Source organism: Actinia tenebrosa, unplaced genomic scaffold (genome assembly GCF_029948245.1).
Source record: "Actinia tenebrosa isolate PJP-AT-01 unplaced genomic scaffold, QUT_ActTen_1.0 PGA_scaffold10__47_contigs__length_13832649, whole genome shotgun sequence".
In the NCBI taxonomy this organism is placed as follows: domain Eukaryota; kingdom Metazoa; phylum Cnidaria; class Anthozoa; order Actiniaria; family Actiniidae; genus Actinia; species Actinia tenebrosa.
The window spans coordinates 895,508-966,937 of record NW_028292570.1 but is presented as its reverse complement, the minus strand read 5'-3'; the positions used below and the strand labels follow the sequence as shown (position 1 = coordinate 966,937).

At 38.3% G+C, this 71,430-nt stretch overlaps 4 protein-coding genes and 4 pseudogenes across 5 annotated transcripts; all 8 read left to right on the top strand.

Moving 5' to 3' along the window:
* The first annotated feature begins 2,823 nt into the window (after positions 1–2,823).
* Positions 2,824–3,902, top strand: LOC148912682 (uncharacterized). Of its 2 annotated transcripts, none has more exons than XM_089026444.1 (4): positions 2,824–2,906; positions 2,987–3,218; positions 3,357–3,653; positions 3,794–3,902. In XM_089026444.1, exons 1-3 carry the CDS (start codon positions 2,897–2,899, stop codon positions 3,628–3,630), a joined length of 516 nt encoding a protein of 171 aa, XP_088882570.1. In that variant the 5' UTR covers positions 2,824–2,896; the 3' UTR covers positions 3,631–3,653; positions 3,794–3,902. The 2 variants fall into 2 exon arrangements, with proteins under 2 accessions (XP_088882570.1, XP_088882569.1); XM_089026443.1 differs by having other exon boundaries at positions 3,302–3,653.
* Positions 3,903–4,150: 248 nt separating this feature from the next.
* Positions 4,151–5,027, top strand: LOC148912681 (uncharacterized). Its single transcript, XM_089026803.1, has 4 exons — positions 4,151–4,196; positions 4,287–4,538; positions 4,609–4,780; positions 4,922–5,027. The coding sequence occupies exons 1-4, from the start codon at positions 4,151–4,153 to the stop codon at positions 5,025–5,027; spliced, it is 576 nt and encodes a 191-aa protein (XP_088882929.1).
* Positions 5,028–7,747: 2,720 nt separating this feature from the next.
* On the top strand, positions 7,748–10,593 carry LOC148912680 (uncharacterized; annotated as a pseudogene).
* Positions 10,594–12,341: 1,748 nt separating this feature from the next.
* Positions 12,342–13,514, top strand: LOC148912679 (uncharacterized; annotated as a pseudogene).
* Positions 13,515–13,541: 27 nt separating this feature from the next.
* Positions 13,542–16,401, top strand: LOC148912678 (uncharacterized; annotated as a pseudogene).
* Positions 16,402–22,179: 5,778 nt separating this feature from the next.
* On the top strand, positions 22,180–23,944 carry LOC116289691 (uncharacterized; annotated as a pseudogene).
* Positions 23,945–41,289: 17,345 nt separating this feature from the next.
* On the top strand, positions 41,290–42,426 carry LOC148912677 (uncharacterized). Its single transcript, XM_089026442.1, has 3 exons — positions 41,290–41,604; positions 41,688–41,924; positions 42,013–42,426. The coding sequence occupies exons 1-3, from the start codon at positions 41,360–41,362 to the stop codon at positions 42,230–42,232; spliced, it is 702 nt and encodes a 233-aa protein (XP_088882568.1). The 5' UTR covers positions 41,290–41,359; the 3' UTR covers positions 42,233–42,426.
* Positions 42,427–59,614: 17,188 nt separating this feature from the next.
* On the top strand, positions 59,615–63,902 carry LOC148912676 (uncharacterized). The gene is made up of 3 exons (XM_089026437.1): positions 59,615–60,358; positions 60,872–61,897; positions 61,975–63,902. Exons 1-3 carry the CDS (start codon positions 60,278–60,280, stop codon positions 63,823–63,825), a joined length of 2,958 nt encoding a protein of 985 aa, XP_088882563.1. The 5' UTR covers positions 59,615–60,277; the 3' UTR covers positions 63,826–63,902.
* The last annotated feature ends 7,528 nt before the right edge of the window (positions 63,903–71,430 follow it).

The following is a 71,430-nucleotide window of genomic DNA, read 5'->3' as shown; positions in this document are numbered from 1 at the left end:
ACTATGGCAAGACCGTCTGCAGAGAAACGATTTTCTTGCTACCCAAACTACCCAACGTCATTCACAGGCTTACATTGAAATGGAAGTCTCTTTAAACGAATGTTTTTTTATTCAAATTAGATTTTTTCTCGCTTTCTTATTTTACTGTAGATAAACATAGCACAGCCCTGTACAGCTGAAACATGTTATGATATACATTAAAGTTTGATTTTAAATCATTGTTAGGCTCTATTACATTAATATCAAAGGTCTTTTTGCATTTCATTTAATCAACCTTGAGAATAAAAGAAAATATATGAAGTAGTAATAAAAAAAGCCGATTATTTTATCAGTAATTAATACCGCAAAACTCTTTTTTCATGATATGCCTTAAAAAAGGCACAAAAAACGACCAACATCAAACCCCCAAACTCAATTTTATGTAAAAACAAAATAGTTGTTTTAATTTTGACGTTACTATTTTAGTGTTAGAAGGAACATTTCCCGATTTCTGTATTCATTTTGCAATAAATTGGTGAGGTTACATAATTGGCTGTAACTTCCAAAAAACTCAACATGTGCCCGGCAAACTTCGGGATAAAACACTCAAATACCATAGCTTTCGCATGGATAACATCAGAAAACTGTACAATAAACTTTTTTTTCGTCAAAGAAAACCCCCTAATAGTCCTACTTAAGTGAGAATGGGTGTATTACTGATTAGTTTGCCAATATATTTTATCAAAAATTATAAGGTTGGGTACTGGGGGGTGGGGGGGAGGTCGGAAGTTTTGCAGCATTTTCTGCATTGTTGCTATGGAGTGGAAGCGAAAATCCCGTGATCAACTTTCATGTTCTCGATTATATTCTTCAGAAACCTTTTTTTTAACACGAAAAAGTTTATTCTTTATTCTTTGCTTTGCGTTATAGTCATTTTATGAATCGTCCTATAATGTTGATCGATTCCATCACGAGAATATGTAACAACACTATCTCTACAACTTTCATGAGGGCAAGGAAGATTTTTGCCAAAAATGCACTGTCAAAAGCCTTTCTTCTCGTAAACAAGTTTTCACGCTAAAACACTCCATCTTGAATTTGTTATCTGCCAGTCGTCACTTTTTCTCTGTCCTTCCAAAAAGCCACTGCACGCAAAAAAAAAGCGTGAAACAAATGACGACTGGGTATACAAGTCTGGACTTGACTATCATGTTGTCATGAACATGGTTAAGCCAATTCTCAACCGGCGTCACCACATATATTTTGATAACTTCTTCTCCAGCTTCTCTAGACTTTTGGAACATTTAGAAGTCCAACAAAATAAATAATGTGCAACGTTTGGACCTTGATGGTCACTATAATTTTGCCTCTGAGTACCGGGAATGTAGAATTTGTAAGAGAAAAGTCATCAGTTGGAGTACAGGCACCGTAAAAAAGCTTGATCATAGACATCAGCTTCAGTTTCAAGTACTGTTAACATACCACTATATTTGTGACGTTAGAGTAATAAGACCATTTAGACAGAGAGGCTTTGCAACAGCTCTATTCTGCTGCTTAACCAACTGAACGAAGTGAGAAGTGTCTACAGAGAACCTCCCAGTACTTGACTGTGTGCAATACTTTGCTGATGCATCAAAGCAAGGACTTCTTACACCACCAGTATTAGAAGAACCACCAAAGTTTATACCTGTACCAAAATATCAATGGCTGCTTACAGTGTATGCATAAGATGTCAACACACCAATAACATTTAAAGTCCCTATGACGCTTATTTTTTGTCAATTTTTTAACAGTTGTATTAAAAGTAGAAGGTCTTGGGAGACTATTCGTTTATAAAATTCTCGAGTATGAATTGTAAAAGTATCTTCTTAAGAGCTTTAAAAGTGGCAAAAAATTAAATTTTGGGCTTCCTGTGTTAAATTGACCAAGCAAAAGGAAGCCTATGGGAGCCTGTGCTGTGACGTCACCGGAGTAAGACACAATATGAATCCAGTAAAGTTGCCATAAAATTACATACGGTGTATAATTAATTGCTCGTAGTTGGTGAGTTCTGTTTTATTCTCGTTATAAATATGCCGTATCGGTGTGTAGTGGGAGGATGTTCGAACACTCCTGATCCAGAGAGGCAGATTTCACTGCATAAAATCCCCTTCGAGGACAATGAAGCTCCTGAAGCAAGGAAAAGACGGCGACAGTGGCTTCGGTTTGTCAGGACCAAACGTGCGAAGTGGAGTCCGACCACGAATTCTCGTGTATGTTCCGAGCATTTTCGTCCAGAAGACTTTGTCAGGAGACCACTGGATATACCTTCTACTATTTCGTTTGTTCCAAGGCTAATTTCAGACGAAGTAGGGGTAGTTCCAGTGCCATCAATTCATCAGCCGGCAAAAGATTCTTCAAGCGCGTCACGGCCGTCTTCAGATCTACGTGAAACACGCAAGGTATGTAACAATCATATTATTTTAGGTATGGTTCAACTTATTCGCGCTACCTTCTGGTAATTGATATTTTGTTGTCTCCAATAATGCTTCTTCTTTTTCCTACATCTTTAGATTGTTAGAGAAGTTATGAAAACTGCAAGCGAACCAAGTTGTTCATCGACCGGCGACGGTGACGACTCGATTTGCGGTAGTACGATTCCGGTTCAAGATGCTGAGAATGTGGTGCCTGATGAATCATTAGAACAAATCTGTGTTCAGGTAATTTATCCAAAATAATTACTGCATTTTAAAAGTTATGTGGAAATATTCCCTTACAAAATGTTTTGTCCTTTACCATCTAGATTCATCATGTGTCCACACAAACTCCAGACTCGTGCCTTGAATGTAAAAGACTTGCAAACGAGAACCGGAAATTAAGAAACAAGATTGTTGACCTGAAGACAAAGCAAGAAAGATATTTATCTTTGATTCGGAAAATGGAAGAGGGTAAGATAATTATTTTTGGCGTTACGATATAACACAACTTGCGGGAAAGTAAAAAACATTGCTTCCGTCGTTCTTTCTAGACATGGAGAGTATTTCCACAAAATTGAAAGAACATGAAAATTTCCAGAGCGAAGAGTTAGTACATGTACAGAGGAGTGATGATCAAGAGGAGATGTATATAGAAGATGAGGAACCAGAAGAACCAGATTTCGGAAGTGGCGACGACTCTTCAGCAACAGAATATGAACCTGAAACTGGAACGGACGAGACCGACTCAGAGGAAGAGGACAACTTCGAAGACGTGGACAAGAGGTATTCCATCTAAAATAATCTCTTTGATCAACCTTCTATGTTTCTGTTAGATCAATGAAGAGATGTCTTTCATTTTTTTGTAGAACTTGGTCGGATAATCTGAGAGAACGACCTAAATACATTGTGTTTCTTTCCAAGCTCCTGCTTTTGTTCAATATCTGCCATGTCTGCAAAACGGACCACCCTGTTGTGTCGACCAGAAAAACGGGAACGATGGTCGAAGTTCAAACCATTTGCAAAAACAAGGCATGTCCTAAACCAGTACAGATTTGGTCAAGTCAGCCTCAGATGCCAGGGACAAGAATGGCTGCAGGAAACTTTTTACTATGTTTTGGGATTTTGCTGTCAGGAAGTGCAGCTTCCAAGGTTATGCAGATGTTCAAACATATGGGGTTATCCTGCCTTTCACTGAGAACATACGTCAGACATCAAAGGGTAGGTATTACCTACCCTGTTGTATGTATTTTTGTTTGCCCCTCTCTCCCTTTTATTTTCTTTCTGTTCTTTGTAATTATTATTACTCACCTCTCCTGTCTGTGTTATGTATTTAAGACATTATTGTTTTTATTTCATAGAGTAAATTGTTTCCAGCCGTGTACCTGTTCTAGAAAAAGCATCAAGAAAGAATGTTCCAGAAATTGAAAGAAACAGGAGAAAATATCATTATTGCAGGAGATGGCAGGCATGATAGCATGGGACACAGTGCAAAATACTGTGCCTACTCTATTTTTGCCTGCACAATTTCCTCAATTATAACATTTTCTTTAATTCAAGTAAGCTTCCAATTACAACCTAATGAAATAATATGAATATGTCTTGTGGATCTTTTGTGGTACTGCTTAAGAGAAAGGAGAAATTGCCACAATTTAAATTCCACTTCATTTACCAATGAATTTGTTAAAACTTTGCCTTTTTATTTTTTTTACAGAGAAATGTGGCAGGAAGCAGTCCAGCAATGGAATACCTTGGCTTTCAAGAGTGCATGAATTACCTCTTAGGCTGTGGACTAGCAATTGCCAAACATATGAGGGAGCGTTAAGCAAATATAATGTATTCATTTTATTTTAGAAATTCGCAAAGTTCTCACAAAGATATCAAAGATCAGTGGTTGCTCTGCAATATTGGATTGGATCAAGCCCTGCGAGAACCATTTATTTTGGAGCGCCACAACAACCTTGACAGGAAATGGTGAAGTAATATGGGCAAAGTTTAAGTCATTTCTCTACCATGTAACTAACAGACACAAAGATTTACCTATCCCATTATTCAACAAGTGTGCTCATGATGACAACATTCAAGATAGAAAATGGCTTGAAGAAGGTTTGTTAACATTATCCAGAAAATCAAAACAAAATATCATACACTAAAAATTTACCACCATTTTTCATAGATACTGTGGCGTTCGAAAAACTAAAAGCAGGGCTAACAAAGAAATCTCTTGTAAATGGCATCAAGAAGATATCACCTTTAGAACAAACTAGTTCCTTGGAAGGTTTTCATTCTGTGCTCAACCACTACGCTCCCAAAATGATTGCCTACTCTTATTCAGGAATGTTTTGTAGGTAAGGTATTGGCCTCTTTAGTCTTTTTTTATTTACTTACTATTGGAGATGGTACATGTCCCCAATAAAAAATAATTTTTTCTTTGAAATAATATTTTATACAGAAATTCACATTTTGCATTTGTATCTTTACCCTTCAAGACATATTATAGCTACCACACACTTCAACTACGATCTTCACCGAGAAACATTAAAAAGAGAAGATGGCACCGACCAGGTCAAGATAGTCTATCCAAAATTTATGTGATGTCACGATGATATTGTTCAAGACTGTGAAAAAAAATTCTTAGGTAAATGTGTTTTTAAGTTTCTACGATCGATCAAATATGCCTAAATACGTTGTTTCAGAAAGGATCGTTTTTGCATAAATTAGCAAGTAAATGACTGCCAAAATTAAAAGAATATTTTTCAAATCCTTTATAAGCCGTTTGAGACATCAATACTTAGCAAATTTGAGGGATTTTTCTGAAGAAAAGGCAACATTTACTGCCTACCGCTTCACAAATCATGAATTCTAGGTATAGTGATGGTCATCTACACAAAACCGCGAAAGCGTTGCGTGACCACCGGCGGCGGGATAATAAATACTGTGTGTGCATGTGAGTTTTTTTTTTTTAATGTATCCAAATAAATACCGAAAATACTACTTTTATTTCCCGTTATTAACTACATTTGTGCGTCTTCCTCCTTATGTTTTAGTATCTAAAAGTATAACGTTCGTGTTAGCGGCAGCTCCTGGCCGTTCAAACCTATGCAAGGCTCTGATGACGTATTCCAGAGTTAGTAGAGGGGACTCCCCTCTATTAACTCTGCGTATTCCTATGAAAAATGGAGGGTCCTGAAGGGGGTTCCTAATCCCATTTACAAGCCCAACATTTACTCAAATCCCAGTTCAAATCCCTTTATTCTTAGCCCGAGCCCATTTTTGATGTTTTTTGTTTATGAATCCCAGTGCATGATATCCTATTTTCCCAGCACCAAAGAAGGATAATACCAGCACTCATTTTACCCCTTCAGGACCCTCTAAGTACTAGCTTGGTTCGATCACAAAATGGGTTGGGGAATGAAATCAAACGAAGGTCGAAAGCGTCTTAAAGAAATGCAGAAAGACTATCTAATGGCCCAGTTTAACATTGGTGAGCAGACCGGGCATAAAGTTGATCCTGCAACGACATCGGAAAAAAAAAAAAAAAAAACTGTTATCGCTTATCACCACCGCAAGTACAGGAGTGGCGCAGCTCAACGGGGTCGAACTGAAAGCATTTTTGGCCTTCCTCAAAGTCCTTGAGGAAGGCCAAGAATTCTGATGGTGTCCGTTTTTTTCAGTTCTGATGGGTTCCTCACGTCTAAACAAGTGGTTTTTTTCACGATTGCCAAAGAAAAATGTCGTCCCCGCCGAAATAGATGCACAAGTAGACGACAAGCTTCCAGGAAAGGCTCTGGACAAAATGAACAAGGAAGTACAGAATGCCATATTAATACAGCACCCCATATCCTTGGATGTTTATAAACTGTGTGAGCTTGCTGTGCAGAACACGATGAAAGCAACACGTGGACACCAGCAAAAAGGATAAGAAAAGAAAGGAATCCTACGTTGACGCCACTCGTCCGTACACATCTTTTCACAAGAAAAACAACCATTTCAACTAAAGCCGTTTTATAAGAAAAAAAATTTATACCGACATTACTAGTTTTTGTTTCCTAAATTAATACAATATATATGACGCGAGTATATATTGAGCGGGATTCATGTGATAACTTACCGATACCGAAATCACTCGCGTAACTCAAGGGCGGATTCAACGGAGGGGTCCAGGGCTGCGGACCCCCATTTACAACTCGTTATTTCCCCTTTTTTAACATACCATATATTGCAGATAATTTTCTATTGAAAGTCATAACTCTTATGTAGGTTTATAAATTGAAAGCCAAATCAAGTTGTTATGTTTGCGTTTTGAAAGGTTACAACGTACAAATATAGCGGTATGTATGACCTCAAAAATAACGTCACTGATTGAATGTACTTTTTGGAGCCCCTTCAAAAATATCCTGGATCTGCCTCTGAAACTAGACAAATGTTACCTCAAGGGTCACACACAATACGAGGGCGTATAACATGAGCCGATCTATTATTTTTGATGCGTTCGTGAGAAGAGTAAAGTTTACATTCCTATATTACATAAATTTGTTATGCATACAAGAGGGGGATATTGTTTTAAAAGAAAGCATAGTTTAAGGGGCTTCGATATTTAAGTTTTAGTCCTCAAGTGGCTGGGCCGGCAAAAAAATAAGGTTTTTGAGGAGAACTCTTTATCCCCAATGGTCATGGCCGCCAGTGGTCACGCAACGCTTTCGCGGTTTTGTGTAGATGACCGTCACTGTACCTAGAATTCATGATTTGTGAAGCGGTAGGGAGTAAATGCTGCTCTTTCTTCAGAAAAATCCCTCAAATTTGCTAAGTATTGATGTCTCAAGACGCCGGGTCATCTGGCTCGGATTTCCGGACATATACTTGAAGCAAAATATGATATCTTGACCGGGATAATTTTTCTAGAGACTGGGTACTACTTATTTTGATATAAAAACGGGTCGCTGAGCTTCTTGGGATAGCTTTGACAAAGCAAAGAGCGGGAAATTTACAAAGAACGCGAACTAAGCTTCATTTTGATACCAAACTTGAGCTGTAAAACTTAAGAATCGACGAATTGCAGATAGCAGACTTCGAGTCAAAATGGCTTCTTAAAGACAAGTTGTGAAATTGGCAGACTTCTCTTCCAAAAAACTTTTTTGCTTCCAATCCAAAAATCTTACAGAGGTAAATAATGGATTCCATGTTTATCAGGTAAGAATCGTATGTTTTTTATTTTTCATACAAACCTAATCAGAACGAGAAATAATTATATATCTGGACCACCTTTATAGCATAGTCACAACAGTTTGTACTCTTTCACAGCTGACTGTGGCACAATGCCTTATAAGAGAAATAATCGCTTCGATGTGGGCAGCTTTGTAAGGAGAAAGCGCGAAGTTCTTAAGGAATTGACGGAAGAAAAAATTAATTCCTTGTCTTCTATTAAAACCTTACAGCAGCAGGTCAGGAGATTGAAAAATAAGGTAAGGTTTTTAAACATTTTTGAATTTAAGTTAAGCTTAAATCTGAATTGAAAGTTAAGAACAGCAGTGTCGGACTTGAAAAACATTAACTTAATAAATGTAAGAAATTAAACTTATAAGCTTATTGGCCGATAAGTTTCTGAATTATTAAGAAAGGCTAGGAACAAGACTATCTTGAATAAAATGCTATAAGGAATAGAAAAAATATATTACACGAGTTGTGATCTACATTCAAATTCTCCTTACCTTTTTGATATAATTACTGTTAAAAGTTAATAGGAATTTGTCTTTTGATAAACTATCGAATTTCTGTCTTATTTATATTTTACTTTGCAGTTTTTATTAATCTTTTTTTTTTTTTTTTTTTTTTAATTTTTCTTACTCATTAAAATTTTACATTTTCTTCATCTTGCAAATGCAGGAAAACCAACTAAGAGAATCAACTAAGAAAGCATCTGCATGTACAACACCACCTCCTCTTAAGGTATTTTTTATTCAGATAATTTGCTTTGGTGCATTCTACCTTTATTTAATGAAAATATATATAATACATAGTTTCTGATATTTTAGGTTCCAAAAAGAGTCAGGTCTCCTACATTGCTAAACAGTCCTGCTTGTAACCAGAAAACTCTCCAAAGAAGAAATGAAGAAACATTCCACTTGGCCCAAAAAATATACGGAGCTACAAACAGCAACAAAAGGCCAGCACTAGATGGACTCTTTGACACCTTGCAAAAGAAGTGTAAGATTAATGAGCTAGGGGATTATGTATTGACTAACCAGAAAGTCACAGAATATGTAATAAACAAAGTCCAAAAAAAGGAAATAGATAATTTTACTAAATCACTCCAAAATGTATTGAGAAGTATAGCAGCATACTATTCTGCTGGTGTCATGGGTAAAAGAAAGTACCAGGCAGTGCGTCTTGCTACCTCTATGACATCCAGTAAACGCAAAAGGGGTGGTCGAACTGGTCTGAAATTTTTGGGGAATTGTACGATTCCTAAATTACTTACTTATAATCAGTTGATAAAGGAAATCAATGCTATAGATATTGGCAATGTATTTCCAGTTGAAGAGCTGTTATCAGGTGATGATGAAATTAGCATAAATGGTAGTTTTCGTGACCTGAGAGAATTTCTCCCAAGACTTGCTAACTTCTATTTAAGCAACTCAAAGAAAGATAGTCTTAGATGGTTTGGTGAAACTGAAGGTAACTTCAAGGTTGCTTTTGGGGGGGATGGTTGGCCTTTTGGAAAGCATGAAACAGCTTGCTCATTTCTAATTAGTTTCCTCAATACAGGAAAAAAGGTTGCATCTAGTAATGATAATTTTTTAGTCTGGTGCAAACTGTGAGGAAACCTCTTTGACAGTTACAAAATATGTTCAAGCTGTTTACAAACCGATTGTGGATATAGAAAGCAAAGTTTTTCAAGTACAGGGTTTACATGTGACATTCAAATTTTCTGAGCTCCCCAATGACATGAAAATGCTAGCCATGCTTTGAGGAGAATTGTCCAATTCTGCTAGATTTTTTTCTTCATTTGGAAATGTTACTTTTTCAGATAGTGGTGACCTACATGGGACTTTTGGCCAGGGTCAAAATCACATGTGGAAGCCATGGAGTTATAAACACAGGGTTGAAGTAGTCAAGCTTGTGGAAAATTTCAAGAAAAAGTTAGAAACTAAACAGGTTACAAAGCAAACTAAAAGAACTAGTATCACAGAATTTATTGCTAACCAGAAGAGCCGCCAGGAACTTCTTCCTCTTATAGGGAGACTAATTGATAGAGCTCATGTTGAACCATTGCATCTGAAAAACAATGCATGGCAGTATTTTTTAGAGCTTTATTTAAGGAAGCATTAGGAAAGTCCAAGCTCAAACCTTCACACAAACTTTTTCTGATATCCCTCAAGACATCTGTGTTGCTAGAGTTGTAACTGCTTTGCAGTTTGAAGTGAAGGCAACCCGACTGGCAAAGAAAGTTAGGATGTGGTATAATAAAACACAAGGGAAAAAGGGGGACATGCAATACAGGTTTACTGGGAAGGAGTCAAGGATGTTTTGCCATAATTTCATGAGACTTATAAGGCACCTGAGTCATGAGGATGATAGTAAGAAGCAAAGGCAAACAGTCCTGGCTTTAGTTTATATAGGCATCAGGTTGAGAGACTGCTGCTCAATCTTCAACAGATTTGAAGTCAAAGATGCTGATTTATGTAATCTTGAAACTAAAGCCAGAGAGTACTGTCATGCCAACAAGCTGTTTCTTCCTTACCCCATCAATCCAACCATCTGGACTATTGGCCATGTTTTACCTGTGCATGCAAAGCATGTGTATGATATCTACAAACAAGGGCTCCTTACAGTCACAATGGAGGGTAGAGAAGCTAAACATGTTGCTTTGCACAGGCTGAGCCAAAATTCCACATATCAGACAAGATGGAAAGACATATTTAGACATGAGTTTATCATGGCAATATGGTTGCCCGAGCACAACCATGTACCATGCCTATACTCACAAAGCAAAGAAGTTTACATACCTTCGAGAGTTTTTGAATATGATAGTTTCTGCTATTGTGGCCTAGAAAAGGCAGATCCTAGAGATAAAGAATGTTCTTTCTGTGGTGACAAGCTCATGGCTTTTATACATGACAGTGTCAAGGCCAAAAGCTATAAACCTGGCCTGGCCCTTTGAGTTGTTTAACCATGTGCATTCCTGAGATTGCTAGATTTGCATACAATGTTATGAAAAATGTGTTTCTTATCTAGTTTATTATTATTAACATTTCATTGGTATGAGATTATAATATATATCTTAGATTGATAGATTTTTATATATAATATTATAAAAATGTGTTTTATTATCTAAGGTTTTGATATCAAAATATTCATATATAGAGGATATAATACATAGAGGATATAATGGACAATTACTAGATGCTACTAAATGGCTAGAGAACTGATTTAACAAAGCAAAAATTGGTATTAATTAGTATTATTTGATTACAATTATTGCTCATGGTTTAGTGCAAGCACTCTAGTGTTTACACATGATCATATACTTACATAGATTGTACTTGGCTGGTCTAAGAAAATCAAATAAACTGATGACAATAATAATGTAATCTATGTTGCATAATGAAGTATTTTGAAGAAAAAAATAATAATAATAACAAATAAAATAAAATGTCTTATTATAAGTCTGGTGAATTAATCGTGAAAACCATATCCAAGTTCATTCCAGTATCCATAATGGCAATTGATAACTATTTTCGAGTTTCTTTCATCGTAAGTTAAAATGAAAGGCTTCTCACTGTTCACCAAAAGTTCTGCTTTGCATCCCTCTCGCCTGCCTTTGAATGTCTTTTGCAGCATATCTTTAACTTCAGTAGCGCTGATCCCAGATAACTTCGAAAAATCACGAATTAAGCGCTTCTTCTGATTGAATTTCAGTACAGAAGACTCTACTGTTATACCAAAATTCGTAGAAGATTTTGAGCAAGCCTCGATGATGATTGTAAATATTTGTTTTGGCAACCCACGTCTTAGTTCAATTGACCAGGAGTTTTTGGCTTTCGGTGATCCTGTCATTCGTCTCTTGATGGACTTAAGCCACAAACTGATCTCGGAAGCAACTGCAGGTCTTACACTGATAGTTTTATTCAAGAGTTTGTCCTGTTCGTCTAACAGTCCAACCTGATGGCGTCTGTAAACTTCCCTAAGTACTTCACTAGCTTCGTCTTGGAAAGCGTTGAACGAATCTACCGAAGATCTAAGAGGATAAAAATTCTTCACAGAGCTTCTTAATACCTCCTCGAGACTAGGTGATTCTTCTTCGCTGCCTTCTGAACCAGATTCTGCTAAAACTTCTTCTAAAACTTTTTCCACTGTAAAATTATTATTGCAAGCCGCCATTATACTTTTTAAGAATGCCGCTGACCGTTTGCAGCATGATCGCGGTACCTAAATGTCCGATTTTTCATGCCAGATCACCCGGCGTGCAAACGGCTTATAAAAGATTTGACAAATATTCTTTTAATTTTGGCAGTCATTTACTTGCTAATTTATGCAAAAACGATCCTTTCTGAAACAACGTATTTAGGCATATTTGATCGATCGTAGAAACTTAAAAACACATTTACCTAAGAATGTTTTTTCACAATCTTGAACAATATCATCTTGACATCACATACAGTGAAAATATCGCTTTTCTGTTGTATCGGCCATGGTAAAATTCTCACTTGTTTTGAGGGTACTTTTAAGCTCAAGAAAACTGTGTCTTGCAAATAAATCTACCTCGCATTTGCATACAATCGAAGGTCACGTGAGATAGCAAGCATTGAGTATCCGAGCTCAGTGCGAGTTTGACGTCCGAGCGAACAGTCGGTAAATGAGAACTCACGTTGAGTTTAATACCAATTATTGGAATTTTCCTCTACAAAGATGGACAATACGGCCAAATCAATACTTCCGAAACCTCCAGAAGATGTGAATCTAGAATCTGACGTGGAAGGGGACGACCTGAACGAGCCTAAGAATCCTGCGGCCCACACGAGTATACAAGAAAGGACCTCCTCGAAGTCCAGCCACCAAAATACCACAGAGGGCAGTAGTTCTGAGATAAAACTACTAACATCAGCCATTCTAAATTTAACTAAACATCTTACACAGAAAGAAGAGGCCCCTTCCGTGAAGGGAAAAGGGAAGGTCCGGCTAAACGACAATCTACAGATGCCGAGAATCTTCCCGCCAAAAAATCTCACCATGACGGCCATCGCTCCACGAGCGAAGGCAAATCATCCTCAGAAATTACAGGGGATGACAGCGACACAAATGAGCTCCTTAATGAGCTCTTGAAGCCAGGGCTGTCAGATGGCGAAAATGATTCAGATGACTCACTCGACGACACGCTCTCAGAGCTACAAAAAGAGTATGAGTCGGACGACCTTGTCGGGGCTAAGCTTCAAAACAAACAGCTAGCCAAACTAGTCGATAAAATGTTCAGGCATCGTATACCTGACAAGGGCCTGAAAGACAAAATTGACCGTCAAGAGAGGCTGGAAAACTGCCAGAATGTTAAACCTACACGGGTGAACCAAGGCATCTGGCGTAAACTTTGTGAGTATACCATACCAAGAAGAGAGATCTTCAGATGTATAAGATACAACAGGCCTTAGTAAAGGGGATAATACCAGTCGCACGCATGACTGACCTCTCCATGACAGGACGTGTGGACAAAGAACAGCTGCAGGACATGAAGAAATGGGCCTTGAGGCTTTATCACTATTAACTCATGTCAATTATGAAATAAACATGCAGCGAAAACAACTAATGAAAACAGACATAGGAAAAGACTATGCAGTCCTATGCTCTCCTCAGGTCCCTTTCTCAGATATGCTCTTTGGTGATGATCTCCAGAAACAGCTCAAAGATATAGGAGATGAAAATAAAATTGGACCTAAATTCCAGACCAAAGGGCAACAGAACAACAATAGTGGTGGATCCTACAAATACTCTCAGAGGGGTTCAAAAAACTTCAGAGGCCAAGGCTACAGACCTTGGAGGAGGAAAGAAGCTCAGAAGGGCTCCAAAACACCACAACAACAATCCAAATAAACCTGAAATCACACCCAATTAGCTCTGATGAGCTGGTAAGTGCCACAAATTTTAAGGCAGGCAACATAACTAAATTTGTTGATAATTGGAGGCAAATCACCTCTGATATTAACATCCTTGATATCATTACTGGCTATCATATAGCCTTTGACACTATTCCCTGTCAAACTGCAACACCTTTTGTTCAGTTTTCCAAGGGTGAAGAACAAATTATTGCCACAGAAATTGATAAACTCTTCAAAAAACAGGTTATTGAGAAAACTTCTCATTGTAAGGATGAATTCATCTCAACAATCTTTACAAGACCAAAGAAGGATGGATCTCACAGACTCATCCTAAATCTAAAAAAGCTCAATGAGCATGTTACCTACCATCATTTCAAGATGGAATCCTTACAATCTGCTACCCAGTTATTAAGACAAGGGTCTTGGATGGCAGTACTTGATCTCAAGGATGCATATTATTCAGTATCTGTAGCCCACAAACATAGAAAGTTCCTCAGATTTGTGTTCACAAACTCAGTTTATGAGTTCACCTGTCTGCCCAATGGGTTATCAAGTGCACCAAGAGTGTTCACTAAATTAATGAAACCAGTTTATGCATCACTTAGATCAAAAGGTAACCAGTTAGTAGGGTACATTGATGATATCCTGCTACTTGCTGACTCATCTGAGGTACTCAAAACACAAATAAGAGAGACAATGTGCTTGCTCACATCCCTGGGCTTCACTGTTCATGATACTAAGTCAGTAACAAACCCTACCCAAGAGGTTCAATTTTTAGGTTTTATCATAAATTCAATCAACATGCAAGTCTCCATGGTCCCAGAAAAAGCAAAGAAAATTAAAATTGCATGCAAAGCTCTGTTGAGTCATAAGGGGCGTGTACCCATAAGAGAGGTTGCCTCAGTAGTGGGACTTATGGTGGCTTCCTTCCCAGGTGTCTATTATGGACCTTTATTCTACAGATCCCTAGAGAATGACAAGACGATTGCCTTAAAGTCTAATGGCTGGAACCTAGTTGGTGATATGACCATCTCACCCCTTGCCAGGGAGGATTTGAGATGGTGGATTTCAGATATTGACCACTGTCCCAATCCTGTAATCTTACAGCCACCTACCATAACTCTCAAAACTGATAGTTCCCTAAAGGGATGGGGTGGCATAATTGAGGGTTCTAAGTTATTAGCAAGGGGCAGATGGTCAGCTGAAGAAGCAAACCATCACATTAATTACCTAGAAATAAAAGCAATCTTTCTGTCACTCAAAGCACTCTGTGGACACCTGCGGGCAAAGGCCATTAAAATACTGTGTGACAATACTACAGCAGTATCATACATTCAGCATATGGGAGGTACACATTCCCTTCAGTGCAATGAAATTACAAGGGAAATTATTCTTTGGTGTAGAGAAAGAGAATTAACATTATCCATATCCCATTTGCCAGGCAAATTCAACATAGAGGCGGACAGAGCTAGCCGAGATTTCCATAGCAATACCGAATGGTCTCTTGACTTAGTTTGTTTTCAGAGCCTGGCAGCTAAGTGGGGAATGCCTGAAGTGGATATGTTTGCTTCCAGATTGAATTATAAGGTTGAAAAATATATTGCCTGGAAGCCTGACCCAGGGGCAATAGCCATTGATGCCTTTACTGTTGACTGGGCAAAATATCAACTGATATATTGTTTTCCCCCTTTTAGCCTGATAGGGAAAGTCCTTCAGTACATACAACTAAGCAAAGTTATGGCAATCTTGGTGGTCCCACAGTGGGAAACACAGTTCTGGTACCCACGCTTACTTCAAATGATGCAGGATCAGCCTGTCAAGATAAACAACCACAGCCAAACATTAACACTACCTTACAGCCCAAAGGAAGTGCACCCTCTGTATCCGAAACTAAAACTCATTGGCTGTCTTGTGTCAAGTCTGCCTTGACCAGCCAAGGAGTATTTGGTGAACCTCTTGACATTATATTGAAATCATGGAGAGAGGGAACTCATAAACAATACCAGACTTACATTTCATCTTGGGTTCAGTTCTGCAAAGATAACAATGTTAACCAGCTACACCCTGAACTACAACAGGTCCTAGACTTCCTGACTCAGCTCTCTAAGAGGATGAGCTACAGTGCTGTAGGAACAGCAAGAAGTGCACTCTCCACCTTCATTACAGTAGATGGTGTGAAAGTAGGAAGCCACCCTGTAGTCTCCAGGTTCATGTCAGGTTTGTTCAATATATAACCTGCATTACCGAGATACTTAGAGACCTGGGACCCACAACAAGTACTCACCTTTTTAAAGGATTTTCCAGTTGTTGAAGATTTATCTCTAAAGCTCCTAACATTGAAAACGGTAATGATAATGGCACTAATATCTGCTCAGAGAACTCAAACACTACAAAAGTTATCTCTTGATAGCATGACAGTAAAGCCTGATGAATACTCTTTCAGAATCACCTCATGCCTTAAACAGACAAGTGCAAGAGGTGGAAAGAACCGCCATCTGCATCCCATCGTATTTAAACGTTACAGTTCAGACAAAAGACTTTGTATTGTGACTCTGCTAAATGTATATATCACAAGAACAGCTGCCATTCGTAAGAATACCAGACAACTTCTGATTTGTCATGCAGAGCCTCATGGCCCAGCATCTAAAGACACTATATCTAGATGGTTAAAACAGACAATGAAGGCAGCTGGCATAAACACTGATATCTTTAAAAGCCACAGCACAAGATCAGCATCTACTTCAGCAGCTAAAGCAGCAGATGTCCCCATTCAGGACATAATGACCACTGCTGGGTGGAGATCAGACTCAGTGTTTGCAAAGTTTTATGACAGACCAATCTATAGAGAGAACAAATTTGCTGAAGCAGTTTTAACCAAATAACTGACTTTATTATTCTCTGAGATTCAGTCTAGATTTAGTATATCATACTATAGCTGTCTAGGCTTTGGGTTATGACCTATGTATGTTCTAGTGGAACAAAAAATACAATTTATACATGTTGCTGCTTGGGCTATGTGTGGTTGATTTTGGGAGCCTTTGAGCTTTAAAATCTCACGTGACCTTCGATTGTATGCAAATGCGAGGTAGAATTGAAAAATTAAACGAGACTTACCTAAGTCGAAGTTGGATTGAGATTCTACCGTAGCATTTGCAGAAATGAGGAGGTCACATCCCACCCAAGCCCTATACTGTTGCCCATGATACTCTACACATAGAATATTTATTTTCAAAGTCCCCCAAAATCGCTTTAAAGACTGAGCTCGGATACTCAATGCTTGCTATCTCACGTGACCTCATTCCTGCAAATGCTACGGTAGAATCTCAATCCAACTTCGAATTAGGTAAGTCTCGTTTAATTTTTCAATTCTTCCAGAAATTCTTCGTTACAGCTACATGTCTGAAAATCATTGTGAGGCATATAGAGATACCATATTTGAAGTTTGTTAGGTTAGAAAGATCAAGTATTGATTGTATTTCGTACACGAGATCGGTGATTTATCTCAATTTCAGAGTCGTCAAATTAGCATATTTGCCTATCTGCATAAAAATTCTAATTTCTCCGGAACAAAAAAGAATTTTTCAAAACCAAGTGCACAGGGGTTAATGTTATATGATAAGGTATCTAACTTCAAAGTATGAACAAAATCGATTTTTTGACTGTTGCCACCTAATGTCTGATTTTTACGGACAGCCGCTCTTAATGCAGATGATGATCAAGAGCTCTGCCACTTTGCTGATGAAGTTGAAAGAAATCTGGGTTAGCACTATTTTTAATGCTTTGAGTATTGGAAGTGATGTTTATTAAATATATTTATACTTATATTTTCTTACAGAGCAACAGAAAACCCATAAACAGCTGATATCGCCACAGCTCATTCCACAACCAACAAGTCTTCAAGGTACTCTATCTTTTATTGCCTATATGGCACTTTGTACTTCAGGACTGAGCACTTTCTAAATGTAGTTTTATCATAACTATTTTAACATTTATAATAACATTTCAGTTGTGACTTTTCTTTACATTAATTTTTTTTATTTGTATTTATCTATATTATGATTTCTTGTTATAACCCTTTAGAATATACCCTTCCTGATAGTTGCAGTAAGACTCTTCCCAAAGCTCATCATGCATGGGTGTCTCAAGCTTTGTTTAAAACCAGTGTTAGGAATGGGAAGGCTGAGCTCGATTTCAGAAGGTAAATGAGCTTTTGAGTGTTTTCATTTTTTTTCTAAATGTTTTTATCGTTTTTATTAATGCTATACAGTATATTCATTTCCTTTTTCATTCGTTGTTGTTGTTGTTGTTGTTGTTAGAGCTCACAGACTTTGGTGGAACCCTCCTCAACCCGCCCTTATCAGCACACAGCCCCCTAGGCCTGACAGATATTTTGCCCAGAGTCGGTTACTTTGGATGCCAAGAAATTGCGGAGAGTAAAATTGTTATGCCCTCATCTAATCTGTAAGAAGAAAGACTCGCCAGCGCAGGGATATGCCCCCAGGTACAACAGGTCCTGGAGATTTACAGCCATTACAACCTGGCTGCAGAGTACGTGGAGTGCAAGTCTTGTAAGAGGAAAGTCATCAGCTAGTGTTCAAACATTGTTAAACAACTCAATCGTGGTCATCAGCTACGATTTCCTGTCCTGCGCAGCTACCACTATGCCTGTGATGTGCGGGTCATAAGAATGTTAACACAAAGAGGCCTTGGTAATAGTTCCACCCAGTTACAGAAAAAACTCACAGAACAACATAAGTGAGACATGGCTTCAAAGAACAATGCAATATGTGAGTGATTGTCATTATTTTACTGAAGCATAGAAGTGGCCTTGTTAACTGCATTGAATTTGAAGAACCTCCCACTTTCACCCCAGTATAGATGGCTACTCACAATCTATGCCAAGGATGTTATGTCTAGAATTTTCTATGTCAAGGCCTCCATTACCTCCACCTTTGGCAGGATACTGAAGTTGGACTCCACAAAGAAGATTGTTAGGAAGCTTGATGGTCCCTGTAAGAAAACTGCTGCTTGGGCTACAAATATTGGCAATGAATATAGATAGGTGTTAAATAGTGTTCTGACAGTAAGTGAGGGTATTGGTCTTGGTCCCATGGCAGCTGGCATCATAAAGCGGTACCATGATGCAGGTAATCCTCCCCCTGAGTGTTCTATGTTGACCGAGACTGTTGTGGAGCAGAAAAGGCAAAAAATGTTTTTTGGTGTCTTTCTCGCCCACCTATCAAAGTGTATATTTGAGTGGAATAGAGAAGATATGGAGTTGCTGAAGACTGCTAAAAGAAATCCGCTATTCTGAATGAAGGTGTTACAGACCCCTCAGAGGCACACATCATTTCTCGTACAACCAAAGCAAAGATAGCCCTACATTGTCGTAGAATTACACATGGTGTACACAAAACAACAGAGTTGATTGATGCTCTCCTAGAGGCTTTTATTGGAGGTGAGGAAGAGGACACTTTGCATGTACCACTGCTTGAGAGTGACTGAACCGCAGAAGTATAGTATTCTCAGAAACATCATGTACCATGCCTACAGCATCCTGAAGGTGTCCAGCTGTATGTCCAGACAGGGACGTTAATGAAAGGAGGTATTTAACTTCCTACCTATAGAGGTGCTCGATGCTCCACATCTTTGGAATCATTCCACCTGCACATTAACAAATTCGTACCAGGTGCTTTTTTAACATTTAAGACCAAAAAAGGATAGTCTACGAAAAAAAAATAATTAAAAACACATTCATTTTGAATATATGATGTCTAATAAATATTTGCTAGATATAGTTTTCTCATTTCCTGCTTCATATGATTTGTTTTATTTTCATATCAGGCACTAGTGCAAGTGATAGCCATTTCCAAGCCTATCTTCTTGAAGGTTTATCACGGTGGAATGCTGATCGAGCTGCTGCAGTTGTCTTTAATACCGCCAGTGGACCAGTGAGTTACAGTGGACTGCAGAGGCTCTCTATGACTTAAGTCAGAAAGTATTTGGAAAGAAACTGTGCGCTGATACAAACACAAAAGGAATCTACACAGGTGCATACTATAATACTGTAATGCAGATTGATCAGATTGAGTATAGACTTCACTGTTTCATCACACGTAATGCTTTCAGGTGAACTGATTGGAGTGGAGTATCTCTACAGTCTAACTGGTAGAGTGCTCAACAAGGACATGATAGAGGATGAAGACACAGAAATGACTGCTGAAGATGAAATAGATGAGAGTTTTATTGAAAATGAAGGTGATGATGGCAGTTGAACAGATGAAAAATTGCATGTTTAGTTGCAATTGAATGGGCTGGAAGATAAGAATGTTGAAAGGGGAATTGTTTTGTTCTTTTTTTAAATATATGCTCTTGTTTATAAGCAGTGGTTGTGTTGAAGCAGGCTGATATGGTTGGGCTGTACATGTTATATAATTGAACACCTTTAATAATTTAATACATTATAATATAAATAATAATTGTAATAAGCATAATAATTTACATATAAAAAATTATATTTAAATCCTATAAATATAAATACATGTATTTACTTTACTATGCAAAATGTTTTATTTCAGATTAAGAAAAGTATAATGTAATGCGTGTTGCTACAACCTGTTTTAATCCAAGGCCGTGTGCTGGGCGGCGGTTAATTAGCCTGGCCACCTTAGCTTGACAGGCTGAGGAGGGTTGTGGACCCCTTGATGGAGGAAATGCTAAGGAATATGGAATTTCTCTGTCCACATCCTGGCTGTGAAAATAAAGAAATTACAATTGCTGGTTTATACCATAATGTGTGTCAAGTTTTGGACATTGATGGAATGTCTTCGGCCGCCATCAACGATGGTTTAGCTGAAATAGTCAATAGTTCGCTGAAAGACAAACTTCCTAAAGAAAAGCTGTCAGGATTACAGGAGAAATATTGAAGACAGCATATTCAAATCCATAATTAGGAGAAGTCAATCTCCCATTTGTAACAACTAATGGGAAATCAAGATTTGAAGAACTGGAGGTAAAGCTATTTCTATTCAGTAATATAATCAAGATATATATATTTATCATCAGCAACAGTATTTCTTTTAAATTTTGTTTTTTAAGATCTTTTCTTCAGCCTTATATTGAAGACGGCATATTCAAATCCATAACTAGGAGAAGTCGATCTCCCATTTGTAACAACTAATGGGAAATCAAAATTTGAAGAACTGGAGGTAAAGCTATTTTTATTCGGTACTGTATTCTATTAACATTCTTTATTTAAATATACTCAGTTGTCTTTGTTTACATTGTGTCGCACCCCACAATAATAATAAGCCCACCAAGAAATATATATTGTTCTGTTTTGTGAATGTTTGTTTGTGTGTGTACACTGCACAAATTTTATATGATTATCTATAAAAAATTTAATGCAACTATTTATCTCACATTTTTACATTACAGGCTGGTGATGTGTTCCTATGGCAAGTATCCAAAATATGAAAATGAAGAAAATGAAAGATAAGAGCATTCCAACTACCCATACATTCTGAAACTCGAACTCAAACTTACCCTGAAATCCAAGCCCAACCCTTAACCAACCTCACATCCAAGCCTACCATGGAAACTTTTCCTAACCTACAATCCTTCAATCTGACCCAAATGTCTCCCTTTCAAACAAAATAAAAATATCAAGTACAAATGTAGTGAAGGAACGGGGATGGCTCGTTGTAAACGAAAAAGAAGGGGAAGGAAGGGATACAGTGTCTGGCCCAGTATCCTGCCGGCACCAGTATCCAACCCATTCACGAACGAGGAAAAGAGAAGTGGAGGTAGGTAAACTTTCTCACGGTTAAAATTAGGCTTTTTACTGCGCAGTGAAATTGCCAATGATTATAAATGAACTCAAAACATGCGAAATGCGACTGGGATCGCTATGATTTTTTCATGTGATGAAAGAATAATGATGAAAACATTCATAAACTGAGCAAAAGGTCCATTAAATAAGTTTTCGTTTGAATAATACGCTCTAGAAGCAAGGACAAAGTTTAGGCTTGGGGGGCCCTTTTTCCTGCCAGTTTATCGTTCAGCTTCTTCTTTGTCTTATAAATTGAATAAAAATCTGTATTCCTTTGGCTAAGAGGTTCTTAAAACTATGTACTGATATTGATAAAGCAGTAGAAGGGCTAGATGTTGCTTTGGCTGTTTTATTTCTTCAATTCTACGACCGAAGAGCAGGAGATGAATAAATTAAAACACGATAGATACCCAAATAAGCTAGTGCATGATAAGTCATTCTCATCGCTTTGTAAATGAACAGCGAAATATATTCGTAATAAGTTGATAATAGCTATGTGAATAATGTGTGCGATATATGAGCAGGATATGAAGTTTGTTTTAAATGGATTTAGTTTAATTTATCTACAGTAGTTGTTGTTACCAAGTGAGACATTTGTAGATTTCGCGCGCGTTCGTGTTAATCATGCATTAATGTGTTCATGCTGTTTAAATAGATAAAAAAAGCGGCCTCGTAACACGCTTAATTTCTTAAATTTTATACAATTTTAAAATAGAAATGGTCATTTAGGAGTATTAAATTAATTAGAATGTTTTTAAAAAAAACTGGGATCTATTTGTTTGTGTTTTAGATTGTAATATCAATAAGCGGATGTTATAGAAAATTTTGTATGGAGAGCGAAAGTGTAAAAGAGAGCCGCTTGGAATTATTCCTCGACGCTATGAATGATGTGGAAGAAAATAAATTGAGCATAAGGAAAGCAGCCAAAAAATGGGGTGTTAACAGGCAAACACTATAGTATAGTGATAGTACAAATGGAAAAGTAAAACTTGATAGGCGCAGGGGTCCCCCTTCAGTGTTGTCAAAAACTGAGAACTTTTTGGCGGAATGGTTGACTGAAGTGTCAAACCATGGCTTTGGAATGTCTAAGCAAGGGTTCCTTCTATCAGTCAAGCAATTTTTGGATAAGGACGGTAGGGCTACTCCATTCAAAGATAATATGTCCAGGCGTAGGTGGTACAGAAGCTTTCTTAGCCGTAACCCCAAAGTGAAGCTCCGCAAGGCACGCCCTCTTGAGATAAAACGAGCGAGAATCACAAAGGAGGATGTTAATGGCTGGTTTGATGAGTTCGAAATGTTTTTGACAGAGAAAGGGCTTACAGATTCCCCAGCGCATCTGTGGGAAATCTTGATGAGACTGGTTTTGATTTGCAAGGGCGTACTGGAAACGTGCTTGGACCATCAAATCAAAAAGAGGCACCGTATCAAGTAACCACAGGAAACCGTGAGCGCATAACCATGCTGCCTTGTTTTAACGCGTGTGACCAGTGGATGCCACCGTATTTTATCTTCCCAGGGAAGAGGATACCTGTGACTCTTGAGGGAGGGGTCCAAGGAAGTGTTTTTTATGTCACACCATCTGGTTACATGGACACTTCAACCTTTTATACCCAATCTGCCACCAGCAAGACCCGTTGTGTTGCTTATCGATAGCCACGATTCACATTTGGATCTGGAAACGTTTCAGTTAGCAGAACATAATGGTGTTCATATTTATGCTCTTTTAAAGAACGCGACACATGTTGCAACCAGCTGACGTAAGTCTCTTCGGCCCAATGAAGAAAAGCTGGTATAACTCACTCAGGCGTTTTAACCAAGCAAATCCGAATGCCGACATCAATAAGTAAAACTTTTGTGCTGTGTTTAAACCTACTTGGGAAGAGGTTATGATTCCAACTATTCTGAGCGTTGCTTTTCGAAAATCGGGTATATACCCTTTGGACAGAGGCCAGGTATCAAAGAGTCTACTCGCTGCGACGAACACTCTTGGAGAAGCTAATTCAGCGCCAGCCGTTAATGAAAGTGCGACACATGCAGCGTTTAAGGAATTAGATGGAGTGCTGGTAACGCCCACTCGAGACAAGTACCGCCGTCGGGTTGAAGACAATTATGATATCGAAAGCAGCCCGACTTTTAACGCCTGGCAAAAGCTTTATCGTAAGGCTTTTCCTGACAACTCTAGTATCAATCTCTCTAAGGCCAGCACTTCGACGACAGAAAAGCCAAAGGAAAGGATGGCCTTATGTTCTGTGCCTTCTCAACCACTGAGCGATTCCAGATCAGGAACGTTGCAGAAAGAAATCCTGACATACGCTACCTTAGAAGCAAAAGGCCCTCCAAAAAGAAAGAATGTAAAGCGAACTATTCCAAATTTCGTCAGCGGGCCCGCGTCAAGGCAGATCCTTTTGGATGAGAAACTAAAGAAAGAGCGCGAGCTAGCAGACAAGCAGAAAAAGTTCCAAGAACGGGTAGAAATGAAGGAAGAAAGAAGGAAGAGAGCGGAAGAAGATAAAGCTCGAAAAGAAAAAAGAAAACAAGAAATTCAGGAAAAGAAGAGAAAGGACAAAGAAAACAAAAGACCAAGGAAGCAATGAGAATCGAGGAAAAAACTTTTTCAAACAATTTTCAAACGATTTCGAGTCATCGTTAGAGAACGTTTCTCTTGAAAGCAAATATCATCATAGGTTGCGTTTAATGTTTGCCGATCCATGAAGCACAAATTAAGAACCTCACACGATAAACCTGTCAAATGCCTAAAAGAGACATAAACATAATACCTTATTATTTTCATGAAATAATCGCAACGCATTTCGTGATTTGAAGATGAGCATATTGCGCGCGCGGCTGTTTAATTTTGCTATTGAACATTTTAAATCACTTAAATGTTGCGGTTTTTTTGAGTTGTTTAGAAATTCTCTTAATGAGTGCGCTAGTAGATCACTTTTTTTTGCGTCGTCACGTTACAGCTTGGGTGCATAAGGATATGTCAACTGTTATATGTCATATTGCGTTTTATTAGTTCTGGTTGAAATTTTTTTGCTTTGCTTTTCCTATTAGAATGCGTATTATCTTGATAGACAACGCGGTAATTAAAGGATAATTTGGACATGTTTCAATGCATTAGCTTTTAATAAAAGGGAGTTACAGCGATTTTTAGCTGAAGTGGCAGGATACTGGGCCACACACTGTACTTTTAAGGAAACGTCTTGTGGGGTGGGGGTGCAAGAGTGAAATAACAAGTTTTAAAAATACTTCTCACCACCACTATTAATTTCTGACAAACAAAAAAATCATTTTAAAAAATTGCAAAATGCTAATAATACTCTTTTTAAAGTTTTAAAAAGGCAAGAGCATATTGAAGGTAATTTGGAAATTAATTTGTATAGTTCACTCAACAAAATTTCAGTAAAAAATGCGAAGCGACGCCGTTCATCTTTGTCTATTTAGCGGCCGATTTTCAGTCCATCGCGCAACTGAAATACATAAAAAAGATTAGTTCTTACGGCTTTATAATTTTATTTATGTTTTTTAAAATACAAAATGATAAAAAATAATTGTTTTGACATTGTTTTGGCCGTGTTGCCATAGCGACTTAATTCGGTACTCCTACGGAGTACAATTAACGCTATAATTGTACTCCTCTCGACCAATCAGATTCGAGTAATTTTGTTGAGTGTACTATAAGGAAGGTAATTTTTTTTGACCGTTATTCATATGTACAAGAAACTATATAATACTATACCATAGTTTGTGAATTTGAATATGAATTTGTTTTATGTTTATCAGTTGTAAAGTGGTCTTGAACTTATGGAAACATCCCTATATAAAAATAAAGTTATTGTTATTATTATTATCATCATTATCATAGAATATTCATTGGATTTTGTATTCTTTACCACAGAATGTGGCAAAAATGCCTTACAAGAGAAATACTGGCTTTGCTGCAGGCAGTTTTGTACGGAGAAAACACTTAGCGCTTCAGGAATTGACAGAAGAAAAAGGGAATTCAGTGTCTTCCATTAAAACCTTACAGCAGCAGTTCTGAAGATAGAAAAACAAAGTAAGATTTTAAAACTCACGACAAGTATCTTAAAATAAAATTAATTAAATTGAAAATTAACATATCAAACATTTAGTGTCGTATCTCTCTGTATCGCTCTTTAAGAAAAAGGACTATGGAAGAGCTTAGTAGCCAGGTGAAGGGTTTTCTTTTCAACAAAGATGGCGGATCAGTTTTTAAACATTGGTTTGTATACTAAAAACAGAACAAATCGTACATTTACACATAAAACAGAACTATTTTCTGCTTACCTTCACGAGAACTGACAAGAACTGACATTTCACAGGGGTAGAGTTGGGAGTGGAAGATGGAACGAACGACAGTTTTTAGATTTGAGTTTTTTTATTTCGTGTAGCAGATAGGAAAGGTTCTAGACCAAATTTATATTAAAATCTAGATTCCCCCTAGGTTTGCTATGATGAACTTCCAGTGACAATATCCGATAATAAGCTGAGGTGTTTGCTCGACCATTCCGAAGCCCGATAAGTTAGTCTTAACATCAACACTTCCATAAGGTAGTGAGTCAAATAGAAGGTAGGTAATTTTTGTGAACCAAGGTAAGGGACGTGAACTCATGCTAAATATAGTCGATTCATTCATTGTATACATTCCAGGAAAAAAACTAATCTACTTATATTTATAATGCTAGCCAACAGCATTGGGCTAAAAAGAATTTTGATTTTGGCTTTGGATTACAAAACTCAATTACCAGTTGGGCTGTGAACTTTCTTTGAACGGTCTGTGGTGGTTCGAAATATTTATGGCTTTCCTGGGATGGATTCGTCAATGTAAGAATTTATTTCCACCTCTTGAAAGGGGTTATTTGAACTCAGTACTGTGTGAGAAGTCCAAGTGCGAAACGTAAGGCTGTCGGGGATATAGTGTCAGCTTTTGGACTACAGGCACTCATTCTTTTGGTTCACGAAGAACAAGTCACCAAAGTAATGGGGTTGTTAGTTGCGAGTTCCTTCACACCGCTTTGAGGTTGTATTTAGATTATAGGTTTGAAGTCACTGAAATTTACGAAGGCACATGCATGATGGCATTGTTCAATTTGGACCAGAAAGCGAGGCTATGGCAAGACCGTTTGCAGAGAAATCTTGAAACAATATTCATGCTACCCAAACTGAAATCAGAAGTTGCCGGATATACTCATTAACAATGATGAGTGGAAGACTTATCTCAGGTATGTAGTGAAACAGATTTGTCTGAGCAAAGTCAAAACTTTAATTCCCAACCTAGTTTTGTTTCAGAAACATCCCTCACTAAGCAGAGACCTTTGCCACAAAAAGATGACGTTTTTGAAAATGCGCAAACAGAAGTAGACGAAGGTGTGTTGGATAAACTCCAAATTTGAAATTTATAAGAATTTCTGGTATGAAAGTATGCATTTGATCGTCAAAGGGTCGATGGAGAATGAGAAGTGGAGCGAGAAGAGAAGAATGTAGAACTTGCTAAATAGATCAAAGAATATGGACATGTCATTGAAAAGAATAGTCATGATGTAATCTTGCTATTAAGAAATGTTGATGCTGTACTCTCTTTCGTACTTGAGGGAAATCGAATTATTTGGCGTGTGAATCGATATCCAATACTAGGACAACTTTGCATACCATGGAGGAAGGGTGCTATACAGTAGGGCCTTACTCTAATAGCCTATTCAGTGAATGTTGTGCCATACTATATATTTTAATTCCACAACTAACGTTTCCATTTCCCCACTTTTTTTCCAGCCATTAGAATGATACCGAAATCTTTAACTGCGATAAATTCAATGGTAAAGTCGAACAGGAGGTTTCCAGATAATACATTGAGACCACAACAAGATCGTCACAGCACTTATCTAGAAATTTGCGCTTGTTTTCCAGAGGACGTTCTCTCTGAAGGTGATGGGTTGTAATACACCGAACTTCTGAAAGTGTACAGTTTGTATAGAGATGAGACACCTGTTGATGACAACGTGTAGTTTAATTATTTACATTTCAAAGTGTGAAGGATCCTCTTGGGTCAAGATATCGTTCTAGACTTATGGAATTTGACACTCAAAAGTTACCTTTCGATGACGAAAGAATTAATATCATTCCTCAGCATTATTGGGAAGATGGAAAAGATTCTTTAATTAACCAGCTAGAACGGCTTCCTGCTGGCGTGCATTTGAAGGTGCCATAATTATTGCTGTTAGCTATGGGATAGATATTTTCAAAAGATTGCTAATTGACGTTTGTAAAATTTATCACCGTGGGATATTACAAGACATTCCTGAACCTTCTTTACGGAGGTTTGACATGGCGCTGCACTTCTTAAGTGCAGACGTCGCGTACCCAACGTATAGTAGTTACGCAAATGACGATCTCTTAAGGGCCTTTTCTTTTTCCGCTCGTGACAACATTATAGGGGCTTTTGGTGGTGATTACGAATTCACCAATCCATATCTGTGTCGGGAACGACGTTACCAGACAAAACGAGACTCACGCCAGTCTCAAAAAAGAGATATCAAGAAAAGGAACTTAAAACAGTGTACAAAGCTACAGTCACGAAGGCTAGGCAAGATTACTTTTCTCTTTTCCATCGTGTGTCGCACGATTTTTCAGTCGTTTTTTTTATCGTTATTGTTGTTGTTTAATTTTACTGCTTCCAAAAAATCTGAAATAACTGGCGATCATAAGGAATTTCTTGGCAAAAAAAAAAAGGTACAAATTTTGAAATATATTTGTACTGAAATATATTTGTTTTGTTTTGTCTTAAGATGACCATTAAAATCTGCGAACCACAACTCAAACTTAAAAAACAAAGAGAATCTAAAAATGGCCACAAATGGTAAGGCATAAATCAGAGTATATATCAGAGAATTGAGAAAATAGAAAGAGGGGAACTATACAGAAGATAAGATCAAGAGCGGAAAAAGTGGCAAGAAAGTTGCCTGAAGAATTTGGAAGGGGAGGAAAAGTCGGGCTTGATGCTCTTAATGGTCTGGATGTGTCGACAAGGAAGGTGTTTGAAGCTTGCATCCATGCACCACAATCATTTGGCGAGGTTGTTAATGATATCGTCCAAGACCCTTATTTGACACATGTAGCTGTGGTCATCAAACAGACTCTTTCCGTTAGTTGTATTGATTGCTAAAAAGGAGAAGTTTTTATTGTTTTTGTTAATATTCTAAAAAACAATATCAGATCAGATTTTTGTCTCTATATCCTTTTATTACCATTGTTTGCCTTATCACATAGTCAAACTAATATGGGTATCCACTTGGCTATGCCTCGACCAATATATCTCTCTCTCAAATCTTTCTTTATGTATAATCAGGGAAGTAATATTATAATTATCGTTTTATTTACTTTCTTTCCCTGGTCATATCTAATATGTAAAACCTCTTCTAAGGGGTACTTGAATGAAAGCTTGAATGATTCAATTACTATTATGAAAGCCAGATTGACATAAATATTTGCTTCGGAGCCACTTGAAGTTGAGAAACTTTGGTTTAAAAACTAAAAGAACAATAGGGTTGAGTAAATGACTTCATTTGCTCTCAACTTCGATGCTGATTCTGAAGAAAATATGTGTCTTGGCTACTGTTGGGGACATATGAATATGTTTAATCAACTTCCAAGTCGTTTCCAAAATCAGGGTGTTTTCATCTAAGTGCCCCTTTAATTAATCCGTTTCTAAATTGGCAGTAGACACATGTGGTTTACGACCGCCTATTTTTCTAAGTTGATGGCCCCAAAAACTAGAGCAGAAATCCAACGCAAATACAGACAGAGGAAAAAAGAAAAAGGAGGAATCTTAGCAACGAGAGTTGGCAAGAGTAGAGCCGAGATCCAAAAGGCTTACAGAGAAAGAAAGAAAAAAAGCAATCCCGAATGTTTCAAGAATAAAGAAAATGAGCGAAAGAGGTGATCCTACATTCCTTCACCATTCTTAGATAAAAAAACAGCAGAAAAAAGGAAAGCAAAAAATAGAGAAAAAGCCAGACGATTCTAAATGAGAAGGGCAGCAGCGAAGAACCATCCAAGGGAAGACGATCACTCAAACCCAAGCACTTCCCTTGAACAAGGCGGTGAAACACTTATTGGGAAATTTAATTTTGACAAAAGATCAAGCTAAAGGAAAAGGACAAGTTGAGAAGTTACAAGGGCGCAGTACAAAATTCGTAAGCTTGAAAATACCAACACGACCTTTCAATGTAAAATCTGGAAATTGGAAAAGAGGATTCAAATAATGCAAAGAGCAAAGCCAGTCTCAGCCTCAGGAAAGGACAGAAACACGGTGTCGAGCCGAGCAATCCGAGCAAACCCGTAATACACCCAGAAGCAGAGCCTATCTTATTCTTAGAAAATCTGGTATGAGCCCGAAAACTACGCCACCGCTTGTTAGAAAGCATTTAGTCTTTGCGGAAGCAATGGCACAAGAAATACAGTCCAGAAGCAAAACTGGTTCTGGTCCTCATTCCAAAGCTGTTCGAAAAGGTCTAACTGCAAGTTGTGTTGCAGGGAAAATTATCAAAAAGTACCGTGCCATGAGTGCTTTAAGTAGAGCAACAGGTCTTCCTAGAAACCTGCTAAGTAAGTGCAATGAGAATTTGACATACCGTAAAAGAAGCCGTGAACAAGAAAAATAGAAGCAACTGGATAAGGCAATCGGTTTTTGGAGATAGACGATAACTCAAGAATGATACCCAGCAAAGCCGATTTTGTAAACACTTCTAAAGGAGTGAAAATGCAAAAACGCTACCTCAACGATTATCTCCACAATTTACACGAAAAATCCTTCTGTTGCCGTTAGTCGTCCTAGCTTTTGTCGTAGGAGGCCCAGACACATAATTCCCACCTCCTTTATATCTCGCTTCACGTGTTTGTGCCAATACCACCAGAACATGGCACTGAAGTTAAAGGGAATGAAAGGTTGTGGAGCTGCCATCTCCACGAATGCTGATACATTTGTTAAGATGGATACAGGAAGAATAAAAGAGATAATTCAACAACTTCCAAACCAGATCAAGCTTAGTCAATGGAAGCGTGTTGAAGTCGAAGGTAAAAAGAAAACCAAAATCTTGCTTTTGAAGAGAACAAGGCATTTGAAAGCAGCTTCAACAAAGACATCGAAAAATTCAAAGGGTACGTTGAGAGGATTAAAGCCAAATACTGGAGCCTCGAGCAGCTAAAGAGTCATCTCCCAGCCAATCACGTCATTGTTCAAATGGACTTTGCGGAAACCTACAGCTGCCAAAACACAGACCAGGTACAGTCACCATACTGGAACCCGACAATGGTAACATTGCACCCAGGGGTATCTTACTTTACAGATGAAGAGAGAAACTTGACACACAAAAGCAGGGTCCTCATTTCAGACGAGCTTGGGCATAATGCTGCAGCAGTTTACACAATATTGAAGCTTGTTGCAGAGATTTAAAAAGAAAGACCTTCACTCACCCACATTCATTACTATACCGACATTCCAACCTCCCAGTACAGAAATAAAACCATTTTCTACATAATAAGCCAACCCGAGCAACTATTTAATATCAGTGCCCATCACTGGCCCACCATTCCCGAAACAAAGACTTGTTCATACAGGTCAACAATAGTCTTATGACGTCAATTGGTCGTCATGGTAATCCGAAACAATACCTACCCGTCGTTTTATGCTAATATGTGATGAATAATTAATGTTCCCCGTCCTTCCCCGTCCCCTTCCCCGTCCAAAAAAGGGCTCGTGCCATCCCTACACTACTACTGACCGAAGCACAGACAAGAACAATAAGCAACTCTACTTATGTAGGACACCAAGTCCGGGAATTGAACCCCTGTCAACCTATGCCAGCTGTACTTCCCATTCTAGCCAAATAAATACAAAACAAAGCGTTTCTGTTACCGTTGCTGTTTCGCTTTCACGATAAAATATTTATAAATTATGACATCATTTCTCCTTCCCGAACACAATTAAGCCAAAAATCAATAGTGACATACTTTTGCTACTGCGTATACCCAGGAAAAACGTGCAAAATCAACCGTGCCATCCCTACACTACTACTGACCGAAGCACAGACAAGAACAATAAGCAACTCTACTTATGTAGGACACCAAGTCCGGGAATTGAACCCCTGTCAACCTATGCCAGCTGTACTTCCCATTCTAGCCAAATAAATACAAAACAAAGCGTTTCTGTTATCGTTGCTGTTTCGCTTTCACGATAAAATATTTATAAATTATGACATCATTTCTCCTTCCCGAACACAATTAAGCCAAAAATCAATAGTGACATACTTTTGCTACTGCGTATACCCAGGAAAAACGTGCAAAATCAACCAATCACCACCTGATCTCTGATCATAGTTAATATTAACTATGCTTTGATGCACCAAATGCTTAATAGCTCGGTAAATTACTTGGGATTTCATTTATTGACAATTGTACTGAAAAAAACAAACAAAAGGGAATCCACTGGAAAAAAATACCCTGCGCGCAGAGTTTCCTTTTACCTCCTCTACGGGCGGGAGAAAAAAAGGAGACTTTTCTTGGCTTTTCTGTGAAGTCGCCGTCGCCAAAGATTTGGGGCTAGTCAAACTGGTTTTACCTGGTTTACATGCGCACGACTGAACTAACGAATTAAACCGATGACCAAGTCTGCGCGCACAATTATAGTACAATGGCGACCAAAGTTGGCGAAGTTGGCAAAGGTTTTTGAAAAGCTTTTTCCTTCTAAATCTTTCAATTTGTATCTAATTATCAGCATCAAGCGATTACAGAGTTTATCAAATACAGGGCAAAATTACTCGAAGATGCATCAGAAAACAATCTGTTAACATTTGGTCAGCTACGATTTCAAGCTCACGCCCCTTCATGTGAGCCCATACAAATTATGTCTCAAAAACACGGTTTTTGGATCTTTTCTCAAAATAATGACTATCTAGGCAAAAAACTGAAGTGGATTCAGTTAATTCAACTATTCACGGACTGTATTATATGGTTTAGATTGAATTCTATTGAAAAAAAAAACACCGTACTTTTTGAGTTGGATGTACGCTATTGGATGTATTTTACAAGAGAAAATGCATGACAGGGGTCAAGCTAGAAAATCGTCTCTCCTTGAAATAAAACAGAACCTGTCAAAAAAAAAAAAAAACAGAAGTGGATTTGAAAACCTTGGGCTTTCCTGAACATTTTGATATATAATTCATAGGAATTTGTTAAAATTTAGAACCCTATTTCTGCTGATTTTATAAGCCCATACTATCTGTTTGCCTATACATTCGACTCTTATGGCTTCTTAGGCTTCATAGCCTCGAAAACACGCTGACTACGGTAGTTAGCGAAAGGACAGAAGATTTACGGGTCATAGATGTTTTGTCACGCAGTTTACTTGTGCTATATTACTTTACTTTTGAGAACAACCTTTTGGTTTGGAAAGAGAGGAAAAAGACCGAAAAGAGCAAATATTCCAAATGTATGGGCAAGTTTTTCCAATGTTGGCTAATGAAGGAGGGCTTTTTTTCCGTAATTCGCGGGGCCGAAATACTAGAGTATAATTGGTTGCTCAGTTGCCTAGCAACGCTTGCAAACCGTAAACTTTTTTTTTTTTCCAAACCAAAATGGCTTCATGTTTTTGCATAATTAGGCAGGCGAAGAAACCATGAAAATAAAAAGTTCAAGCGAAAATGATAACACTAGAAAGTGTACAAGTGTATGGATTAATGTTTTCCGTAAATGGATCTCGGAAAGACCATTCAAGTAATCCGAAATGTCTACAAATTCACTGTCATCTTGAACGGCATCGCTGGATCGCTGGGCTGGCAGCACAGTCATCTTGGTCTGGACTTAATCACTCAAAACGCCACTCTAATCGGCTTCTTCCTTTGGATTCTGATTTAGATTAAGAACTTTGTTGGTAGGAATCTAGTTTTATGCATGTTTTTATGATTTTTGACTCGATCTTTTATGTTTGAATAGACCTTATTCGTGGTGTGACAATGTTTTCCCAATTCAGCGTGACAAACCGCCAGGGAATTCATTTTCTTTTGTTTTTACTCTTCGAAAAATTTATGAGTATCCCAAAGGATACGAAAGGAATAACGATGATATCCCGTTGAGTTTCAAAACAATAGCTCTTCATTCCCCCAGAGGTTTATCACGCTGAATTGGGAAAACATTGTCACACCACGAATAAGGTCTATTCTGAATGAAATTCGTTTGAACCATAACTACATTCGATTTGATAGTTCAGGATCAATGGATTTTTTCGTTGAATTTTGCCTTACATATGATAAACGGGTAATCGTATAGCTCCTCGCTTTAAAAATTAATGATTAATTTCATTTGTGTTTTCAAAGTTTTGAAATTGCCCTTGTCGCTTCACCACTGGGTCGCGGTAAAAAGCTGAAATGGAGACATGTAGCTGTAACGAAGAATTTCTGGAAGGATTATTTGCAAGACACAGTTTTCTTGAGCTTAAAAGTACCCTCAAAATAAGTGAGAATTTTACCATGGCCAATACAACGGAAAAGCGAGATTTTCACTGTATGTGATGTCAAGATGATATTGTTCAAGATTGTGAAAAAAAATTCTTAGGTAAATGTGTTTTTAAGCTTCTACGATCGATCAAATATGCCTAAATACGCTGTTTCAGAAAGAATCGTTTTTGCATAAATTAGCAAGTAAATGACTGCCAAAATTAAAAGAATATTTTTCAAATCTTTTATAAGCCGTTTGAGACATCAATACTTAGCAAATTTGAGGGATTTTTCTGAAGAAAGAGCAGCATTTGCTCCCTACCGCTACACAAATCATGAATTCTAGGTGTAGTGACGGCCATCTACACAAAACCGAGAAGGCGTTGCGTGACAACTGGCGGCGGGATAATAAATACTGTGTGTGCTTGTGAGTTCTTTTTAAAAATGTACCCAAACCAATACCGAAAATACTACTTTTATTTCCCGTTATTAACTACATTTGTGCGTCTTCCTCCTTATGTTTTAGTATCTAAAAGTATAACGTTCGTGTTAGCGGCAGCTCCTGGCCGTTCAAATCTATGCAAGGCTCTGATGACGTATTCCAGAGTAGTAGTATAGGGGATGGGGATTCCAAAACAGTGACCACTGGAGGATTACCCGTCTAAAGTGAATTCCTCGATTCGTGCCGTTATTACCCGCATCCCGTGTTTATGTAGTTAAATATGTTAGTCTATATATGGAGTGTGAAGAATGTAAAGAGTTTGCTCATGACTTTTGTGTAAAGTGCCTGAAACCCAAGTTTGTACCCACTAAACCAAATAAGTATATTTGTTGTGGTAAAAAAATGCAAATAGAAGATGACACGTCAGCACAGTGTTACGAGTGTGGTAAGAACATTCGCAATGCCTTACCAAATGCTACCAGAGAGCAGTATTACGCTAATGGAGGTCGTAAGAAAACACCTTATAAGAGAATAAAATACTTTAGGGACTGGATGAGTCATATCCAAGGTTATCGACCGGTATATTTAGAAAACGAAGTAAAGCAGAAAATCATAGAGCACTTAGAAGAACCAACACCACAAAGCTTAAGGAAAACGCTGAAAAAATTAAAGCTAGGGAAATATTACAAGGCTATTCCCTATCTTTTGTCTGAAATTACCGGCAAGTCTATTCCCGAGGTTTCTGATATGACAAGAGCTGAGTGGATGTTTTGTCGGTTGGATAAGGATATTCCTTATTACCCTGACGTAATCTATGAAATATTTTACAAAATAGACCCCAACCACCCCCTATTAGGATGGATTCCGAGGCGACAATAACATATTACGCGTAATTTATGCGATGAATTTATATTACGCGTAATAATTCGCCAAATAAGGTCATACGATGAATTCATATTACGTGTAATAATTCGCCAAATAATTCATATTACGCGTAATAATTCACTGAATTTATATTACGCGTAATAATTCACCAAATAATTTATATTACGCATAATTTCCAGACTGTCGTTCAATATGCAAATGAAATCCTGTCTTGCTTTTTTCAAAGCAGATGTTTACTGAGCAAGCTTTCTTTGAAGCTCTTCTTTTGCCTCCTGGTAGATTTTTTTGCGAGATTCCTCGGAAAGATCTTTTACGACTGTTTTTTTGTTTCTTATGTCCGTCTTTAATTTCTCGTATTTCTCCTCTTCGGCCAGAATAAGCGAGAATTCTACGTCGTCTATCTTTCTGTCACGCAAGGCCTTTGAGACAAGATCGGTAATAGTATTTACTTTAGCCCTAGACAGAGCTATTGTCGTGTCGTGTTTTGATATTTTCGTGGATAGCTTTTTCATAATACCCGTAGCAACAGCCGAAATAATACCACAGGCTGCCCCAACGCCGGCCAAAGGAACCCCAACAATTAGTCCGGGTCCGGTAAGCGAAGTAGCAACGCCGGAGCCTGTTAACACTACGGATATGGATCCTGAAGTTATCGCAATCTTATGTAGCGTGCTACGGGCTCTGGCGTACTTTTTTCTGACTTTTTCGTCGTGTTTTGTCTGCCCTTCCAAGTAAGCCAGTATTAGATTTGCTTTATTAAGCCTGAAGTTTTCGGCATTTATTTCGTTACGTTCCTTAGGAAGTTCAGGATAAAGTGGAGGTGCTGATGGTATAACATCCATTATATATACTAATGTACGACGCTTTTGGGAATGATATTGAGGAGCAGCCACATCATGATAATTGGAGGGCCTTTAGGAAGATGTTTCCGCATGCAGACCCTAGTAAGTTCGAAAGAAGACCCGACGGGATTTACTTCAACGGCGAAAGAATGTACAGCAATACGGACCTGGAGCCAAAGGCGGCCGCCAAGCATCCCGGTTATGTTAAACCAAAGCCCGTGCATAAAGAAAGGCTACCTAATTTTCCAAAGAATCTATTAATAACCAACCAGGATTACCCATTTTACGATGCTGAAGGTGGCGTAAACGACTTTGATAAAATAGTAACGCATTTGAAGACTCCAGTGGGTAAGCAAACGTTTGACGTAGTAGTAAGGAATATCTTTAAGGATTTTAACCTTACGCACACTTCAGGAAAAGAAGCCAGAGAATGGTTAAAGGGACCTAACCTTAAATATTGGACGCAGCAGTTAAACTTTGCAGTTTGGGCGGCTACGAAGGGCTGCGGGGTTGCCGTGGATATGTTTGACACTGCTTTTCTAAGGTTCCATGTGGCTTTTACTATGCGCCGCCTATTAAATGAGCTTAATGTACCATTACCAGGGGAGAAGCTTTTTAATAGAATGAATAACCATTACGATTCCGCTGCCCTAAAAGGCCAATGAATGAGTTTAAGCCGCAGCAAAGAGACTTTCGTTATCGGGAGGGTGCCACGCGTGGTTTAGGTATCATTTATCTTTACCATCCGACTGGGACATACCCCGCAGACATGTATCATCAAAAATACCCACGTAAGTTGAAGTTTGCAGATTTAGGTGGTAGTAGGTGGAACCTTAATCTTATTGAGAAGATTGAGACGATTTACCCCAGTCCATGGGACCCATTTGTATTATTAAAAGGAAAAGGCCTAAGAAACCTAGCTCGAATTAACTGAAGCATAGAGGCATTTGTGTACTGCATCTTCGGAGCGCAGGTAAATACCCGCAGCCCCATTGTTGGATCCCAAGGTACTATTAGCGCCTGTAATTCCGCAAGGCGTACCTCGAGGGTTTCTGATTCCCTTTGGGCTGCCTCCCTTTCCTCTTCGGGATGAGTTTGGTCATTGTTTCCTGCTGCCGCTCTATTTGCCCCTCCAGGTCTTCGATGGCGTGATCTCTTTGCCGGATTTGCTCTTCTTTTGTGTTGATTTCGGCAACCAACTGCCGCCGTTCCTCCAAAGAGCCGGCTATGGTGATATGCAAGTTTTTTGCTTCTTCCTTGCCGATGTCCAGGTCTTGCAGGGCAAGATCAAAGGCTCTTTGGGCTTGGTCTCTTTCGCGTAGGGCATTATCTCTTTGTTCTCTCATTTCCATCATTCTTTGGTTTTTATCGTCGGTTTCTCTGTTATGAGCATCAAGGAGTAGTCGGTTTTGTCTCATGTAATCAGCCTCCCTTTCTTCCAACGTTTCTTGTAGCTCCTCGGCGCGTTTTTCTAACGCAACCCTTTCGTTCAGCGTTTCCAATCTTTCTAAGTCACTCCTGGTAGCCTCTTTGAAGCCCCTCAATCTTGCCACGTTAACCTTGACCGAGCCACTATCATCAAAGAGAACTTGTGGTTTGGTCCAACGGTTAGCGTCGGCATGCCTCGTGTCTCTGACGCTTATGAGGACTTTGTTTCCGCGTTCTGTGAGCTTTATGTCGTTAGCCTCGAAACGGGGATAGCGTTGCCTTAGCTCTTGCGTTGCCCACTCTGCGGTTTCCCGCACCCCCTGTTCACTTATATTTTGAAGCTCCAAGTACTCAGGGATGGGGCTGCCGCGGTTTCTTGATTGCCACATGCGATTCAAGGAGGTCTTGAAGCTTTTCCACCTACTACCGTACTCGTTTTTTAGGGCTGCGTCGTAGATTAGGGGATCGGTCTCCGCGCCTTGGGTCCATGCGTTGAAATCTTCGTCGTTAATGTCTACTTGGCCTTTTCGGTAAGGGGGTCAAAATCCGTTCCTTCTACTTCCATTATATATGATAAGCTCAAAGTTAAACCCCAACGTATTACCTAAGCAGGTTGGCGGACTAAAGGCAGAACGCACCTTTCACCGGGTCACCTTTACCCCCAGCAGCGCAAAACCGGGGTAGACACTGTACGTAGGCGTGCCCCGCCTAACGGATAACCTAGTATTGGTTCCCGGCACGCTGGCTTTAAGGTTTGACCTAGCGGTGCAGCCAGATACCGCAGACGCACGTCATGTCGTCAATAACGAAGGCAGGAACCTCGTCTCTAAGATGCGGGTCAAGTTCGCCGGGGAATCCCTCTTGGGTTTGAACAGGTACGATCCGTACACCACGTACAAAGATTTGTGGCTGATGGCCTTCAACCGCGCGCAAAGGATAGAACAAGGAATCGCCAGTGATGCCATACGTAAGGTAAGAAGCGCAGCCTCTGGCGCCTCAGGAGAAGACGAAATAAAGGCGGCCTATGGTACTAAATATGTTATCCCGTTGGACTTCGAAGTTCTCACGAACCACGGTGCATACTACCCAAGGCAGCTAAGTGAACTGCAGTTCGAAGTAACCCTAGCAGATACTACGAACATCCTGCAAGGAAAGGACGTAAGTTCAGCAGCCGTCCACCCATACTCCGTTACCAACTTGGAGCTACAGTACGAAACGGTGTACAGCGAAGAGCTGGCCCGTAGCGCCGGCATGGAATACAGTGCAGGGAAGGCATTCCTTTACGACCACGTAGTAATGTACAAGACGTTCAGCTTTACGAACAACGTCGAAGAGGTTATCAACCAAAGCATTATTCTTCCCAGGCGCAGCCTTACAGGGTTAATGTTGCTGTTCGCAAAGACATACAGCGCAGGATTGCGTGACTCCGAGACATTCTTTAATCCTAACATTACCAACGTAGGTGTTAGCATCAACGGAGTGCCTAACAAGGTCTACTCCCAGGGAATAAAGCCCGCGGATATGTACCGGGAAGTCGCGCGCAAGTTTGGCGACCAAATTGCCCCAAAGGAGTTCTTCACGGATAAGTATGCGTTATGGATAGACATGCGCACCACCAACGATGAATCTATGCACAGTCAGGGGTTGCGGTTGTCAAACACTCAAGACGGCATCACTTTGGAAATCAAGCACACCAAACATGCCAGCGATTCTACTAAGATAAACTGCTACGTCTTCGTCGTGTCTGACGCGCAGCTAAGCGTAGAAATGAATCAGCTAAAGAGCGTTGCTTATTAAAATATTTGTCTAATATACCATGTTACGCAACTTCTGCAAAGAAAACTCCAAACTGCAATGCATAGTGCAAGGCGAAACTTTATACTTTAAAGCGAAGGAGGTAGCTCTGGCGTTGGAATACGCAGACCCTAAGGATGCTATTAAGGCGCACGTTCGCGATAAGTACAAGATAAAACTTAGTTAACTTAGAAGGGAGGTGAATCGCCTCCCTTCCAACTTACACCCAGATTCCCTGTACGTAACCGAATCTGGGTTGTATCAATTGATATTTAGCTCTAAGATGCCAAAGGCAGAGGAGTTTCAAGATTGGGTCTTTGAGGAAGTCCTGCCCGCACTGCGTAAGACAGGTAACTACGCAATAGAACGACGTTGCCATCGTTATCAGCGCGCCAAACCGCTCTGCGCGCTTTAGACCGCACATTTCCTCATAAAGCTCCTTTACGCGTCCATTCAACCGGTCTATCTCCTCCCTTTGCATTAGACATTTCCGATTTAGCGGCATAGGGAAAGTATATTCCGCATTCTATAATCCGACCGGAATAGCATAAATTAAAAAGAGCTATCATCATTTTATTCCAGATTTAACCAATAGAATTTTCAAAACTCCTTATCTTACTGTTTTCTCAGCTAGTACAATGTATTATTAGGTAAATAACAACTGCGTAAGAAAGTTTGTAACTATTGTTACTGACGTTACTCATTCGTCTTACTACTACGGTCCTTAATAGTCAATCCTCTTACTACGAAGAACTAATGTCCCAAACGTCATATACTTATGAACTTTATTATATACCTGTTGTATTCAACGCACCAAAACAGTCACAACTGACTAGTAAGGGCTAGTAGTATCAACATATCTTGAGATTTGTTTACAGTATTAAGCTAGGAATTTTTCTGCTCTCACTAATATAAACATGTGTTACGCCAGTTTGTTTTACTTTTCCGAAAAGTATATCAAAAAGAACATATATAACATTACAGTGTTTTTAGAATTCTTTTCCTTCTATTAGCAAGAGTACCACAAGTTGCTATTACAAAGGGTTGAAATGGCCTCATGTGTCGAAAAATATCCGAGGTCGCTGAGTACATTTTCAGGAATCCAATGGCGTGCTCTACGCGGATACGAAGCGACCTTAGCGCTCTGTTGGCATTCTGTTGTCGTCTGTTGTAAGCAATACGCCTTGGATGGATAAGAGGTGGGGCGTTAGCGTATCCCCCATCAACTAGCAGCCTTGCTAGTCGTGGTAGATTCCTTCTTCTTCCATGGCCTATAGCAGGAAGTCGTCTGTATGACTCCGCATCGTTCATATGCCCCGGAAATCTGCAAGACGTTTGTTTACTATGAATACGTGTAGTACTAAATTTTGCTTATGTTTGTGTTTGTTTATATATGCAGTAAAATAGCAGCTAGATCGAAATACTTAAGCACAACATGACAACGCTACTATATAGCAAACGTACCCAGCTACAAGGAGTACTACCAAACCATCTGCGTCAACAATTAGTTGTGTACTCATAAAATGGTATTTTTTGTCACCTCTATAAGTCAAGATTACAAACTCTTCTTCTACCTGTAGTTGGCACCCGAGGTGTGTGTCTTGGACTGGTAACTTCTATACCAATTCTTCGTACGATAGCATCAAAGGATTCTAGTGTTTCCCCGGTCATGTACCAAAAGATGTGTGGATGTCTTCGTGCTAAACAATAAACAACTCTGCCACTGTTACGATGGTTAAGCAGCTGATTGCCAAAAAGTCGGGCTAGGAGATTAGTTCCCGTTGGTGCCGTAGAGACAAGCGCAACGAGTGTGATGAGCAGGTTCCCTATTACATGCATAGGAAATAAAGGGACCAAACGTTGTGGTCTTTGAAGACTCAGTTCTATAGCTGCAAAGATAGACAGCAGGGTTATTACAATAAACATTGGGAAAGGTGGGACATCCATTGCTGACTGACGCAAACAGGTAGTGTATTAAACATATATGCAACTTTTTCGTTCGCAATCACGAAACCAAACAAAAATATTTTTAAAAAACATTACGACCAGTGCACGTGTGCAAATTTTTAGGGCTCTTTTCACTTTTCTTAATCCTGTGAGAAAGGCGCGATGGACAACAACAAGCAAAGAAAACCAAGAAAAAACTACACTCAAGTCGAAGATACTCTTCTTCTTCAAGCTGTGCAAACATGTGGAAGAGAGTGGAAAAGCGTTTTGAGTTTTATGAGAAGGCATGTTGAGGTTTTGGGAGAAGCAGGTGATCAGTATTTGGCAGAAGGAAATTCCAACAAAGTGTTGCAGGAGCGATTAAGGAAGAGAGCTACTAAACTGCTTAACAACGCTCTTCCTTCAAGGTAAGAATGCTGTTGACCAAAGAAGAAAGGACTCTCAATAACGGTATTATATGGAGTGCGATGATTCTTTTATTTCCTGGTAGGAATGCCAGTGAAGCAAGCACGTCAAATAAAATAATTGATGAAGAATACTCGTCCGCATCCAGTGTGGAAGAAACTTGTAATAAAGATACTGAAGAAGTTGAAGACATTTGCAGAGCTATCAATGATCGCGAAACAAATTATGTGTTAGATGCAGAAAAGAACGAACCAAATGACGACCCTGCTGACATCCTTACACGAATCAAGAAAACAAGACAAAGCGAGAGGATGGAAGACAGGTAATTTATAAGCAGACAGAATTACTTTGAACGTTTCTCAAACCTATTTTATAATAAAACCTCGTTTATTTTGCTATTATCCTTTAAGGAAAAGACCTCTCAATGAAAGCTCAAAGTCAAGTAAAAAGCTGAAGTCATCTAGGAACTCCCAGGTCACCAGAGAGAAAAAACTGGACAGCTTACTCGAAGCAATCCCCGCCGTTCTTGATGCGGCCCAAAGTGCTGCACGAGAGCACCAGAAAGCATTAAAAAGCTGGAGGGCAGTCCATGGTCTTGACGTGACAGATTCTTCGTCAGATGAAGACTAGCACCTTATAGGCTTTATGAGTTCTGTTCACGTTATTAATAAATAGACATTAAGCATCACGTTTTTTCTGGCCGGCATAAGCAGGTTTTTGTTCTTTCCCTGTAATTTAACTAGTACCTTTTAGAAACCTTCTCAGCAAAGACAAAGGTTATTTCATTATTTATCTATTGCTTCTTGAAAAGCTTTTCAACTTCTTTTTGCTTTTTTTTCGTTTGCGTAGCACAAATGTTTGTCGAAAAAACGAGAGGTTTACTGAATCTCTCAAATATCTTGTTTTGTTCTGAATTTCAACGCATTGGTTATGTGCACAGCCTTTTCCACTGTAGAAGAACTAACAGAGAACTTGAATAAAATCCTGTTTTTTCCCCGCAGAGGAGAGGGTACAGAGTTGGGAAGTAAGTGTTTACAGGCAGTGAACAATCTCAGTAGGCATCCACATTTCAACTATATGTTAGCGATACGTACGTGTCCATGCAGAAGGAAAACTTCTCGAAAATAATAACCGTCGTGGTATTCTACATTATATGCTAGCATTCTTAGTCCTTTTATAAATTTAAGGGCGAGCATTTACATTAGTATATTATAAACGCAACTTTTTTATATAAATGCGTTTCAACGGGACGAGATCTTATTCTCGAGCACACTGCTCGTCAGTTAAGCTAATAAAACAGGTAGTGTTAAAGATATTAATTGTGCAATACCTTAAGTTAAATAGAACCGGTCTACTAAAAGCTGTTTCATTATTTTATTGAATTATCTGGTCATAACGATGATTCTAGCCTTATTCCGCTGGTTTATGCTTATCCGCTAGTATATGCCTATTCCGCTCATATGCCGCTAAATCGGAAATGTCTATTTCGACCGTCCTCTCCAGGTCTGACTTTTCTTTGACGACGTTAACCATTGCTTTGACTGCTTCCACGGGCTCCATATATATCAGCAAATAAATTTGCTTCTAGAAAGCAACTTGTTGCCTGAAATATATGAACCCAGATCACATGTCTTGTAACGCTCTGATAGTAGGACCCACCGGCTGCGGAAAGACCCAATTCGTGGTAGAGCAGCTATTAGGACCCTTTAGATACCGTTTCGACTATATCGTGCTACTTTGTCCCACCTACGTGAATAACCGCACCTGGACGGGCGTGGGCGTAAAAGATGACAACTTCTTTGTAGATATCTTAGACCCTAACGAGTTATCCAGCCACCTTAAGTTTTGGCACAAACAATTCCCTAAAGATACACAGACACTCCTCATACTGGATGACATCGCCTGTGGGGACGACGTAAAAAGACGCACGTCGGAGCTCGTTAAACTCGCTTTCAGCGGCAGACATGACAATATTAGCGTTTGGTTGCTCTCGCAGCAGCTTACCAGCGTCTCTAAGCCCTTCAGTGAAAACATAGGCTCCCTTGTCGTATTTTATACTCCGAGCAAGTCTGACCTGGAAACCATCTTAAGCGACTACGGCGGCGAGATATCCAAGGAACAGTTGCATGAATACATGCGGCATTTAAAGACGCACCAACTTTCCAAGATGATCTTCTCTTTAAGGTTTCCGTATGACGTTAACATATGTGGAGATTGAGCAGTTGATAGATGAAGTCCCCACGCAGCTACATGAAAGTAACCTTAAGGAACAACTTAACATCCTCGTGTCTTCTGGGAAGTGCAAAGAAATGATAGGCAAGGAACTTACCCATGAGCAAGTTAATAAGTTGTCGGAAGAGGAAGTAAAGAAGTTCCATAGGAGGTATGAGGCTGCCCTAGCAAGTAAGACCACGGACGCCGTAGCAGACTCCGCTTGCGCTGCCTATAGACGACGTGGAGCAACTGCGGAAGGACATAAGCGAGGACTATGTCATCGCCCAAGAACTTAAGATAACCTGTGGGTGGTTGTCTTTGAAGTGCGGTAAGTTAATGGCAGTCGCCTCTGCGGCACTTCGCGTAGCTCAGCATGTCGACTTGAATGAGGTACTAGGTTCCTTTGGAACATCTTGGAAGGACTTCAAGAAGGACAGAGTCGACAACAAGTCACCTCAAGAACCTGATCAAGTACCTAGTTAAGTCGCCACAAGTACTTACTCAAGTCATTCTCAAGTCGCCACAAGTACTTGCTCAAGTTACTTGTCAAGTCCTTCAAGTCCTTAGATATAAATGAGTGAAGCTAAATCGAAGGCGGAGGAAACCCCTCAAGTAGAGGAGCAAAAGATCACCAAGGCTAAATCTCCAGGCAGAGTTGCTGCAGGAAAGAAGCTCGCGGAGATGAACAGGAAGAACAGAGCCAAAAAAGAAGAAAAGGTGGAGGACGAAGGCGAATCCTTTATTAATCCTGGGTACGTCATAGGCGCGTTGGGAGTTGCTATAGCAGCAGGCACCCTCTACTTGCAATGGAAGGCAGCAAAGCCAAAAGTAGAACCCGTGCACGTACCGCAGGAGCCCCCTAAGAGAAGCAAAATACCCGTGATGGAATAACCTTCTCGCTTTGTAATATAATGTCAACCGCGTTATTGAAAACTGTTGAAGAGGCAGCTATTATTACTTCCATCGTTGCGGGTATTGGTTGGGTAGGTAAGAAAGTGCTCAAAGAAGACTTTACTGAAGACCCAAGCAAGAGCTTCGCTAATTTTCCCAAGATGACCGCTGCCGTGGGTGGGGCTATCATGGTAAAGGATTACCTACGTAAGGAAAAGTACATCCCTAATGTATAAATGGCTAGTTTGATCACAGGTGGAGTCATTGCAGCTTTAGCATTCACTGGAGCTAATTATGGTGGTCAATATTTGGATAGATTAGTTAGAGGTGATCGCAGCGGAGAATCGGCTGCCGAAAGGAAGAGACACGACTTAGCGCTGGAGAAATATCAGCGAGACGTGGCGGCTTGGAATGAAAAAAGACAAGCTTACAGGGATTGGTTGGATAAGAACTACCAAGACAAGATGCAGGCAGACAAGAACTTCGAAAATACAGACTACGCCTTTAAGCTCTATGCGCTAGCGCATCCCGCGGCATCGACGGGGTCGGTGCCCCTTAGAATGAGAAAGCCTCAGTTCAAGAATTACTACCAGCCTTCTAAGAAACAAAAAGACAATGAGTTGGTATTCGTAGGAGTCGAAGGGCTGGCCGGAGGCGTGGCTTTGGCGTACTTAGTCTAAGCTACGCGAAGCATGAGTGTCTAATATATATGATCGTCTTTTTGGAAATCGACAAGAATAACTTTACCACTTACTTGAATCCCCCCACCACCAAGGTTCGGCTCATAAGTTGCTCTTTGTACAATTCTTGGCATAATCTAGTCAATAGCATGGTCACTGTACTTAAGGCGCCTGGCAAGTATCAAGGCGAAATGCTGCCCGATGGACATTACACACCAATCACCCTTGCTAAGGAGCTCGCCAAGCGCGGTTATACTCTCACCACAGGATTGCCACACGAAATGACCCTCAAACATAATATGCCAAACTATTCAGTAACTTTTGGAAAGTTTGACCCACTGGGATCTTTATCATGTGCCTCGGGCAAGACAATTACCGACACAGCCATACCTGTGAAATGGAAAGTCGCATCCTCTTACGAAGTCTATTGCGATTTGGTCCATAGTTACAGCAATGGAAAAAAGTCTTCTCTTATGTCCAAGTTCCTGCCCAGAGGTAATCCATTTGACCCAGTAGAATACACTCCCATTTCTTTGAGCTATGACTTGTCTAATTTGGTAGAAAGCATAAACATCACCATTAAAGTGGACGGAGAGACGGTGGATTTCAACGGACGCAAGATCAATCTCGTTTTGGAATTCATATAATGGGCCGAACTGAGGACAAGCTCAAGAGGATTTACTATGGGCCCGAAGGCTATTGGAGAGGAGCGTCGGCCATCAAGAAACTTGCAGCCGCGGCCAGGGTATCAGAAGAAACGGCTAAGAACTGGTTAAAGAAACAAACCCTCTGGCAGGTTTATCTTCCCGTGCCCAAGTACATTCCCAGGCCCAGTTTTACCGTAAATACCCCCAATGAAGTTCATCAGGCGGATTTGCTTTTCTTACCGCACGACAAGGTGAGAAAAAAGACCTATAGATACGCTTTGACCGTAGTTGATATCGCAAGCAGATACAAGGACGCCGAACCCATAACCAGCAAGGATTCTGGGGAAGTCGCAGAAGCCCTAGGTAGGATTTATAAGCGCGTCTTGAAATGGCCCAAGCTGCTGCAAGTGGTTGCGGGGACAGAGTTCATGGGCGTGGTTACCAAGACCCTGAAAGACCACGACACCAAAATTAGGAGAGCCGAAGCTGAGTACCACAGGGGTCAGAGCATCGTCAAAAGATTCAATAAGACCCTGGCCGAGTGCCTCTTTGGATACCAATATTGGAAAGAGCTGGAAGATCCCTCCAAACGCAACAGGGAATGGACCCAGAGGCTCCCCCAGGTCGTCGCGGCTTTAAATAACGAGGCGGCCAGGGCTACGGGAATAAGACCCAAGGAAGCCATAAAAAAGAAACACGTGGAACACAAGTCCTACGTTAAAAGCTCAAGAGCGGTCTTCCCTCGGGAAAAGAAAATAGGCAATATCTCTACGAGCCGGGTGAATTAGAAGGAGGATCCAAAAGAGCTACGGATCCTAATTGGTCTTTGGAAACTTACCAGATCCGAAGCATAATAGCTAAGAAGGGTCAGCCCATCTTGTATTATCTTCATGATGGTCCCACACGTGGGTTCGTCAAAGAAGAACTGCTTATCATGTGATGTCCGAATGCTATCGTATGGATACCATCATCACACATCCACCTCTTGCCGTCAAATGCGGACAGTGACACCTTCTCCTGCGTAACGTTGTGTATCTGATGGCCGTAGCTGCGCAGGGAGTTCATCTTGTGACGCTGCTCCTTACGCGTGCGCAGGACCTTCAAGTAGGAGTCGTGCGTAATGTCCTTCTTAACCACGTACTTTTTTACGCCTTTGGCTTTCTTTTCTACACCGTCCAGCTTCAGCACGCTGTACATCTTTGGTTTTAGCCCCACGTACTCTACTATGGGTTTTCCTTTCATCTCATCCTTCATTTTCCCGATTACTTTCTTGTTTTTAGGGGAGTAAAGAAAGTGGTCGCGTGGGTAATCGCTGGTGTCGTATTCATCGATGTCGGGAACGCAGTCTTCGTAAATGTCTTCCGTCTGCACCTCTAGTATCAAGGAATCGGTGTCGGTGTATAAGAGGCGGCACTTATCACCGTATTTCGGTTTTAGCTTGTTGTAGTAAAACTCATACATGAGCAACTTTGATAGTTCTAACACTGTAAACCCCGTGTATACGGGTTTATTCAGAAACAGGTTTGCCTTCTTCATGTGAATCACGTAGAAGTTTAACATTTCTACGTATCTGACGAATCCAGGCTGTGACACGTATGCTTCTGCTTCCTCTCTGGTGCTGGCTATCTTTATGCTTACGCGCTTGCGGATGTTCTCCATTGTCTTACCAAATACGCTATTGTTCATTAGTTTGAACAGGTTCTTTTTGAAGTCATTCTTTGCCTGCGTACGCTTTTGTGTGTTAAAATTAATGTAGGAGCGCATCCATGGTTCCTGCGTAAACTTCAAAACGCGGTGTATGTGCGTTACTCTCATTCCGTGTCGCACGTAGAACTGCAGGTTGCGGTAATGCACCACGTACTTCTTCTTGTCCATCAGGTTCATAGTTAGTTTCCTGTACGGTTTGTAACCAGGACACATTTCCCTCTGCAGCGGACTCAGCTGCTTAAATGGTATTTCTATTGCTTCTGGGGCAATGAGAAACTCATCGTGCAGGTGCTCTGGGTATTCCAAATCAACCTCCAGCACGTAACCTTTGTCTTCTTTGCCTACGTTTAGGTAAAACTCTATGGGCTTTATGTCGTCCCATTCGAAGTCGCGTACAGGTAAGTACTGCGACATTGCCCAACCGTAGAGGTTGTTTGCGTCTAAGTAGAAGATGTATGTGGTTGGCTTCTCCGGGTCGTACTCCACCGTGGGATTGTTCGCTTTTGCGTATCGTCTGCTGGGTCCGCAAACGCCACCACGAATACCGTCTTCCATAAACCGGTACATATCGTATTCCGTTAGCAAATCCAGTTGCGCGTTTGTCTTACTGATTCCAGAATTGATTCATCCAACTTGTTGATAGTCGAAGCTTTTTCTTCCAGTGATTTCTTTAATCCAAGTAGATTTTCTTTTTGCTCCTTAGAGCCATTGAATTCCTCACATTCCTTGTTTATCTTGAAAATGATTTTCTCTGCGTATTTTTTTTAACTTTCTCGTAGCTTTTTTGCTTTGCAGAGATCCACATCGATGAATTATATCCGATGAATTTCCTTCGTAATGATATTCTTTCGAGAATTCAGAAGATTTCACTCACACGATGCACAACTATATGCATCCGGCTCGAAGGACCATGTTGTATTTTCGATTCTTTTCTTTATCTTTGTTTCCTTGAACAAACTAAGCAGCATTCGACTAAGCTGTGTTGTATTTTCGATTCTTTTCTTTACATGTTAACACAAACTTTCCGTTTCGACTTACTATTCTTCCCGCTCTTTTTCTCTCTCTCTCTCTCTCTCTCTCGATTTACACGTGCGAATATGCAAATTAAGTTCATAGGCTGTTACGTCATGATCTCGCACACCTTCGTATCTTTACCAACAGGACATGGGAAGTCCTTAATTTATCAACTCGCGATTCCCTTGGCGAAGGAACCAGCAGCCAACGATGGTTTTCAAGATAGAACGTTTCAATATTTTCAAGATGGCGGCGAAAACTAATAAGAATAATTATTTAGCGAGGTCTAAAATGCACAGTATTGAGCGAATGACCTAACTGGTAAATAAAACGAGAGAGACTGTGGACGAGTATTTTGGTTCCCAAAGCACGCTGGGTCCAAGTTTTCGGGACCCATAAGTCCTTTCGGTCATTGTACCGTTACAGTCTCTAAGCGTGGAGACGGAACGGACGAGCGAGAGACTGCGTAAGAGTCTAGAACTTTTCTTACTTCTGCTGGTCCTCCTGCCTTTCTTGTGAGGTGAAGATTTATTTTCAAGCTCTTTAAAAGATTATTTTTGTGGTTTTTTCACAGTGTTCATCGCTATCGTAGATTTGCATTTTAGACTAGAAGCAGGTTTGTCCCCTCGTCTGTATCACCCGCGAAATTTACCGGAAACAAAAGTAATATTTTTGTCCGAGTGGGTGTGGAAATCAATTCGTTTCTAAGCAACCGTCATCCATGGTATCAAAACCAGAGACACGATTTCCGCAGAGTCTACTTTCCTTCTCTCGCCCGTAGAGGAGGTAGAAGGAGACTCTAATACTCGCAAGCCCGCATGGTAGAAAAAAATCGAGTTCCTTAAAAAAATTGATTTAAATAAATGTCATTCCATTTTGGACCTTGGGAAATGCGATTTTCCGTGCCGTCCAAGTACTCCTACAGGATTTGATTTAAAGTAAAGGTAAGGCGTTTGATTCAGTTAGGTTTTTTTTTTTTTTGGTTTTTGTTTTTGTTCTTCCTTTTTTTCTTTATTTTTTAACTAAATGTTTTAAAAGGGATTAAAGATAGCCTTTCGCTGTTACTCTCTGAAATATATGTATGTATGTATGTATGTACGTACGTACGTACGTACGTATGTATATAATAGTACTATAGAGGCACTTTTTTTCATTCCTTCCTTCGTTTGTTAGCTTATACCTTTGTGATTTTATGAAGCATCATTTTTAAATGATAATATCTTTGCATATTTGTGATGCTTCGTAAAATCAGTAAAATCACAAAGGTATGAGCTAACAAACTAAGAAAGAAGGGAGGAAGAAACTAATAAATGAATAAAGGAAGGAATGAATGAAAATAAATATATAACTTAGTAAAGTTAAGAAATTATAATTAGAGAGAGAGAAATATGTGATATTATATTTTTATAAAATATTATTTTTTTATAATAATTTTTCACAATTACATTGGTTAAGCATTCGGGGGTCTTAACTTTCTGACAAAAGTTCTATTTCACTTTTTTTTTCTTTAATCTTTCATTTATGAAAATAAATATATAACTTAGTAAAGTTAAGAAATTATAATTAGAGAGAGAGAAATATGTGATATTATATTTTTATAAAATATTATTTTTTTATAATAATTTTTCACAATTACATTGGTTAAGCATTCGGGGGTCTTAACTTTCTGACAAAAGTTCTATTTCCCTTTTTTTTTCTTTAATCTTTCATTTTTCTTTTCTAATAAAAAAGTGTACTGAGTAATCTAGATCAATTAAACTCGCTATAGCAAAATAAGTCGGTTTAAAAGTTTTTCCCATTTTGCTGGATCACTACATGACATAGTTGGGGGTGTTGTTGTTATTAATTTCACTTTGCTTTGGTTTAACATAACAAATTGAAGAAAGCTTCTTCCATCCCATGAATCTCGCTCTGTCTCTAAAGCTTAAAGTTGATTCCATTTTTATTTTGATAACGGAAAAAACAATTGGCAAAAATTCAGTCTATATTGTTAGGAAGTTTCTATGAAATATTTATTACAGCGATTCTCCAGTTTTCATCAAATTTAATTAGTTTCATACATTTCACTTTGCTTTTGCTCTTAGCACAAAAAAACAGCGAAACAGCGTGTTTTTGTCCCAAGAATATTTCACTTTGCTTTTGCTCTTAGCACAAAAAAAACAGCGAAACAGCGTTTTTTTGTCCCAAGAATATTCGGCTATGTCTCCAAAGCTCAAGCTGTGTTGGCACTTGTGACCTATTAGTATATAAAAAGATTAACAACGTGTGGTTTTGCGTTGTAATGAACAAACAAAATTTGTACTACAAACAAGACCCAAGCTTAAAAAACCTTGGAACACAGCTATTTCCTTCAAGAAACTTTGAAATAGTTCAGTTTGAAGCGCCAGAAATTTTTTAATAACGTAGTTTCGTCCAAGATTCACACATATTTAGTTAACGCTGTAAGGTCGTACAAGCTCATTTGCAATGTTGTCATTGACATGGCATGTGGTAGAGGTGGAAGGCTAAAACTCTTTCAAGAAGTAGAAGTATTGGGAGAACTTGTGTTTATGGACATTTCACAAGCGTCCATTGAAGAGCTAAAGGCAAGGTTGGTAACATTTGGCAAGGAATTTAAGTCAAAAACCGCCAACTTTTCATTTTACATTGGTGATTTTACCAAAAAAGAAGACGTCGAACTTCTTTTGCAAAAAAAAAGAAAAAACGCTGTTTTTAATTCTTTAGGGGCAGACTTTGTTTACATGATATATGCGATTCACTACATGTTCAAAGACGCTGAAAGTTTTGAGCAATTTATGAAATTATTAAATTCTTGTTCAAAACCAGGTACCATCTTTGTTACTAATGTCATTTTGGCAGACAAAGCCGCAGCTTTAAATTTGTCAAAATTCAAACTAATCCCTATTTCACCACAAAATAAGAGCATTGCTTTTTCTAATTTTGGCAAAGTCAGCATACCCTTTGGCAGCTTAAACAAAGGCAATAAAGACGACAACAATACCGACAAACTGACTTATTCCACAGAACCGATAATTTACGAGGAATCGTTCTTAAAAGAAATGTCTCAAAAAAAATGGGCATTGACGCACAAAGAATCAATGCGCAAAGTAAGAGGATTTAAAAAATTGACAGATGCCGAAGAGGTTGCATGGATCAAGTGCCATTATATGTATACCTTTAAGAAAATTTAAATGATCGTACTGTAAAAAAAAAAGATCAAACGATCTTTTTATTAATCAAAATTTTTTTTAAAAAACTATCCAAATTGAAGCTTTTTTTTTTTACTAAACTACTGTTGCGTAACTTTCTGTTTAACCTGTTTAAAAGAACTGTGCTGCTTCAGAACGAGTCTTGTATTTACTTTTGTTCTTTGGTACTTGTTGGTTTGTGATTTGGGTACCATTCACCGACTTGTTAACCTCAGAGGTTTTTGCAAAATAAATGGAACCTTTTCGTGTTTCAAGCGAGTTAATCAGACTGTTGAGTTTGGTGAAGAGTTCTTGACTTACTTCCTCAGTAACTGGATCATTTTGCATTACGTACTTTATCAGCTGAACTGCACTGTAGGTGCCGAATTTCACGATTTTCATCAAATTTCTTTGGTTGAAGCCCCATCTGTATCGAACATTTTCGACAAGGTTGAATTACAAACCATTAAAGAGTCATCATTCTTCAGCTCTCGCATGCCACATTGGTTATATGCTGAGGACATGCTTTTAATAAATGCGTCAAACCGAGCATCTCCTTCATCTTCACTGAGTTGGACTTGTGGTTGGGCAAAAGTAACCCCTTGTTTGTGTTGTTCTTTAGGAACGTCACCGAAGATGTTTTGATCGGTAGAAAAGATTCCATGGCTTTTTTTGGAAGTATTGTTTCCAAACAAGAAACTCGAAGTGTCGCCTACATAAGACATTTTTTGATACGATTTGATGATCTTTTCGGTCAACTCTTTTACAAAACTTGTATCATACGCAGACATTTATAGTTTAAATTTAAAGTAAGATTAATCTAAGCACAAAAAAATAAATAATTAATAAGTAATGGAAATTCAGATTAAAAATGTGTTTTTTACCTTTAAAAATGAAAAACTCAAAGCGTTTTATCAGAATTTAACAGCGTTTGTCAAAGTGCTAAAGTTGCTAGAATCTAATGACATTTTGCGCATTAAAATAATGAGTTTAACCAATATTTACGACATTAGCACTAAATTGCTATTTACAATGATACCGTACGTAAAAAAGTGTTATTTTTGCTCATTAGATAGTGGGCACAAGATCAATGAATCAAATGAACATGAAATCGTATGGTGCTCAATTGTTAGAACCATTGACAATGGGGCCATAAGTAGTAATTTTGTACAACTTGTCGGAAAAATCACATTGGTCAACATAAATTTCAGCTCAACATTAATTGAATTAATAGGAATATATGAAGTGCTAAATTATTATGAATCTTGCGGATTGCAAATTCCGTGTATCGTGTTTAATGACAACGAAAATGTTGTTAGATTTGGTCAGTCACCAAGTGTTTTCTTGGAACAAAAAAATGAAAAATCCGAACTGCACAAACTTTCAATATTGGTAAAAAACAAAATAAACATGTTAAACGGCAATTTTTTAATTGCAAAATCCAAAGGCCACGTGCCGTTAAAACAACTAGACTCACTTTCTTTGGTCGAAAAACAAGTATGTTTGGACAATTATCTTTGCGACAAAACAACAAAGAAAAAAATTGACCTTTTTACTTCGTTTTCATGTTCTTATCGATTTAAAAACATTTTTAATGATAAACAAAATTGTTATAGCTCAATTAAATAATACAGTATTGAGTCTAATGTTATTTTTTTGGGGTTGGCTTGATACTCTTCCGTATTCTTGCTGCACATATCTGCACACTGCGACAAACAACAGCCGCATGGTAAAGTTTTTTACTTTATCCTTAAATACTTTGACAAGCGCAAGTAGTTGTTCATTGTCGTCTTCACCAAATTCACAAAGTCTAAATCCTTCATAAATATTAACGAACATCTTTGACTCCTTCTCTTTTTGCAATTTTTGTATAACCTTATTACGGCAAACGACTTGTTTGAAAAAATCGTTAAATTCAAGCAACCACATGTCAAACTCTTCGTTTAGCTTTTTTTCACATATTTGTTCTTTTTCGACTGTGTCAATCCAAGTTCCAATGTCCCAACTTTTGATTATTTCTTCTATTATTTTTTGCATTTTGGCTGAATTTTTACTGACTTCAAGTGTTTCACCAGCCAATGGGATGACAATGCTCGAAGTCAATGGAAGTCGAATCGTTTCTTCTGGACAAATTATTGTACTGTCTTCGATCAAATTATAAATTGTGGATTCACAGAAAAACAAACCATTTTCATTTTCGTCCAATCTTGCGTATGTACTTTCTAAAGAGGAAAGATGCATAAACTTCATTCTTACATATTCCCAACCACCAACACTGTGAAAATCGTTAAATTGTAACACATGCTGTTTTTCAGTAATTAATTTGATAACCTTTAAATATAATACATATTCTTCTTCTTTGGTCCCAACTGGATGCCTTACTGATAATTTTGCGCTTTTTAACAATTTGTCATTTTCGTCAATGTACAAAAAGGAAAAGTAGTGTCTAGAGTATTGCAAATCACGCTGAATACTAGTACCTTCACTTGCTGAAGTGGTAATAATTGACCTTATTGCATAAAAATCAGTAAATGTTAAATTAACTTTGTATATGATTCCAACAACAGGTGAACCTAGGTTTCTGTGAACCCCATTACGGCCACCAGATTCCCAAATATCTTCCATACCTCTTGTGCATTTTTCGAACAAATTCAAAACCGCTACACATCCCATTTTAACTCAAAGTGTAAATCCAACATACGACGTTTATTAAACGGCTTTCCTTATTTTTTATTTGGTTAAAACTAATATTTATTTGGTTTTGGTTTTTAGTGTCAATTCCTGACAAATACTCTTTGTCAATTGCCCCAAAAATATAATCACCAACTTTACCAGTAAAACACAAATGTTTATTTACATGCACTAATGGGCAATAAACAAAACCGTCTTCATCTATAAATTCCATAAGCAATAAATAGCCACCAATAGCACTAAAAGTTATAATATTATATTGCAAATTTGTTTCATTTCCAATTTCAGTCTTGTATTTGACCGGCAAAACTGCAAAGCTTTTGCTTATATTTTTTCGTTTATAATGCCTAAATTGTAACATATTTTGTGCAACATGGGCACAGTGCCGTCATCGTTTGTAATTTTTGTAAATTTGATGGAAATCTTGACGTTGCCGCTTTTCATGTTTATGTTTATATTTTTAGCTTTCAAGATCGAATAGGGACTTACTAGCTGAACTTTGGTCTGATCTTTCTTTTGCACAAGTAATTGCTTATGGTATTGTTTATATCTGTGGGGTTTAAAGTAATCTAATGAGCCATAATGTATTAGCTCATTTTTTTTTCAATTACATAGTTAACTTTAAATGCCTCAAAATAATAAGCAACTTGTGTGATGTTTTTTGCATAAAAGCCAGAACTGACATTACTGCATACTAAATAAATATCTTGAAGCAAGTCGCCATTGACAATGTCAACTTCCACTATTCCAAAGGCTTCTTGTTCAAACCCAACTTCATATTCATCGAATGTCAGTAATTTGACCTTGTGCAAGTCTGTAACTGTTACTATTTTCCCTTTTTCGGTCATTTTGATGTTTGATATTATGAATGACAAAAAAATATTATTTTATCTGAAAATGCATTAATCCACAAAGTCGTGCTGTAATTTTAGTGGTAATTTGCCCTGTAAATGCGATCAGATATCGATCGTTGTTATTGTGTCAATATTTGACAACTTTCTTAATTCTGGAAGCATTTCTCGTGTTTTTGGGGTAAGTTCATCTGAATAGTCAATGAACCCTGTGCCGCCACACTGTTAATTACTTCAAGCAATTTATAAAGTCCTGGCATTCTTTTTCCTTCTTGGGTAAGTTTACCTTTGCGCGCTTTGCTAATCATTTTAAAGCAACCAACGTCATAAATCAACGAAACAAAGTAAAGGTATTTTCTCCACAGTTTTCCAACTTTATAATCACAGATCTTTTGCATGAATGATGGCAAGGTTTTTAAACTAGATTGTAATTCTGAGCTTTGCGTAACGGCATTTAAAACATTTATGACGTTTGGAGAGAGAAACTTGTTCAAGAAGTTCACAAATTCATACGAACTTACAAGTTCTTTAAACTTTTGCTCGTTTTTAAAGTATTCAAGCAAATTTTGTCTACTGATTTCCAACGAAAACAATATTTTACAATGAGGTACCAATATGGTGACTATGGTGCCAATGCAAGCCAACAAGTCGTATTTTTTAATAAATGGCAAACAGTTTATGGATTCAATGGTGTTATAACTGACCATAGCAGTAAACACTCCTTCCAAGTCATTTTCGTAAGATTGTTTGAAAATTGAGCTAGTCAAATTAAATAAAGCATTTGTTACTTTATCACCTACAACGGAGCAAATCTTTTGATGTCTAAGACTTTGACGTTTTCGACATAAAATGAGACTTTGTCTGGCGAGCTGGTGCATTTTACCTTATTTGCATAAATTCCGAGGTTCTTTATGATTAATTCTTTGAATTTTTCAGGGTCTGGCGTAATTACGTCAAGGTCTCCGAAACCAATGAACTTTTGCTTTTTTCGGATAAAAAACAACGGAAATGTCAATTTCAGCAATTTTAGCTTTCCTTTCACCATTTTTGCCCAAACCCTTTTTGCTTGTTGTACGTATTTTAAAAAACTTCCAAAAAACCCGTACGTGAACGCCAGCTTGAGTCCTTCTTCTGCAATGATAGTTAACATTTTTAAGATTACAGAACCAAGGAGCAACATTGGGCTGTCGGTTTCATCTATGTCTGGGTCTTGTCGAGCAACATAACATCTGTTCAATGTCGTCTTCGCTTATAGGTTGTTCTTTCTGTAATTCCTCAAGTTCTTCTTCAGTGAGTTCATCTTTGATCAATTTTTGCACTTCCTCAGTGATTTCTGGAGATGCGTGCCTGAAAAGTGAAATTATGTGATCTTCAATGTTTTCAAATCCATCTGTTTCATCTACCGGTGCAAACTGTGCCTTTTCGGGCAAAGTAAAATTGGACATATTGCCTGTTTTTCGAACGAAGTTATAATGGTAAAAAATTATTTTAAAAAAACCCTTATACTAAAAATGGATTTACATTTACATAATTCAACATTTGAACAAACGTTAGAAAATGTCCAAGTCATTAATCACTTTTTATTTCACACCTCACACGAAGGTCAAATGATTCACACCTTAAGAAGGGTAAACAAGAGTTTCTTTACGAATAATGAAGTATAGTTGTCAAATTTGATAGGTACTGAATGCAAGTACTGTAAAGGTGCAAATGCAAAAGAACCGATCATTTCAACTGATATCGAAATAAATGCTACTAGGATGTTCTTAAGTAATTGCCGGGTTAACGATCTGATGCCAAACACGATGATTGAAACTAACACTCTTAACTGTTATTCTTTTTATGGTTTAGATGGTTAAGATGGTTAAGATGGTCAGGCTTCAAAAATTGCCTTATGGTTTTTTTGTTTAAGTCATCGTGAATTTGTGCCAGTTCTTTCTTTTCGGTGCCTGATAGTCCGTAGTTTTTCTTCCTTTTGCTTATTGGAATGTTTTCTTTAAGCTTTTACAAAGAGAAGTCGTAATTGATGTCAAAACTTACGTTGTCAACGACACCCGAAGTGTCAAGGTACAAAAGTGAAAAGACTTGTTCAAAGTTTGGAGAAATGCACTTAAGCATTCCATTGCCTTCTAGTGGGTAAAGGTCTTTCAATGTCGTCATTGGTAATGTTGAATTTTTTGATGTCTAAGACTTTCACGTTTTCGACATAATTAATAGTTAGAAGAACCAAGGAGAAACATTGGGCTGTCGGTTTCATCTATGTCTGGGTCTTGTCGAGCAACTAACATCTGTTCAATGTCGTCTTCGCTTATGTGAGCACCAAACTTGGTCACCAAAATGCCGACCAACAAACCCAAAATCCTTCGTTTTACTTCCAAGTAGTTTGTCAAGATCCATGGGGTGTTAGCAGCTTGTAACACAAAAGTCGATGACTCATGACTTATGCTGTGGAAAACCATAGCGTCAACAGACTCCTCCACATCTACGCCTAATCTTTTCCAGTCTTTCTGTGACCTCACCAACACTTGCTTTGACCAATTCGTATTTGGTAAAGAACAATCTGCAATATTCTGACACCTTGTCCAGAAACATAGAAAAATCTTCAGATTTGACTGGTGGGAGGCAATGCGTTTCGATATACTCTGCTGTCCTTTTGATCACTCTGTCATACGCGCTGTCTATGTCATTGCTAACCTTGAAATTACTATCACCTTCTGTGTAAAACGTTGCCAGTCTTTCAGCAATATCATTTTTTTGGAAATTGCCCAATGTGATGTCCGTAGTCGACACCAATTCAATTGCATCGTAGGCAAGCTTTTTTTCGTTCAAGATGAGCTCTTGATGTTTTACCAAACTTCACAACTGTTCTTCGTTGTGTTTTATAGCATTGAAGAAACATTCGTCTTCGGGCTCCACCATTTGTGGTATGATGTCATTCAAGATGTAGTTCTTGGCAGTGTTTTCGTCCAAGTTGTCCAACCTGATAATTTTTGCAGCCAAAAGTTCACGAATCAAAGACAGTGGCAAGTAAGTAAGAATTGAATTTTTCAATTCAAAGAAAGAAGTCGCCTTTTTCTCGTCCAATTTTTTTTCTTCTTGTTCTTCCAGTTTTAAGTGTTTATCGGCAACTTTAGTGATATCATATAATGCTTTAACGCTTTGAACCAACTCATATAAACGCCTTCATAGACTCCATGATTGTTTTTGTAATTAAAAAACTTAATAAGAGCGGATGTCAGCAAGCATCAAACAAAATTGACAATTCGTGGCAAGCTTCAAAAAATCGATTTTGCTCATACTTTCAGTATTGGTAGCCTATTATGTCCCAATCATCATGGTGTAGTGTATTTGTGAAAATATATTTTTGCTTTTGAGAAATAAGCATTTTTCCCGGAACGGGTAAATATGCTAATTAGTAATGCCTCAAGTTGGCCAACTTCAGTGACATCATGTAACGGAACTATCTAACCTTTGGTATTGATAACACGATTTTCTTATTGCCTATTATCAGTTCTTCGTTCACTGTTATTGTTGAAGATTTCACTGCAATGTGGAATTTTCTACGAATTTTTTCATCGGCCATACTTTTTCCTACTATAAAAGTAGCCTCAAAACAATGGTCATTTAAACTATGTGCGATACAACGAAATCCAATGAGCTTTTAGATTTTGGAAGATGAAGCGATGATACTTCTAATGAGATAAAAATTTCTTTGTGTATTTGAACAGTAATTACGAGGGGCGAGCTCAAAGTTACGTAAAATATCAAATATTAGTGACACTGAAATCGACAAGATCGTCTGGTGAGCCGTCGATTAATCATGTATACTATCTTAAATCATTTATAAAACTAAAGTTATAGTTGCTAACCTTGTTTAGTTGGTGAAATTTAAAGCTTCAATTGTGGTTTTATCAATTGTTTGTCAGGTTAAGTGCATCGCATCCAGTTTCAGGTAATAATGTCAGCATGGTACTGTAGAGCGTGACACTTTCCCAAAGGATTGTAACAGCCCTATTTGACATCTCATTTCTTTAATTTTCTTAGAATAGCAAGTTGAATATTCTTTTCTTCTTTATCCTAATGTTTTGCCTCTTAAATGAAGTTTTAAACTGAAAACACCAAGGCCAGGTTCATATAACGTTGACTTGATCGTTATTGAGATAAAAGACGGCGAATGTACAAAGTCCCTTGATTGACAGGCAGTTGTTTTTATAATATGAATATGTTTTGCAAGTGCAAGGTAATCACTCACTAGTAAAATGCGCCTCCTAACTCACAGCAGAATCAAAACATGGAGATTTGCTGTTCTTTTAAATCTGTTGTCGGTGGAATCTGTGGTTTTGACCGTAAAGATCGTGCATATGATACACAGGTGATACCTCTATTGACATGCAAGAAAGACATCTCGAGTCACTTGCGGAGTTGCAAGTTTTCTGGCCCTGAAAATGAGGTGGATTTAATTTTGTCTCGCGCTGGTTTATTCAAGACCCCCCAAAACATAGAAGAAATAACCATTTGTCCAAACCATCGTTCTGTTCTTGGCATTGGGTGGAGTCGGGGCTCTAACACTAGATGTAGGATACCCCAAGAAGTTTCTGGACACAAATGGAAGGGGAAAATACCAAAGGCGGACAGAGGTATTGGAAAAGGCGCATCTCAGATGCTGTTGAAACAAACTGGAACATTTATTCAAGCTGGTTCTGGTAAGTGTCCTTAAAAGTCATCTCTACTTGATAGCCTCCTGATTTTATGAGCACAGGATAACGTTTTCGATTTACCATTCAACCTAGGAATGTGCACCAACTGTGAAAAAAAGTTAAAACAAATAGAGCTTGAAGAGAATTTTGCAATGGATTTTGAGAAGTTTCAATTGGTGAGTGAGGATCATATTTCCATTGTCCCAAAGCGCATTTCCCTACCACAGGAAGCCCACTGGACAATGGATTGACTAAAATGGAGCGTTTTTACTCACGTGAGAAGACAGCAATAAACAATAGAAACTTTCTGCACAGTATTTGCATAAAAATAGAGTTCAATTCCCGGAGGATAGAAAATGTATTGTTTTGGTACCCCATAATGGCGACTGTGACGTCACGTGAAAACGCTCTATATTTAAGAGCGTTAAAAGGAATATACAAAATGGATGTTACGAAACATAATAATAAGTTTGCTTAACGTTTAGGGATAAGAGTAACAATAAAAATAAAAGTAGCACATTATTGACACTAAATGATCATATATTTGGAAATTACCAATTTAGATCAGACAACAAAATAATATTCATGGGGTGACAAAAAAAAAGGGATTGGTAGAAAGCTACAAAATTGTCTTAATAATCAAGATGATTTAAGGGCGTTAATGAAATTGAATATATTTTTATTTAAAGACGGATGAAGATCCAGAGGTTTCCTTTAAAACACCACTGAAGTCAAGTCCAGCTGCCTCAGTCTGTGCATTACACGAAACACCCGTGAGCCTTTACCAGCCTTCAGAGGCACAGTCCGTATCCTTGGTTCTTGAAGAAGACAAATCCATTACATATGAGACACCTAGAGACCACCTCAACGCATTTCTAGCTTCACGGGATATAAGCCCGATTCGCCACTCATTGGTAACACCATGGGACACAGCGTCAGCGCGAACAAAACGCTACCATACTCGAAAGGCAAAACAAGTTGTCGGCGCATGTCTTGAAGAGATTGCGCCCCAAGACCACCAACAGCTCCTTAGCTCGGTCTGTAGTTCTTATAACACTTGCGATAATATAGATTCTGCTTTGCTAGACGCGCTCACTGAGTGTTACAACAACGCTGGACATTGGAGTACGCGTAGGCAGATTCTTTCCATCATTGCAGATAAAGTCAGCTATAATGAACTACAGAGATGGATACCAGACCTTTCCAGGTACCGCTACAATATCGCAAGGCATCATCGTCTCTTACACGGAAGAGGTTCAGTTATCATTTCCCCGTCGACCGCTCGGATGTATGTTCCAAAAGAAAAACTAGACCACTTTCTAACGTTTATAACGGGTTCGCATATTATACAAGATCTGCCCTTTGGTGAGAAGTCCCTTAAACTATCTTCAAATACAGAAATCAAGGTTCCAAATGTCATCCGAACATTGATCCCTGAGCAAATCGTCCAGCAGTATCAAGCTTATTGTCATGAATCAGGCTTTTTCCCTATGAGTAGAAGCACCTTGTGCCGAGTACTAAATGTATGTTCAGCGTCGGTACGCAAATCCCTACAAGGATTAGATTACTTCTCCGCTGAAGGGGCTAAAGCTTTTGAAGAACTGGAAGAGATGGTGGAAAAGCTTGGTGATGAATATGGAAAAGGACTTACTTGGGCAAAACAACAAAATGAAAAGCTAAAACGTTCCAAGAGATATCTCAAAACCGACTATAAGGTAATGAACAATTAACAATCAATGAAAAAAATACATGCATCGCCGCCATTAACCTTCAACCTACATTTTCCTCACAGGTTCACATTTCCCAGAGTTCCACAGTACCTGATCACTGCATACCTTACGCTCTTAGCTTTAAAGCTGACGAAGACTACATTTCGCCTTGTGTCGACCATGAGCACAAGGAAAGGTGTGACCGCTGTGATGTATCTCCTGGTGTTATTAATGAAGTGCATACAGTTTTAGACAACCTTGAAGAAGGAGCTGAAAAAGATGAAATGAAATATGACGTCGATCAGTGTGTTAACAAAGTTGAGGCATGGAAAGCTCATATTCTACGTTCGATAAATCAAGATAAAGCACGGTTAGATATTCTCCAAAATCTGGACCCAGAGTCCGCACTCCTTGTTCTGGATTGGGCAATGAAGTTTCTGCCAAGGAAGTTCCGTGAGGCGCAGAGCGATTGGTTCGGCAAGCGTGGCATCCACTGGCATATAACAGTAGCTATCCGAAGAAGTGAAGATGGAAATATGCAGATGCTTACTTTCGTGCATGCATTCGAAAAGTGCATCCAGGAAAGTGATACAGTCTTGGCAATCATTGATAATATCTTCTGCCAGCTTAGGACTATTGCACCAGGAATTAAAAATGTCTTTCTTAGACAAGACAATGCTGGATGCTACCACTCAGCTTCAGTGTTGCTATCAGTCCAGCGAATAGCTACCAAGCACAAACTCCATCTATCCCGTGTGGATTACTCAGACCCTCAAGGTGGTAAAGGATCTTGCGACCGCAAGGCAGCAACGATAAAAAGCCACATGAAAGTCTATCACAACGAAGGTCATGATATCGAGACAGCGGAGCAGATGGTAGCAGCGATAGAGTCAGCACGTGGTATGCCGGGGGTGATGGTAACGTTATGTGGCCAGCAAACCAGTCAGATACCTTTTCCAGTGAAATGGGAGGGAATCAGTTTCCTTAATAACATGGAGCCCAGCGAAGAAGGAATAAGAGTCTGGAGAGCTTATGGGATAGGACCCGGCAAATTGTTGTTGTGGAAAGATTTCGATGTTCCAGAGAATCATCAATTACCAACCCTTAACACTGTAGGTGAACGTAGTGATCGCACTTCCTCTACTTCGTTTACTGATGTTACTGCACGACGTCTCAAAAAGAGCGAAGCACCTAGTCATCAAGCTGAGACAACTGCACAACTTGAAACAGAAGAAGATAATTCCAACCCTGAGGAGCAGAGTTTGTTCTTTTGCCCAGAAGAAGGCTGCGTCAAATCCTTCCAAAGGTATTCTTCTTTACAAAACCACATACACTGTGGCAAGCACAAGTATGTTCTGGAGCGTGAAACCTTTTTTGATAAAGCGATATTGATGTACGCAGCTAAACTAGAGCAAGGAGCAACTTGTGATGTGCCACAGATTTCTGAACGAACTCCGTCTGTCGCAGTGAATGAGCCTGCATTGAAAATGGGCTGGGCCCTAAAAAGTACCAAGCAGCGCAAGCGCCACTCAGAAAAACAGAAGAAATACCTGCTAGAAATATATCAAATTGGCGAGCAAACTGGTCAAAAGGCCGATCCTGTCTCCGTTTCAAAAGCTATGAGAAAAGCAAAGCTCTCCAGTGGCGAACCTATGTTCTCTGCCACAGAATTCCTGACATCGCAGCAAATTTCAAGTTTCTTTTCGCGAGTCACAGGAAAAAAGAAATGTCAAGATTATGAAGAATTTCAAAAAGATCAACAGGAAGTTGAAACAGAGAAACTATTGCAAGACTTACAGAGTGAGGTTCTTAGCGTAGTTTCCACCCGCCATCCAATCATATATGACGTTTACGACCTTTGCGACTCGGCCAATCGCAAGATATTAGACAGGTTTTCTATTCTGGCGTTGATATCTGTTCCTCTTTTCAACTAGATATTTCTGGCATTAGAGTTAAACGCAAGAAACCGTACATTGACCTTATAAAGAACTTAGTTGGCAATTGTACATGCCAAAACAAATGCTAACTTTATGTACTAGTCATTAGCATAGTATTGCGTTATACATATAATCAGCTTATTCAGATACTGTCCACGAGTTGACTACGAACGAACGTCCATTGAGCATAACGTTCAAGTCAACGTTATATGAACCTGGCCTTGGTGTTTTCAGTTTAAAACTTCATTTAAGAGGCAAAACATTAGGATAAAGAAGGAAAGAATATTCAACTTGCTATTCTAAGAAATTAAAGAAATGAGATGTCAAATAGGGCTGTTACAATCCTTTGGGAAAGTGTCACGCTCTACAGTACCATGCTGACATTATTACCTGAAACCGGATGCGATGCACTTAACCTGACAAACAATTGATAAAACCACAATTGAAGCTTTAAATTTCACCAACTAAACAAGGTTAGCAACTATAACTTTAGTTTTATAAATGATTTAAGATAGTATACATGATTAATCGACGGCTCACCAGACGATCTTGTCGATTTCAGTGTCACTAATATTTGATATTTTACGTAACTTTGAGCTCGCCCCTCGTAATTACTGTTCAAATACACAAAGAAATTTTTATATCATTAGAAGTATCATCGGCTTCATCTTTCAAAATCTAAAAGCTCGTTGGATTTCGTTGTATCGCACATAGTTTAAATGACCATTGTTTTGAGGCTACTTTTATAGTAGGAAAAAGTATGGCCGATGAAAAAATTCGTAGAAAATTCCACATTGCAGTGAAATCTTCAACAATAACAGTGAACGAAGAACTTATAATAGGCAATAAGAAAATCGTGTTATCAATACCAAAGGTTAGATAGTTTCGTTACATGATGTCGCTGAAGTTGGCCAACTTTAGGCATTACTAATTAGCATATTTACCCGTTCCGGGGAAAATGCTTATTTCTCAAAAGCAAAAATATATTTTCACAAATAAACTACACCATGATGATTGGGACATAATAGGCTAACAACATTAAAAGTATGAGCAAAATCGATTTTTTGAAGCTTGCCACTAATTGTTTGATGTTTGCTGACATCCCTCTCATAATATTTTAATGTAAATTATTAATTGTACGTTGTTTTTTTTTGCGCAAAACGTTGCTATTACTATCTCATTTTTTAGAATCAGATGGGCTTATAAAATTTTTATCTTTATAAAACATTTCTTGCAGTCCTTCGACGCCTTTATAGTAGATAGCAAAAACTGCTACTAATATTATTATTATTAAAACGCTTATCAATGCTGTTAACATGTTAAAGTCTTAAAAATATTTCGTTAATTTTTCGCAAAAATTCGTCAGTTGTGTAATACTTTGTAAATAGGTTTAAAATCTCAGGGAAATTTTCTTTGCACATATAATATGCAACCAAAATTACCCAATAACCACAGTGGTTCCCGTCAAATTGATTTTGAATAATTGGAACTTTAAACTGCTTTTTATTATTAGTTTCTTTAAAATATTTAAGTAATAAATTTGTTAAGGGTTTTGCGTAAAGTTGTCTTTCAGTATTAAAAGAGCAATCGATAAAGTATATAACCTCATCGCTATTGGTATAACGCCCCATGGCATACCAATGAAACCACCCGCCTTCTTCTAACAAAGCAAGGATGAAATGGTTCTTTTTTTCATTAAGCCAAAGGTCGACGGTACCGTCAAAATCTTCTTTTTGGACAAAGTTGACAAATGAAAAATTGCTCGACTCTTGGGCAAACCTTGCAAGGAAGTTCATTGTGCTTACAGAATTTAACGGCCCCATTTCAGTGCAAAGTGAGATTTTGTTAATGTCGTGCAACCAAGACCTTCTGACCGTTGAAGCTAATTTTGACTTTGATTTTGCAATATTTAGCAATAAGTCAAAATCGTTTACCCCATCAAAAGACTTATAAAGGTCTTGTTTTTTTAAACCAGTAAGGCTGTAAAGTTCTTCATCTGGGATTTCCAAATCTGATTCGTCATAATATCCACTTCGACCCTTAATACGCCATTAGGGTCATACTTTGTCAAACCTGAAGCATCGGTCACTATTGGAACGTTTTCAACAAATTGGTCAACAAAGTTCATGGTAATTGGGTTCATGCACGTTTTTTTGTTTTGCCAAGTTGACGACTTTATTTCATCAATTAACATGTTACAAAACTTTAACGGGTCTTTTTTTGCGATACTTTGATGTTTGTAGAAAAAGGCATAAATTATGCTGACCAGTGAAGGGTGTATTTCTTTGTTTTTTTTAGGTCATCCTTGTAAAATCCACCATACAAGTAACGCCTAAAATTCTTAATGTTTTTTCTATTAATCATTTCATAAAAATCGTAAGGTATGTTATTTAGTGAAGTTTTTAGCAAATCATTTGGGTTTTTAAAGTCCACATGGACAAAAGGCCTATAAATTCCAACTTGCTTCAATAAATCTTTTACTGTGTATATATTTTTTAATTTGCACAAATCGGCAAACGTGCAATTTTCACCATATATTTCTGAATTTGTTGGAATTGTCAAAACAGTTAGATGCTTGTCCAAGTTTGGAACACATGAGTAACAGTTTGTGTTTGCCCAATTTTCTACAGCATTCACAAATCTTTTATTTTGGGTCATGTATTGAAAAATGTTACATAATTGCGAACTATCATAAGTACAGCCCTTGGTTTCACTTGTTTTGCTTAAAATTTCAGCCAGCAAATCGAATAAATTGTAAAAAACCTTTCTATTGGTAAATGGTGTAGGACTTGCAGAATTTACGAACATGGATAAGTCATTTAAGTACGACATGTTACCACAATTGAAAATGGGCGGACAATGGCAAATTTTAAAATATGAAAATTTACTAAAATCTTTTATGCTTGGCATCTTAAATAGGCAAATTGGAAAAGATAACAAAGTCAGCTTTTGAATTAAGTTTTGAAAATCCGATGGGAAAAAATTATTATTGCATAAAATGCGAAAGTTTGTTTGTTATCAGTGAATGGTCCCAATTGTTTATATTTGAAGAAGGTTCAGTTAAAACAAAAAAAAACATTACTGAAAATGACGTCATTAAAAGCGACGTGTGGGCTTCAACTGAATTGGCAAATAGTCAAAAGATCGAAGTTTATTATTTTAAGCGCTTAGAAGAAGTAAAAGCATTAGATGACGTTGGCAACAGAACAGTGTACATACACCACATTGGAGGCGACTATTACAAGAAAGTTGACAAAGTAAACTTGTCGGACAGTTCTTTGCCATTTTGGAAAAAGGCGTCGAAATTCAGTGAGCAATTTAATGAGCTTTATTTGAACAATTTGCCTTTATTTGTAAGATCTGCCTTAAGTTCTGGGGCCAAAGCCTCAAATGTGCAGCCAGAAATGTTAATACTCAAAGTCGTAAACTATTATCTGATGTTCAAAAAAGAAAAAATTGACAAATTCGTAATAGGACAAAAAGGCAAAACCAATAAAGGCAACAATGACGAAGTGTTGTCATTTTTGAAAAAGAAAAGCCTAAAACCAAAAATGGATGAAAGGCTGTTCACAACGGTTCATTTTTCAGACAAAAACACCAAGTTTTTTATTTTTAACGAAATCATTATTAAATGTTTAGAGTTAACTTCTGAGTTTGTTAACAACGCAAGAACTTCTGACAATATATTGTACGAGTTGGAAAAGGTGTTGAAAAGTTCAAAAATTTCCATAAATACTCAATATTTGCAGTAAGGAACATGGATGCTCAGCCGGACATTTACGAAAGGTTTGGCATTGATAGGGGCGTGCCAGAAAACATGGCTCAAAGGAATTACAAGCGGTTGATGGGAAAATTTGACCTTGTTGATTATTTTGATTTTGTGTTTAGAAAGTTCAGCAACCAGTCCAAGCACAGGTGGAAAGAAGGTGTTGTTTTGTTTTACGACATTGCAGTGCACAAATGTGCTACTGAAATTTTGGAATTAGAGGATTTTACTAAAGACAAAGAATTTGACACAGAACAAGAGAAAATTCATGAAAACAAAAAAATTTTGAAAAAAAACAATGAAATTAGTAGACTGGATGTCACTTGTTATTTTTGGTCAATAAGGTACATTCTTAGGTCAACTCTTGAAGTTGGTGCACAAGATCCGTCTGATTCGTCCATCAACTTAACACAACTAAGCAAAAGGCGGTTGATGGTCTTGGAAATTTGCAAAATAATTCGTGCAACAATGGATGAAAAAAACAGCAAAACCACAAAAGAACTGGACAATGTAGCAAAAGACGAACTTTAAACTGAAAAAGAAGGCAACAAAGCTGATGTTACAATGGTAGAGGATGAAGCAGAAGTTAAAACTGATAACAAAGAAACCAGTGAAGTTCGGTCCGAAGATGAATCTGATACTGAACCAACATCAGAAGACGAATCTGATGCTGTTGCAACATCTGAAGATGAAACTGAAGCAACATCTAAAGATGCAGCTAAAGATGATGCTAAAGATGAATCAGAAGTAAAATCAGAAGCAAAATCAGAGGCAAAATCTAAAGATGATGCTAAAGATGACGCTACAGATGAATCAGAGGCACAATTTGAAGATGCAGCTGAAGATAATGCTAAAGATGAATCAGAAGCAAAATCAGAAGCAAAATCAGAGGTAAAATCAGAGGTAAAAACAGAGGCAAAATCTGAAGATGCAGCTAAAGATGATGCTAAAGATGACGCTAAAGATGAATCAGAAGATGACACTGAAGATGAATCAGAGGTAAATCGTGAAGATGATACTCAGGATATAGCTGAAGACGAAGCTGACGATGAATCAGAAGGTGCAATCGGAAATGCAGCCGAAGCTGAACGTATTATCATAAATAATGCTAAAAATGCAGCTGCAGGCACAGGTAAAAACAAACCCCAAAAAGTACAGGTCGATGTCATGCTTCGCACAAGATACCGCGCTGGAGGGGAATTGGATTACGATGAATACATGAAAACTTACAGCTTTCAAAAATACAAAGAAGATATGTTTGAAAAAACAACCAACCTGGAAAGTGGTGATTGGATGAGAAGAGTAATGTCTTATTTCAAAATTGGCATACTAAACTGTCCTGAACAATTTACCACTTTGAACGAATTTAAGGAGAACCTTAGGGAGGGGGTTGATTATTCCGTACAAGATGATATTGAAAGATTAGATATTTCGTGTTCTTTCTGGGCAGTGAGGTACTTGGTCACACTAGATTTTGTCAAAAAAGAAAACCTTCTTAAAATCGACAGAAGCAGTTTGGATCGAAAACGACAATTTCTCTTTGACAGCGCTCTCGTTCTCTTAGAACATCCTGAGTACGTGCCACGTAAACTACTTAAAACTACGAATATGACGGTTTAATGAGTTTTGCATTGAAAAAAAAAAAACACAGCTTAATTAATAGTTTAATTATTCACCATTTTTCTTCTTTTCAATTTTATGGATAAAACGTTTACCATCGAAATGAATTAGAGTAAATATACTTACTTTTTTTTTTTGTTACAATTGTTTGGCCATTGAAATGACATTATTTTGTCACTTGACTCTAACCCAAAAGACCATGGAGCATTTACTGGTTTTAAGTTTATGTAAAAACATTTTTTGTGTCCTTCCTTGCCTTTGTTGTAAGGAAACAAAATTTCACATTCATCGATTGATGCAAAATTTTTTCTATTAAGAAAAACTCAACAAAATCTAAGCTCATTACCAAGTTTTTGGCGTTGTTGGCCGGTGCCGAGCATTGGCAGTTAATTCCATCTTCGCAATATAATATTATTTTAGTGATACCACCTGCTATGTGTGGGATCCTAAGGTGGCTGCTTTTTAAATTTTCGAACTCGAAAGACCTAAGAGCCGGAAGGAATTCCACCATAGGCTTATGAAAAGCGTCTTCTATGTATGTAATAGACAATGACGCATCTTGTAGTTTGACGCCTTCATCTTCACCTGTAAACAAGATTTCTAAGACATACTTCAAATTTCCCTCAGCTGCTAGTGGATATTGGGTAAAAAAATCATCATTTAACAAAGAGTCTGATTAATATTGGAATGAACCTAAGCGCTTTGAAATAATTGTCTTTTTCAGCAATTACTAAATGGTTAAGACCCAAAATATTCTGCAATTACCTCATTTCCAACAGACAATTTCACGTTTTTAATTGACAAATTAATGTCTTTATCGTCTTTGTTTTTTGCGACATATTTTAATGCTATATGCGAAAATCCTAAGTATTTTCTTGGAATAACAAACTGCAGCTGTGATGTGGTTTTTATTTCGGGGAAAGTTTCAATAATATGGAATTGTTTTAAACTAGTGTATTCATCATAATATGTTTCTCCGGTGCTTTTGTAAAGATCATTTGGCCCATACGTGTTAGTAAAACTCAATTTCTGGGACGCTACAACTAGGTATGCCGTTTGTGGTGTATATGTTAAATTTAATGTTTATGTATGTATTTTTTAACAACAATTTGCCGCTTTCGACCTGTTCATACAATGCCAAAGCTTTTTCTTCTAACAAATTCAAGGTACTTTTGAATGTTTGATTACCAGTTTGCATTGTTAATATCAGTTTGCTCGGAAGGGCACCTCTGTATTTCCATTCATAATCTATGCACAAAAATTTCTTGTCAAGGTTAGGTTTGAACTTGTAACATGTTGCACTGGCAAAACTGCACAATTTTTCATTTACTTTTAATACTACACCTTCTCCGCCGCTATCTATTACATCTTGGTAAAATTGAACAGCTTCAGTGCTTGTGCAGTTAAAAATGCAATTAGTTAAAAATTGCAAATATTTTGGAGTATTGGTTTCGCAGTACACGGTGTAAGCTTTTTTTAAAAGTTCTCTTCGTTCAAAATAATATGCGTCACCAATTCCAATATCAAATAGTATATAATACAATTCAATTGGATTGTTGTCACAAATATTACCTGTAGTGTTTAATATCTTTAAGAGACCAGAAACTTCTTCATGCTTCATGTGTTTGTTGTATATTTCTCCATCCAAGTACATGAATTCTGTAGCAATGCCATTTTGTTCCAACACTTTTGTTAATATTTCAAGAAATTGAGCAAGTTCAGCCGACAATTCATCAGGTAGTGTTATATTCTTAAATACTCTGCTCAGTGTTTTTATACCTTTGCCTTTTTCATGGAACAAAAAACACCTAACCCCGTCGTATTTTTCTTCTATTCCAAACCTTTTTTTTGCCCCAATCAGTTTTGAGACTGTTTCCTTTAATGGCGTTGCGATTTTTTTTGGTTTTAAGAATGCGCAAAGCATTTGATTTTGACGATCTTTGATGTTTTGTTTCTTCATAAGCCATGCATCTATGAAATGTTGGATTTTTTGATGTGGCATGCGTTTGTTTATAGGTCCTTTGGTAGTCGCAACAAAGACTTTTTGTGTTATCCTTCCAACCAAAAAGGACAAATAATAATTGTAAAGGTTGTGGGCCTTGTTAGGTCCTACAGCGTCAACTTCTTGGTGTTTCCAATAATGCAAATCCCATCTGAATTTTTCAGCAAAATTTATGTCACTTAAACTGTCACAGTTAAAATCATTTAAATATTTC

What these genes read in the sequence shown, in the direction of transcription:
- LOC148912682 (XM_089026443.1), top strand. An exon ending in TTCGAAGACGTGGACAAGAG is followed by an intron (nt 3,219 to 3,301) that starts GTATTCCATCTA and finishes ATTTTTTTGTAG; the next exon opens with AACTTGGTCGGATAATCTGA. An exon ending in CATACGTCAGACATCAAAGG is followed by an intron (nt 3,654 to 3,793) that starts GTAGGTATTACC and finishes TTTATTTCATAG; the next exon opens with AGTAAATTGTTTCCAGCCGT.
- LOC148912681 (XM_089026803.1), top strand. Translation starts at nt 4,151, where the DNA reads ATGTGGCAGGAAGCAGTCCAGCAATGGAATACCTTGGCTTTCAAGA. An exon ending in GAATACCTTGGCTTTCAAGA is followed by an intron (nt 4,197 to 4,286) that starts GTGCATGAATTA and finishes ATTTTATTTTAG; the next exon opens with AAATTCGCAAAGTTCTCACA. An exon ending in TATTCAGGAATGTTTTGTAG is followed by an intron (nt 4,781 to 4,921) that starts GTAAGGTATTGG and finishes TTACCCTTCAAG; the next exon opens with ACATATTATAGCTACCACAC.
- LOC148912677 (XM_089026442.1), top strand. Translation starts at nt 41,360, where the DNA reads ATGGACAACAACAAGCAAAGAAAACCAAGAAAAAACTACACTCAAGTC. An exon ending in AACAACGCTCTTCCTTCAAG is followed by an intron (nt 41,605 to 41,687) that starts GTAAGAATGCTG and finishes ATTTCCTGGTAG; the next exon opens with GAATGCCAGTGAAGCAAGCA. An exon ending in AGCGAGAGGATGGAAGACAG is followed by an intron (nt 41,925 to 42,012) that starts GTAATTTATAAG and finishes TTATCCTTTAAG; the next exon opens with GAAAAGACCTCTCAATGAAA.
- LOC148912676 (XM_089026437.1), top strand. Translation starts at nt 60,278, where the DNA reads ATGTGCACCAACTGTGAAAAAAAGTTAAAACAAATAGAGCTTGAAGAG. An exon ending in ATTTTGAGAAGTTTCAATTG is followed by an intron (nt 60,359 to 60,871) that starts GTGAGTGAGGAT and finishes TTTTATTTAAAG; the next exon opens with ACGGATGAAGATCCAGAGGT. An exon ending in ATCTCAAAACCGACTATAAG is followed by an intron (nt 61,898 to 61,974) that starts GTAATGAACAAT and finishes TTTTCCTCACAG; the next exon opens with GTTCACATTTCCCAGAGTTC.